At 41.5% G+C, this 72,089-nt stretch overlaps 2 protein-coding genes across 6 annotated transcripts; one reads left to right on the top strand and one right to left on the bottom strand.

Moving 5' to 3' along the window:
- Positions 1-4,062: 4,062 nt before the first annotated feature.
- On the bottom strand, positions 4,063-26,401 carry ghitm (growth hormone inducible transmembrane protein). 4 transcript variants are annotated; one of them, XM_090228753.1, is made up of 9 exons: positions 26,285-26,401; positions 23,412-23,555; positions 17,486-17,588; positions 17,186-17,297; positions 12,833-12,974; positions 10,611-10,719; positions 10,030-10,218; positions 8,668-8,839; positions 4,063-4,810 (listed from the first exon to the last, which is right to left on the bottom strand). In XM_090228753.1, exons 1-9 carry the CDS (start codon positions 26,384-26,386, stop codon positions 4,726-4,728), a joined length of 1,158 nt encoding a protein of 385 aa, XP_090084879.1. In that variant the 5' UTR covers positions 26,387-26,401; the 3' UTR covers positions 4,063-4,725.
- A 381-nt stretch (positions 26,402-26,782) lies between these two features.
- LOC110510724 (carbohydrate sulfotransferase 3) lies at positions 26,783-44,964 on the top strand. 2 transcript variants are annotated; one of them, XR_016493791.1, is made up of 5 exons: positions 26,893-27,377; positions 40,924-41,162; positions 41,548-41,727; positions 42,140-43,386; positions 43,437-44,964. XR_016493791.1 is itself a non-coding variant. In XM_090228763.1 (4 exons), exons 2-4 carry the CDS (start codon positions 41,083-41,085, stop codon positions 43,215-43,217), a joined length of 1,338 nt encoding a protein of 445 aa, XP_090084889.1. In that variant the 5' UTR covers positions 26,783-27,377; positions 40,924-41,082; the 3' UTR covers positions 43,218-44,964. The 2 variants fall into 2 exon arrangements, 1 of the variants encoding a protein (XP_090084889.1); XM_090228763.1 differs by having other exon boundaries at positions 26,783-27,377; positions 42,140-44,964.
- Positions 44,965-72,089: the final 27,125 nt, after the last annotated feature.

The following is a 72,089-nucleotide window of genomic DNA, read 5'->3' on the forward strand; positions in this document are numbered from 1 at the left end:
TCTTCCCAGTCTGGTGCAGGTCTACAATTTTGTTTCTGGGGTCCTTTGACAGCTCTTTGGTCTTGGCCATAGTGGAGTTTGGAGTGTGAATGTTTGAGGTTGTGGACAGGTGTATTTTATACTGATAACAAGTTCAAACAGGTGCCATTAATACAGGTAACGAGTGGAGGACAGAGGAGCCTTTTATAGAAGAAGTTACAGGTCTGTGAAAGCCAGAAATCTTGCTTGTTTGTAGGTGACCAAATACTTATTTTCCACCATAATTTGCAAATAAAGTCATTAAAAATCCTACAATATGATTTTCTGGATTTTTTAAAATCATTTTAGTCTGTCATAGTTGAAGTGTACCTATGATGAAAATTACAGGCCTCTCATCTTTTTAAGTAGGAGAACTTGCACAATTGGTGGCTGACTAAATACTTATTTGCCCCACTGTATCTACAAGGAAACATACATGTGTGTGTGTGTATGTTATCATGTGTGTGTGTGTGTGTATGTTATCATGTGTGTGTGTGTATGTTATCATGTGTGTGTGTGTGCATGTGCCTATGTTCGGGTTACTTCACTGTCCTAGTGGTCCATAGGATGTATTTTTACCTGCTTTTTAAATCTGATTCTACTATAATATATGATAACCCTACTACCCATCCCCTAACTGGAGGAATGGACAACAAGTACGTTTCTACTTCCAGCTCATACATACTATATACATTTTATGGACACAGTATATGTTGCAATAGTTATCTTTTGTTTGTTTTTAGTCCCATCCTTCAGCTCCACTCAACCCCTCCCATCTATCTCTGAACACCATCCAGTCCCATCCTTCAGCTCCACTCAACCCCTCCCATCTATCTCTGAACATCATCCAGTTTAGGTTCTCCTCCTCAGTGATCTTTTATCCAGAAGGGCTTTCCTTCTATCAGTGGTCTCCTTTATCCATACAAGTCAGGCTTTCCTCCTATCAGAGATCTTTATCCAGACAGGTTAGGCTTTCCTCCTATCAATGATCTTTATCCAGACAGGTTAGGCTTTCCTCCTATCAATGATCTCCTTTATCCATACAGTTTAGGCTTTGCTTCTATCAGTGGTCTCCTTTATCCATACAGGTCAGGCTTTCCTCCTATCAGTGATCTCCTTTATTCATACAAGTCAGGCTTTCCTCCTATCAGTGATGTCCTTTATCCATACAGGTCAGGATTTCCTCCTATCAGTGATCTAATTTATCCATACAGGTCAGGATTTCCTCCTATCAGTGATCTTTATCCAGACAGGTTAGGCTTTCCTCCTATCAATGATCTTTATCCAGACAGGTTAGGCTTTCCTCCTATCAGTGATCTGTATCCAGAAGGGCTTTCCTCCTATCAGTGATCTTTATCCAGAAGGGCTTTCCTCCTATAAGTGATCTTTATCCAGAAGGGATTTCCTCCTATCAATGATCTTTATCCAGACAGGTTAGGCTTTCCTCCTACCAGTGATCTTTATCCAGAAGGGCTTTCCTCCTACCAGTGATCTTTATCCAGAAGGGCTTTCTTATCAGTGAACTTTATCCAGAAGGGCTTTCCTCCTATCAGTGATCTTTATCCAGACAGGTTAGGCTTTGCTCCTATCAGTGATCTTTATCCAGACAGGTTAGGCTTTGCTCCTATCAGTGATCTTTATCCAGACAGGTTAGGCTTTCCTCCTATCAATGATCTTTATCCAGACAGGTTAGGCTTTCCTCCTATCAATGATCTCCTTTATCCAGACAGGTTAGGCTTTAGGCTTTAGATCTTTATCCAGAAGGGCTTTCCTCCTATCAGTGAGCTTTATCCAGAAGGGCTTTCCTCCCATCAGTGATCTTTATCCAGACAGGTTAGGCTTTGCTCCTATCAGTGATCTTTATCCAGACAGGTTAGGCTTTGCTCCTATCAGTGATCTTTATCCAGACAGGTTAGGCTTTCCTCCTATCAATGATCTTTATCCAGACAGGTTAGGCTTTCCTCCTATCAATGATCTCCTTTATCCAGACATGTTAGGCTTTCCTCCTATCAGTGATCTCCTTTATCCAGACAGGTTAGGCTTTCCTCCTATCAGTGAACTTTATCCAGAAGGGCGTTCCTCCTATCAGTGATCTTTATCCAGAAGGGCTTTCCTCCTATCAGTGATCTTTATCCAGAAGGGCTTTCCTCCTATCAGTGATCTTTATCCAGAAGGGCTTTCCTCCTATCAGTGATCCTTATCCAGAAGGGCTTTCCTCCTATCAGTGATCCTTATCCAGAAGGGCTTTCCTCCTATCAGTGAACTTTATCCAGAAGGGCTTTCCTCCTACCAGTGATCTTTATCCAGAAGGGCTTTCCTCCTATCAGTGATCTTTATCCAGAAGGGCTTTCCTCCTATCAGTGAGCTTTATCCAGAAGGGCTTTCCTCCCATCAGTGAGCTTTATCCAGAAGGGTTAGGTTTTCCTCCTATCAGTGATCTTTATCCAGAAGGGTTAGGCTTTCCTCCTATCCGTGATCTTTATCCAGAAGGGCTTTCCTCCTATCAGTGATCTTTATCCAGAAGGGTTAGGCTTTCCTCCTATCCGTGATCTTTATCCAGAAGGGCTTTCCTCCTATAAGTGATCTTTATCCAGAAGGGATTTCCTCCTATCAATGATCTTTATCCAGACAGGTTAGGCTTTCCTCCTACCAGTGATCTTTATCCAGAAGGGCTTTCCTCCTACCAGTGATCTTTATCCAGAAGGGCTTTCTTATCAGTGAACTTTATCCAGAAGGGCTTTCCTCCTATCAGTGATCTTTATCCAGACAGGTTAGGCTTTGCTCCTATCAGTGATCTTTATCCAGACAGGTTAGGCTTTGCTCCTATCAGTGATCTTTATCCAGACAGGTTAGGCTTTCCTCCTATCAATGATCTTTATCCAGACAGGTTAGGCTTTCCTCCTATCAATGATCTCCTTTATCCAGACAGGTTAGGCTTTAGGCTTTAGATCTTTATCCAGAAGGGCTTTCCTCCTATCAGTGAGCTTTATCCAGAAGGGCTTTCCTCCCATCAGTGATCTTTATCCAGACAGGTTAGGCTTTGCTCCTATCAGTGATCTTTATCCAGACAGGTTAGGCTTTGCTCCTATCAGTGATCTTTATCCAGACAGGTTAGGCTTTCCTCCTATCAATGATCTTTATCCAGACAGGTTAGGCTTTCCTCCTATCAATGATCTCCTTTATCCAGACATGTTAGGCTTTCCTCCTATCAGTGATCTCCTTTATCCAGACAGGTTAGGCTTTCCTCCTATCAGTGAACTTTATCCAGAAGGGCGTTCCTCCTATCAGTGATCTTTATCCAGAAGGGCTTTCCTCCTATCAGTGATCTTTATCCAGAAGGGCTTTCCTCCTATCAGTGATCTTTATCCAGAAGGGCTTTCCTCCTATCAGTGAACTTTATCCAGAAGGGCTTTCCTCCTACCAGTGATCTTTATCCAGAAGGGCTTTCCTCCTATCAGTGATCTTTATCCAGAAGGGCTTTCCTCCTATCAGTGAGCTTTATCCAGAAGGGCTTTCCTCCCATCAGTGAGCTTTATCCAGAAGGGTTAGGTTTTCCTCCTATCAGTGATCTTTATCCAGAAGGGTTAGGCTTTCCTCCTATCCGTGATCTTTATCCAGAAGGGCTTTCCTCCTATCAGTGATCTTTATCCAGAAGGGTTAGGCTTTCCTCCTATCCGTGATCTTTATCCAGAAGGGCTTTCCTCCTATCAGTGATCTTTATCCAGAAGGGCTTTCCTCCTATCAGTGATCTTTATCCAGAAGGGCTTTCCTCCTATCAGTGATCTTTATCCAGAAGGGCTTTCCTCCTACCAGTGATCTTTATTCAGAAGGGCTTTCCTCCTGGTACATGTAAATGGTGAATAAAAGGTGACATTTTCCTCGTACTGTAACTTAATGGAGATTCTCCTGACCCAAGATGCTACTGAAAACAGTCCAGACGAGCCTCGACAGTATCACACAAATTATTCAGTGAATAACACTGATCAATATGCTCCCAAAATGTCCATTTGTTTTTATGAAATAGCTCAACGTAAATACACCAACTGCATTCTCTTTCACTTTTATTGAATGATACCAGAACAGCGTTGATCACTTTCATTCTAACAGAAACATGTCAAAGCACCACCCATCCAAGGCTCGGCCCGATACAACACATCCAAGTTCAGTCTCTGTCAAGGAGTTAAGCACATAGTCACACGTATTGTATGTGTGGAGGCTAGAAGAAGTACAAGGTTGAGGGATGATATAAATATGATGTTTGCCCAGCTTTGTCTTGCTGGCCAGGAATGGGAACACCCACCTCAAGTGAAAATAAATATATATAAAATATAAAGGAACAATTAAGAGGATGAGACTGAGGGGCGATCTGTGATGTTGACAGATATCCCCATGAACAATCCTGACTTTAAATAAAAATATGCCTCCCTCAGAATCAAGACAAAAGCATATTTTTTAACATTCTGAATATGGAACAGAGCAAGATGTCTTCCTTACTTGGATGAGTGTCAATATGCTCTAGGAAATTGCAATCCTCTTCTTCACACAAAAGCAACACATTTTTTTTATTGTGTCAGTTGAAAATACGTTTTCAAACTAAAAAGTAGGTAACAGCTGATGTACGGTGCTAATTGTAGAACATATCGTTGTTGTTCAACTGTGTGGAAGGTTGAAGGTTTAACGTAGAGGTAAAGTCAGACTGGAACGTCTTCATTTCTTTCTGTTTCCTCCGCCAGACAGAATCATCACCATCCTCATGAAGATGTTCAGAGTGTCCATGTAGATTCCCATGCACCTACAAGACAGGATAACACCACAGAGCACCAACCGTCAGCTTCATATATCACTATACAAGACAGGATAATACCACAGAGCACCAACCGTCAGCTTCATATATCACTATACAAGACAGGATAATACCACAGAGCACAAACCGTCAGCTTCATATATCACTCACTATACAAGACAGGATAACACCACAGAACAACCAACCGTTAGCTTCCTATATCACTATACAAGACAAGAGAACACCACAGAGCACCAACCGTCAGCTTCATATATCACTATACAAGACAGGATAACACCACAGAGCACCAACCGTCAGCTTCCTATATCACTATACAAGACAGGATAACACCACAGAGCACCAACCGTCAGCTTCATATATCACTATACAAGACAGGATAATACCACAGAGCACCAACCGTTAGCTTCATATATCACTATACAAGACAGGATAACACCACAGAGCACCAACCGTCAGCTTCCTATATCACTATACAAGACAGGATAACACCACAGAGCACCAACCGTCAGCTTCCTATATCACTATACAAGACAGGATAACACCACAGAGCACCAACCGTCTGCTTCCTATATCACTATACAAGACAGGATAACACCACAGAGCACCAACCGTCAGCTTCCAAGATCACTATACAAGACAGGATAACACCACAGAGCACCAACCGTCAGCTTCATATATCACTATACAAGACAGGATAACACCACAGAGCACCAACCGTCAGCTTCATATATCACTATACAAGACAGGATAACACCACAGAGCACCAACCGTCAGCTTCCTATATCACTATACAAGACAGGATAACACCACAGAGCACCAACCGTCAGCTTCCTATATCACTATACAAGACAGGATAACACCACAGAGCACCAACCGTCAGCTTCCTATATCACTATACAAGACAAGAGAACACCACAGAGCACCAACCGTCAGCTTCATATATCACTATACAAGACAGGATAACACCACAGAGCACCAACCGTCAGCTTCCTATATCACTATACAAGACAGGATAACACCACAGAGCACCAACCGTCAGCTTCCTATATCACTATACAAGACAGGATAACACCACAGAGCACCAACCGTCTGCTTCCTATATCACTATACAAGACAGGATAACACCACAGAGCACCAACCGTCAGCTTCCAAGATCACTATACAAGACAGGATAACACCACAGAGCACCAACCGTCAGCTTCCTATATCACTATACAAGACAGGATAACACCACAGAGCACCAACCGTCAGCTTCATATATCACTATACAAGACAGGATAATACCACAGAGCACCAACCGTCAGCTTCCTATATCACTATACAAGACAGGATAAACACCACTAGGCCAGTATTCTACTGTATAGTAGGCCAGAATTATACTGTATCAATGGTATTTAGTATAATATACTGTATCATAATGTCTTTAGTATATTAGGACAGTATTATACTGCATCATAGTGGTACTGACAGTATTATACTGCATCATAGTGGTACTGACAGTATTATACTGCATCATAGTGGTACTGACAGTATTATACTGCATCACAGTGGTACTGACAGTATTATACTGCATCACAGTGGTACTGACAGTATTATACTGCATCATAGTGGTACTGACAGTATTATACTGCATCATAGTGGTACTGACAGTATTATACTGCATCATAGTGGTACTGACAGTATTATACTGCATCACAGTGGTACTGACAGTATTATACTGCATCAGTGGTACTGACAGTATTATACTGCATCATAGTGGTACTGACAGTATTATACTGCATCATAGTGGTACTGACAGTATTATACTGCATCATAGTGGTACTGGCAGTATTATACTGCATCATAGTCATAGTTTACTGTATTATACTGCATCACAGTGGTACTGACAGTATTATACTGCATCATAGTGGTACTGACAGTATTATACTGCATCATAGTGGTACTGACAGTATTATACTGCATCATAGTCGTAGTTTACTGTATTATACTGCATCACAGTGGTACTGACAGTATTATACTGCATCATAGTGGTACTGACAGTATTATACTGCATCATAGTGGTACTGACAGTATTATACTGCATCACAGTGGTACTGACAGTATTATACTGCATCATAGTCGTAGTTTACTGTATTATACTGCATCATAGTGGTACTGACAGTATTATACTGCATCACAGTGGTACTGACAGTATTATACTACATCACAGTGGTAGTTGACTGTCTGTGTAAACAGTAAGGAACAGAACTGGACTAGTTGACTATCTGTTTAAACAGTAAGGAACAGAACTGGACTAGTTGACTATCTGTTTAAACAGTAAGGAACAGAACTGGACTAGTTGACTATCTGTTTAAACAGTAAGGAACAGAACTGGACTAGTTGACTGTCTGTTTAAACAGTAAGGAACAGAACTGGACTAGTTGACTATCTGTTTAAACAGTAAGGAACAGAACTGGACTAGTTGACTGTCTGTTTAAACAGTAAGGAACAGAACTGGACTAGTTGACTACCTGTTTAAACAGTAAGGGACAGAACTGGACTAGTTGACTGTCTGTTTAAACAGTAAGGAACAGAACTGGACTAGTTGACCGTCTGTTTAAACAGTAAGGTACAGAACTGGACTAGTTGACTACCTGTTTAAACAGTAAGGAACAGAACTGGACTAGTTGACTATCTGTTTAAACAGTAAGGAACAGAACTGGACTAGTTGACTGTCTGTTTAAACAGTAAGGAACAGAACTGGACTAGTTGACTATCTGTTTAAACAGTAAGGAACATAACTGGACTAGTTGACTGTCTGTTTAAACAGTAAGGAACAGAACTGGACTAGTTGACTGTCTGTTTAAACAGTAAGGAACAGAACTGGACTAGTTGACAATCTGTTTAAACAGTAAGGGACAGAACTGGACTAGTTGACTAAATGTTTAAACAGTAAGGTACAGAACTGGACTAGTTGACTATCTGTTTAAACAGTAAGGTACAGAACTGGACTAGTTGACTATCTGTTTAAACAGTAAGGAACAGAACTGGACTAGTTGACCATCTGTTTAAACAGTAAGGAACAGAACTGGACTAGTTGACTGCCTGTTTAAACAGTAAGGAACAGAACTGGACTAGTTGACTAGCTGTTTAAACAGTAAGGAACAGAACTGGACTAGTTGACTGTCTGTTTAAACAGTAAGGTACAGAACGGGACTAGTTGACTATCTGATTAAACAGTAAGGAACAGAACTGGACTAGTTGACCGTCTGTTTAAACAGTAAGGAACAGAACTGGAATAGTTGACCGTCTGTTTAAACAGTAAGGTACAGAACTGGACTAGTTGACTATCTGTTTAAACAGTAAGGAACAGAACTGGACTAGTTGACTGTCTGTTTAAACAGTAAGGAACAGAACTGGACTAGTTGACTAGCTGTTTAAACAGTAAGGTACAGAACTGGACTAGTTGACTATCTGTTTAAACAGTAAGGAACAGAACTGGACTAGTTGACTAGCTGTTTAAACAGTAAGGTACAGAACTGGACTAGTTGACTATCTGTTTAAACAGTAAGGAACAGAACTGGACTAGTTGACTGTCTGTTTAAACAGTAAGGAACAGAACTGGACTAGTTGACTATCTGTTTAAACAGTAAGGTACAGAACTGGACTAGTTGACTATCTGTTTAAACAGTAAGGAACAGAACTGGACTAGTTGACTGTCTGTTTAAACAATAAGGAACAGAACTGGACTAGTTGACTGTCTGTTTAAACAGTAAGGTACAGAACTGGACTAGTTGACTATCTGTTTAAACAGTAAGGAACAGAAATCCGACAGCAGGACAGATGACTCTGCAGACGTCACTTACGAGTTGATGGGGTCGTATTTCTGCATCCCGTACATGGGGTACGTCTCCGCCCTCTTGATGACCTTCTGGGTGTCGTAGAGCAGGAACATGCTGAAGAGGACCAGACCTCCGTAGATAGCGATGGAGTAGAGGCCTGCTCCCATCGCTGAGGTAGGGGGCAGGAACATTGAGCCTGGGGACAGAGAGAGTGGAGAGGACATTACATTAATACCATGTCCTCAAGCTCAATTAATAATTGAGGGGAAATTGTGTGTCAAGGGTGTTTGTCACCAGAGAGCCAGATCCTAAATAATGCTATTTGAAAAAGAATAAACTCCAGCACACTGGTATCTTGAATAATCCACTAACAATTTACTGGGTTTGATGAAACAAAAGGCTACGGTTCAACGGACTTCAATGATGTCTGTCTACCATGTTGTTTTCCATTGATGTCTGTCTACCATGTTGTTTTTCATTGACGTCTGTCTACCATGTTGTTTTTCATTGATGTCTGTCTACCATGTTGTTTTTCATTGACGTCTGTCTACCATGTTGTTTTTCATTGATGTCTGTCTACCATGTTGTTTTTCATTGACGTCTGTCTACCATGTTGTTTTCCATTGACGTCTGTCTACCATGTTGTTTTCCATTGACGTCTGTCTACCATGTTGTTTTCCATTGACGTCTGTCTACCATGTTGTTTTTCATTGACGTCTGTCTGTCTACCATGTTGTTTTTCATTGATGTCCGTCTACCATGTTGTTTTTCATTGATGTCTGTCTACCATGTTGTTTTTCATTGATGTCTGTCTACCATGTTGTTTTTCATTGATGTCTGTCTACCATGTTGTTTTTCATTGATGTCTGTCTACCATGTTGTTTTTCATTGACGTCTGTCTACATGTTGTTTTTCATTGATGTCTGTCTACATGTTGTTTTTCATTGATGTCTGTCTACCATGTTGTTTTCCATTGATGTCTGTCTACCATGTTGTTTTCCATTGATGTCTGTCTACCATGTTGTTTTTCATTGATGTCTGTCTACCATGTTGTTTTTCATTGATGTCTGTCTACCATGTTGTTTTTCATTGATGTCTGTCTACCATGTTGTTTTCCATTGATGTCTGTCTACCATGTTGTTTTTCATTGATGTCTGTCTACCATGTTGTTTTTCATTGATGTCCGTCTACCATGTTGTTTTTCATTGATGTCCGTCTACCATGTTGTTTTCCATTGATGTCTGTCTACCATGTTGTTTTTCATTGATGTCTGTCTACCATGTTGTTTTTCATTGATGTCCGTCTACCATGTTATTGATCTAAAGATACTAACCAATAGAGACCACTGAAACCCACAGCCAGGGTTATTGATCTAAAGATACTAACCAATAGAGGAGGCGAAGACGACTCCGAAGCCCACCGCCAGGGGTCCTCCCATGTTGAGGAACTTCTCACTGGGGGCACACATGGCCACGGTGGACAGACCCCCCACTATGCCCGCTGTGTACCAGGCTGCCCTCATCATCAGGGGCCCACCTAGCAGAGTCATCGGGGCTATGACCGCTCCCATCACACCTGGAAACACAGGGACAAATGGATGGATTTATTTATTAGGTTAGTTTTTTTTTTTTAAAGGGACCAGGTACGTACATCAAACATGAAAAAGCACCAGATTTTAGCTACACAGCTATTTATCATCTGAGGTCCAAATAAAGAGGTTTTATATATCACAAGATGTTCTACTTAAAGAAAACAGATCTTTAACAGTCTTCTCAGAATATTCTCACAGGCACAGCACCGGTGTCAGTAAGTACTAGAAAACCCTGCTCCATTCAAGTCGACTGCTGCTGCATAGTGAGGGTATTCTGAACCTTTGTAGTACTGCCCTCTAGTGGCAGAAAACAAGCAAGTGGGACGTTTCAATTGACAAATGCTTGGTAAAGTGAGAAGGTGAAGCAGTCCAACACCTGCATGTAGCATCCAGGCTAGATGTTTGGCTCCTGGGCTCTGGTCATAAGAGATAGATCTGACCAGCATGCCTGCTCCAATCATGGCTGCAAAGGTAGCTCCAATAGCCTGGTGGAAAAAAAATGACAAATGTCTGTATTATTTGAACAACAAAAAAATACCCACAGTGGCTATTGAAAAGCTATTGAAAAGCTATTGAAAAGCTATTGAAAAGCTATTGAAAAGCTATTGAAAAGCGTCTCGAAATCATACACAATGGTTTGAAAATCAGCACCAGACGTATCAACACAAAACAATGAGGTTAGGTGGGCCCTCAAACCACTACATTCCTTTTTAAGGGTTAATAACATTCAGTGGATGCAGATATACTTTTAGTCATTAGTCACTGGCCCAGTGGCAATAGTCGTGGTAAAAACTAATATTTCCTTGAAGGTAAAACTCAGCGATATATGACGTAGATGCAGAAAGTCAACAGCACAGTGGGTCAATTCCCACAACAACTAAAAGCGTTGAAGCTCAACTTCTCCACTGTCTTGGTCCCGTGGCTACCCTGCTGTCTTGGTCCCGTGGCTACCCTGCCGTCTTGGTCCCGTGGCTACCCTGCCGTCTTGGTCCCGTGGCTACCCTGCTGTCTTGGTCCCGTGGCTACCCTGCCGTCTTGGTCCCGTGGCTACCCTGCCGTCTTGGTCCCGTGGCTACCCTGCTGTCTTGGTCCCGTGGCTACCCTGCTGTCTTGGTCCCGTGGCTACCCTGCTGTCTTGGTCCCGTGGCTACCCTGCTGTCTTGGTCCCGTGGCTAGCCTGCTGTAACAGCTTCTCAGCTGTTTTGGTCCCGTGGCTACCCTGCTGTTTTGGTCCCGTGGCTACCCTGCTGTAACAGCTACCCTGCTGTTTTGGTCCCGTGGCTACCCTGCTGTTTTGGTCCCGTGGCTACCCTGCTGTTTTGGTCCCGTGGCTACCCTGCTGTTTTGGTCCCGTGGCTACCCTGCTGTCTTGGTCCCGTGGCTACCCTGCTGTCTTGGTCCCGTGGCTACCCTGCTGTCTTGGTCCCGTGGCTACCCTGCTGTCTTGGTCCCGTGGCTACCCTGCTGTAACAGCTTCTCAGCTGTTTTGGTCCCGTGGCTACCCTGCTGTTTTGGTCCCGTGGCTACCCTGCTGTAACAGCTACCCTGCTGTTTTGGTCCCGTGGCTACCCTGCTGTTTTGGTCCCGTGGCTACCCTGCTGTTTTGGTCCCGTGGCTACCCTGCTGTTTTGGTCCCGTGGCTACCCTGCTGTAACAGCTTCCCTGCTGTCTTGGTCCTTTGGCTACCCTGCTGTCTTGGTCCCGTGGCTACCCTGCTGTCTTGGTCCTGTGGCTACCCTGCTGTCTTGGTCCCTTGGCTACCCTGCTGTCTTGGTCCCTTGGCTACCCTGCTGTCTTGGTCCCTTGGCTACCCTGCTGTCTTGGTCCCTTGGCTACCCTGCTGTCTTGGTCCCGTGGCTACCCTGCTGTCTTGGTCCCGTGGCTACCCTGCTGTCTTGGTCCCGTGGCTACCCTGCTGTCTTGGTCCCGTGGCTACCCTGCTGTCTTGGTCCCTTGGCTACCCTGCTGTCTTGGTCCCTTGGCTACCCTGCTGTCTTGGTCCCTTGGCTACCCTGCTGTCTTGGTCCCGTGGCTACCCTGCTGTCTTGGTCCCGTGGCTACCCTGCTGTCTTGGTCCCGTGGCTACCCTGCTGTCTTGGTCCCGTGGCTACCCTGCTGTCTTGGTTCCTTGGCTACCCTGCTGTTTTGGTCCCTTGGCTACCCTGCTGTCTTGGTCCCATGGCTACCCTGCTGTTTTGGTCCCTTGGCTACCCCACTGTAACAGCTACCCTGCTGTTTTGGTCCCTTGGCTACCCTGCTGTTTTGGTCCCGTGGCTACCCTGCTATTTTGGTCCCGTGGCTACCCTGCTGTTTTGGTCCCGTGGCTAGCCTGCTGTTTTGGTCCCGTGGCTAGCCTGCTGTTTTGGTCCCGTGGCTACCCTGCTGTTTTGGTCCCTTGGCTACCCTGCTGTAACAGAGTAAAGCTAAATCTATGCAGATGGCAGATCTTTGTGTGACTGTGTGAGAGTGAAGTCTTGCATCTCGCTCATCTCAATATCTGTGGTGCTGCTCATGACAACGTCATTTAGCTGAATCTATCTTTTAAAACAAGCTGTCTTGACTGGTTAAATCCAGGTGAAATAATAAAATGTGAATTACCAGCCAGGATCCTCTCATCATGACACCCATGAGGGCTGGGGTCCTGCTGACGGCCACAGCCGACAGAGCTGTCATCCCCACACTGCCTGCAAAGTACATGTAGGTCGAGTGGATCCTGTCCTTCACGTACTGGGGCCAGATACTGGGGCAGGAGACACAGGGAAAATGAACATTTACAGAGGACAGCACGTTGATAGAGGTCGACCGATTCATCCGAATGGCCGATTAATTAGGGCTGATTTTTAGTTTTCATAACAATTGGTAATCTGCATTTTTGGACACCGATCATGGCCGATTACATTGCACTCCACGAGGAGACTGCGTGGCAGGCTGGCTACCTGTTATGAGAGTGCAACAAGGAGCCAAGGTAAGGTACTAGTTAGCATTAAACATATCTTAACATAATCACTAGTTAACTACATTACTAGTTGATCTAGCTTGTCCTGCATTGCATATAATCAATGCGGTGCCTGTTAATTTATCATTGAGTCCTAGCCTCCTTCGCCAAACGGGTGATTTAACTTCACTAGGGTAGGGGGCAGCATTTGGAATTTTGGATGAAAACCGTGCCCAAATTAAACAAATTAAAGCTAGGATATAGAAAACACTAACGTTTCCAAAACTGTTAAAATAATGTCTGTGAGTATAACAGAACTGATATGGCAGGCGAAAAACTAAGGAAATATTATTTTCTATTAACTATTATTTTCAAAATCTGTTTTTCCATTGAAAGCCTATCCACCATACAAAGACTTTAGGACTCAGTTCACGATCTCTATGGCTTCTTCTACATGTGACCAGTCTTTAGGCATTGTTTCAGGATTTTACTCTGAAAAATGAGGGAGATACAGCACTTTCAATGAGTGGACAGTGGACATTTACAGACATGAGCCAAGCGCGTGATCGGGAGCGCGCCTTTCTTGTTTCTATTTTTCTATTGACGAAGCTTTTGTCCAGTTGAAATATTATTGATTATTTATGACAAAAACAACCTGAGGATTGATTTCAAACATTGTTTGACATGTTTCTACTAAGTTTTGTTGTATTTTTTTTTAACTTTTCATCTTGATGTTGAGAGCGCGCATTGTGCCTTTGGACTGAACTAAACGCACATAGGAAAAAACTGAGGTTTTTGGACATAAAGAGGGACATTATCGAACATTTATTGTCCTAACATAATCACGTCGTGTGCTTTCGCCGTAAGGCCTTTTTGAAATCTGACACAGCGGTTGCATTAAGGAGAAGTTTATCTGTATTCGTATGTTTAACACTTGTATCTTTCATCAATGTTTATGATGAGTATTTCTGTCATTTGATGTGGCTCTCTGCATTTTCACCGGATGTTTGTTTGAGACAGTGATTACTGTACAAAACGCGCCAATTTCAACTGAGGTTTTTGGACATAACGATTAACTTTATCGAAAAAAACACATTTATTGTGTAACATGAAGTCCTGTGACTGCCATCTGATGAAGATCAAAGGTTAGTGATTAATTTAATCGCTATTTCTGACTTTTGTGAGCCCTCTTCTTGGCTGGAAAATGGATGTATGGTTTTCTGTGACTAGGTGCTGACCTAACATAAACGCATGGTGTGCTTTCTCCGTAAAGCCTTTTTGAAATCGGACACAGTGGTTGGATTTACAAGTTTATCTTTAAAATGGTGTATAATACTTGTATGTATGAGGAACTTTAATTATGGGACTTCTGTTGTTTTGACTTTTGCGCCCTGCAATTTTCACTTGCTGTTGACGCTACTGTCCCACTGGTACCAGACAGGTTAACAAGCACATTTGCAAAAAAAGCATTGTCGTTGCAAGTATATATTTTTAAACCTGCATGTAGTTAATATTGCCTGCTAACATAAATTTCTTTTAAATAGGGAAATTGTGTCACTTCTCTTGCGTTCTGTGCAACAGAGTCAGGGTATATGCAGCAGTTTGGGCCGCCTGGCTCATTGCGAACTGTGTGAAGACTATTTCTTCCTAACAAAGACAGCCAACTTCGCCAAAGGGGGGATGATTTAAAGAAAGAGCATTTGCGAAAAAAGCACAATCGTACCTAACTATAAACATCAATGCCTTTCTTAAAATCAATAGACAACTATATTTTATTAAATCTGCATATTTAGTTAAAAGAAATTCAGGTTAGCAAGCAATATTAAACTAGGGAAATTGTGTCACTTCCCTTGCGTTCATTGCACGCAGAGTCAGGGTATATGCAGCAGTTTGGGCCGCATGCCTCGTTGCGAACTAATTTGCCAGAATTTTATGTAATTATGACAACATTGAAGGTTGTGCAATGTAACAGGAATATTTAGAGTTATGGATGCCACCCGTTAGATAAAATACAGAACGGTTCCATATTTCACTGAAAGAATAAACATTTTGTTTTTCGAAATGATAGTTTCCGGATTTTACCATATTAATGACCTAAGGCTCGTATTTCTGTGTGTTATTATAATTAAGTCTATGATTTGATATAGCAGTCTGACTGAGCGGTGGTAGGCAACAGCAGGCTCGTAAGCATTCATTCAAACAGCACTTTCGTGCGGCGTTTGCCAGCAGCTCTTTGCAATGCTTCAAGCATTGCGCTGTGTATGACTTAAAGCCTATCAACTCCCGAGATTAGGCTGGCAATACTAAAGTACCTACTAGAACATCCAATAGTAAAAGGTATATGAAATACAAATGTTATAGAGAGAAATAGTCCTATAATAACTACAACCTAAAACTTCTTACCTGGGAATATTGAAGACTCATGTTAAAAGGAACCATCAACTTTCATATGTTCTCCTGTTCTGAGCAAGGAACTGAAACGTTAGCTTTTTACATGGCCCATATTACTTTCTTCTCCCACACTTTGTTTTTACATTATTTAAACCAAATTGAACATGTTTCATTATTTATTTGAGACTAAATAGATTTTATTGATGTATTATTTTAAGTTAAAATAAAACTGTTCATTGTTCATTCAGTATTGTTGTATTTGTCATTATTATAAATATATATATTTTTTAAAAATCTGCCGATTAATCGGTATTGGTGTTGAAAAATCAGAATCGGTCGACCCAGAGTTGATATACCTGCACAATAGGCACCCTGTTCCCAACATAGGGCACTATACTCAACCAGGAATCATTAGGGCTCTGAGTGCACTCTGTAGGGAATAGGGTGCCATTTGGGACACAGGTAAAGTAACACTTTCCTTTGAGTTGTGGTGAAACCTATGGAACTACACAGAAATAGCTGCAGTAATAACAATGACACAAGCACTTGATACCGGTTGAATTGTTAAACCACTGTACCTTCATGGGACAACACACTACCATGGGACAACACCACACACTACCATGGTATAACACCAGTACAACACACACTACCATGGTATAACACCAGTACAACACACACACTACCATGGGATAACACCAGTACAACAACACACTACTAGTACAACACACACACTACCATGGGATAACACCAGTACAACACACACACTACCATGGGATAACACCAGTACAACACACACACTACCATGGGATAACACCAGTACAACACACACACACTACCATGGGATAACACCAGTACAACACACACACTACCATGGGATAACACCAGTACAACACACACACTACCATGGGATAACACCAGTACAACACACACACTACCATGGGATAACACCAGTACAACACACACACTACCATGGGATAACACCAGTACAACACACACTACCATGGGATAACACCAATACAACACACACTACCATGGGATAACACCAGTACAACACACACACACTACCATGGGATAACACCAGTACAACACACACTACCATGGGATAACACCAGTACAACACACACACTACCATGGGACAACACTAGTACAACACACACACTACCATGGGACAACACCAGTACAACAACACACACTACCATGGGACAACACCAGTACAACAACACACACTACCATGGGATAACACCAGTACAACAACACACACTACCATGGGACAACACTAGTACAACACACACACTACCATGGGACAACACCAGTACAACAACACACACTACCATGGGACAACACCAGTACAACAACACACACTACCATGGGATAACACCAGTACAACAACACACACTACCATGGGACAACACTAGTACAACAACACACACTACCATGGGATAACACCAGTACAACAACACACACTACCATGGGACAACACCAGTACAACAACACACACTACCATGGGACAACACCAGTACAACAACACACACTACCATGGGATAACACCAGTACAACAACACACACTACCATGGGACACTACTAGTACAACACACACTACCAATGGAAGCATTTGCACTTACACTGCCCTCTCGATGGCACCGATCTCATTGGACATGCCTAGTCCGTAGTAGCACAGAGCTCCCAGGCCTACAGCAGCCCCTCCAGCCAGGAACATCCTGCCCATGTTATCCACTGCAAGGGAATACAGAGCACATTTACACCAGTTAAGACCTGCTGCTGACCGGCACAAGGCACTGACTTCATGATGTAACTGTGAGGGGTGTGAGACGGGCCACTGTTTACATGACAGGTCCATCCTGCCCCCCCTTGTGTTACGAGGTGACATTTTTAAAGATGGTTTAGTAAGTCAATATATTCACTTCTGATGGCCGTATCAGTTGCTGGTTCGAAAGCTGCCTGTTGGAGCTGGTCCTTGGCCGTTTTCCCACGACGGAAACCAAATCTGGATTTGGTGGAATAGCCCTGATGAAAGAGGAAAGTAAAAGGTTAATATTACACAGAATCAGTTATTATTGCGGCATGTTGACCTACAATTGAAGACATACAATTTGTCCACAGGTCGGGTCTTTCAGAGAAAAACGAGTCGATGTCCGTAGCCCCACAGAAATCTTATTAGCATTATAAATACATTTTAAAAATGTTTAATTATTTATATATATTTTTTAAATTGCCATAAAAATATGTGTCAGTTTAAGCTGGAGATGTACAGGCTCTCTGTTTATCCATGTATGAAGTTGTTATACTGTCATACTGTTCTCTCTGCTACCACACGGCAAGTGGTACCAGCGTACGAAGTCTGTAACCAATAGGATCCTAAACAGTTTATACTCCCAAGCCATTAGACTGGTAAATAATTAACCAATAGCTACCAGGACTACCTGCATTGACCCTTTTTGCACAAACTATTTTGACTCATCACATTAGCTGATGTTACTGTTTATCTATCGTCACTTTATCCCTACTTATATGTACATATCTACCTTGTAACCCTGTACATGGACTCGGTACTGGTATCACGTGTATATAGACAAGTTATCAATCCTAGTATTACTATTTTTATTTTCCTCTCTGCATTGTTGGGAAGGGCCCATAAGTAATTGGTAGTCTACACAAAGCATGTGACAAATTACATTTGATTTAAAGACCCTGAGACATGAAATGCTAAAGACCCTGAAACATGCCAGCTGCAACATGACATGCTAAAGACCCTGAAACACGACATGCTAAAGACCCTGAAACATGACATGCTAAAGACCCTGAAACATGACATGTTAAAGACCCTGAGACATGCCAGCTGAAACATGAAATGCTAAAGACCCTGAGACATGTCAGCTGAAAACATGACATGCTAAAGACCCTGAGACATGACATGCTAAAGACCCTGAAACATGACATGTTAAAGACCCTGAGACATGCCAGCTGAAACATGACATGCTAAAGACCCTGAGACATGTCAGCTGAAACATGACATACTAAAGACCGAGACATGCCATGCTAAAGACCCTGAAACATGACATGTTAAAGACCCTGAGACATGCCAGCTGAAACATGAAATGCTAAAGACCCTGAGACATGCCAGCTGAAACATGACATGCTAAAGACCCTGAGACATGCCAGCTGAAACATGACATGCTAAAGACCCTGAGACATGTCAGCTGAAAACATGACATGCTAAAGACCCTGAGACATGCCAGCTGAAACATGACATGCTAAAGACCCTGAGACATGCCAGCTGAAACATGACATGCTAAAGACCCTGAAACATGACATGCTAAAGACCCTGAAACATGACATGTTAAAGACCCTGAGACATGCCAGCTGAAACATGACATGCTAAAGACCCTGAGACATGTCAGCTGAAAACATGACATGCTAAAGACCCTGAGACATGCCAGCTGAAACATGACATGCTAAAGACCCTGAGACATGGCAGCTGAAAACATGACATGCTAAAGACCCTGAGACATGCCAGCTGAAACATGACATGCTAAAGACCCTGAAACATGACATGCTAAAGACCCTGAGACATGACATGCTAAAGACCCTGAAACATGACATGCTAAAGACCCTGAAACATGACATGCTAAAGACCCTGAGACATGACATGCTAAAGACCCTGAAACATGACATGCTAAAGACCCTGAGACATGCCAGCTGAAACATGACATACTAAAGACCCTGAGATATGCTAAAGACCCTGAGACATGACATACTAAAGACCCTGAGACATGACATGCTAAAGACCCTGAGACATGCCAGCTGAAACATGAAATGCTAAAGACCCTGAGACATGCCAGCTGAAACATGACATACTAAAGACCCTGAGACATGCCAGCTGAAACATGAAATGCTAAAGACCCTTAGACATGCCAGCTGAAACATGACATGCTAAAGACCCTGAGACATGCCAGCTGAAACATGACATGCTAAAGACCCTGAGACATGCTAAAGACCCTGAGACATGACATACTAAAGACCCTGAGACATGCTAAAGACCCTGAGACATGACATGCTAAAGACCCTGAGACATGCCAGCTGAAACATGACATACTAAAGACCCTGAGACATGCTAAAGACCCTGAGACATGACATACTAAAGACCCTGAGACATGCTAAAGACCCTGAGACATGCCAGCTGAAACATAAAATGCTAAAGACCCTGAGACATGCCAGCTGAAACATGACATGCTAAAGACCCTGAGACATGCCAGCTGAAACATGACATGCTAAAGACCCTGAAACATGACATGCTAAAGACCCTGAGACATGCCAGCTGAAACATGACATACTAAAGACCCTGAGACATGACATACTAAAGACCCTGAAACATGACATGCTAAAGACCCTGAGACATGCCAGCTGAAACATGACATACTAAAGACCCTGAGACATGCCAGCTGAAACATGACATGCTAAAGACCCTGAGACATGCCAGCTGAAACATGACATGCTAAAGACCCTGACGCAAAGAAGGGGGCATTGGAGGGTGCCAACACGTGACCGAGACAATACCAGAGAAAATATGAAAAACACACACACACCTCCAAAACAAGCTACACATATCCAAATATTTGCCGCCTTAGGGGACTTACATATCCAAATATTTGCCGCCTTAGGAGAGATTCAAGCTCTCATTGAGCCTGTGCCAGCATTGTGACTGCATGGAAATGTATGTGAAGTAGCTATAGAAACAGTCACGCTTTGGGGCCAAAACATTTGGACTTGGAGAAGTCGGTAACCAAGGAGTAAATCAGCAGCATAACAGGGCAGGGAGCCACCAGCTACAGAGAGACTGGTCTCTCTTCATCTCCCCCTCTCAGAAAAAACTCAGATATATAGCAACTACATACAGACAAGAGTTGGTCTGTATGGCTCAATCAATTCCAACCATGTGTCTTCATGTAGTGTAATTAATTAGTGTAATTAATTAATCTAGTGTTGATTATTAACTTCGTTATCTTATGACTTATTTCTCTATTTTATGTCTATCTGTACTACTGGTAAGGACAAAACAAAAAAAAGAAAACAAAGCCAAGCATTCCACAGTGATTCTCCCTAAATTCCCTTTCCCCTCGGTGTCTCACTCACTCAACTGTGTTTCCAACCACTCCCTGTAAACACGCGTGCATACACAAGCTCCCGTTAGACCTACCGAAATAAACGCCTATAAAAACTAGTCTAACTGATTCTACACCTGCATCGCTTGCTGTTTGGTGTTTTAGGCTGGGTTTCTGTACAGCACTTTGTGACATCTGCTGATGTAAAACATTTTAAAATGAACACATTTTCATTGAAAATGTTACATAGAATTTATCCTGTGAAACATGTTCTGGAAAGATTCAAGTTGACTATTAACGTGATTTCTGTGGAATGGAGAAGGAGACCATTTTGCATTTGTTTTTTGCCTGTATTTATAGTAGAATGTTTTGGATTGACATACAGAATGGTGTTACCAATAGAAATAGGACCGGTTGGTTGTCCTATATAATGGTTTTGATATAATGATTTATTTAATAAATTCTGATATAGATACAGATGTAGTATATTTAATTCAACTGCAAAATAATACTAGGTACATTTCATATTCACAAATGCAAATGGTCTAATTCAAAACCTAACTTTTTTCACTTTATAAATGAATTTAAACAATATGGCACTACTTTACCTACAATGAATAACAAAAAGGCAATTAAAACTTGTTGTATTATTAATGAATATGATTTGTTTGTTTACGATCCCTGGCGATGTAAATAGTTTGTATGCTTGTTTGCTTGTGACTACTCCTCTTTTGTTTGCTGATATGTTAATACAGTTTATTTAGATTTCAAATACATTTGATCGATACACAAGCTAAATACCTTGCCAAACGCCGACATCTTATTCACAAAACTCAAACTGGACTTGTTGACTGAAGTTGGGGAATATCTATTTCCAACAACGACCTGCAGGTTGGTAATAACTGCGTCCAGTCTATTTTCCTCTTAGGCTACTTTGTGGTTGTCACTAGTTACCACAGCCACAAAGTCAAAATTGGCTAATAGGCTATATAGTAAAAATGCATTATTATTTTTTTAAGTGCTTTTGGTCTTCGTTAGGGTTAGACATAAGGTTAGCAGTGCGGTTATGGTCTAGGGTTAGGTTTAAAATCGGATTTTAATCAGATTAAATTGTAGAAATAGGCTGGGGTTTATGACTTCGTGGCTGTGGTAACTAGTGATGACCCTACTTTGTGAACTGTTAGTCCCCCCCCCCCCTGGCTTTACGTTTTGGATTTAACTGACCTGGAAGACCTTGTGTGTTTCATTTAGGGAATAACTGATACTGAACAATTGATTGGGAGTCCAATAGGGCGGCACACAATCGGCCCAGCGTTGTCCGGGTTTGGCCGTCATTGTAAATAAGAATTTGTTCTTAGCTGACTTTCCTAGTTAAATAAAGGTTAAATAAAAAAGGTGTGGTGCCTAGTTGGAACAAAATCGCACAGTGTGTTAACAGGATTAACAGGATTGATTAGCAGGCTTATAGCCTAGGCCAGGGGTAAACATAGACAGGTTTCACTCTGAAAATACGCTAGAACATTACATTCATAAAAAGCCTATTTTAAATCAGAATCATTAAGCCTAGGCCTACTCACCAAACAGATGTCGTAGCCGTAATTCATCCCCATGCAGCGCTCAATGTGGAATTGCTAATCCACTTAGAAAATTCCAAAGTGCAGGCGGAATAAACTACATTGAACTGCTGTATAGTGAAAAGAACAATTGTGTTTTGTAACCCTGATTTTTTTATCTACTTACCAAATTGAGCCCTGTTTCAAATTATCTTCTATTTTATTCTGTAACATTACAATGTTGTTTTTTTTTACAATAAAATAGGTGTTTTGACTGATAAGGCCTCGGGAAATAAGAGCATATTGTCTGCTAAATTATCAAAACAAGGCTATTCCATTGCATAGGCTTCTACAAGCAAGTGCCACTTATGACATCACTGCCTTATTGAATAGTGTTCCACAATACAATTTAATCAAATGAAATGTATTTGTCACATACACAGGGTTAGCAGATGTTAATGTGAGTGTAGCGAAATGCTTGTGCTTCTAGTTCCGACAATGCAGTAATAACCAACAAGTAATCTAACTAACAATTCCAAAACTACTGTCTTATACACAGTGTAAGGGGATAAAGAATATGTACATAAAGATATGAATGAGTGATGGTACAGAACGGCATAGGCAAGATGCAGTAGATGGTATCGAGTACAGTATATACATATGAGATGAGTACAGCATATACATATGAGATGAATAAAGTAGGGTAACATTATATTAAGTAGCATTGTTAAAAGTGACTAGTGATATATTTTACATCAATTTCCATTATTAAAGTGACTGGAGTTGAGTCAGTGTGTTGGCAGCAGCCACTCAATGTTAGTGGTGGCTGTTTAACAGTCTGATGGCCTTGAGATAGAAGCTGTTTTTCAGTCTCTCGGTCCCTGCTTTGATGCACCTGAATGTCAACCAGTTGATATTACGGTTTCAATAAATTAAACAAAAGGTACTTGTCTTTTATTGTTTAAGTATGAGGCTATTTAACAATTAGGATGTTATCTGTACTGGTTATGATCATTAAAAGGCATTTTTACAAACTGTTGGCATATAGATAAATGTGCACATATTTTTCCCCCAGTGGAGGCATTGTGTTCTATAAAATGTCTAACTTTATTTTAGTAAAAATGTGAGTGTTGGAACAGTCCAACAATGTCAAAAGCCCATCCCTGATGTGTTACCTGGTGGACCTTGAGGAGGGGCGGGCAGCTCTTCAGGGTGGAGCTCCTCAGGGCTGGAGAGCCCTGGGTGAACACAGGACGCAGCCCGGACACAGGGAGACTGCGCAGGCATGCTAGCCTCACCAACATGGTCATGATGAAGCTCTGGAATTACAGCTCTGAAAACAGTCCCGATGTCTATCAACTGAAGCATGAGGTAAGCAGAGATTAAATGGGTCTACAACAGATACACGTTTTGAAACGTTCCTTTAGATATGTCGTCTCAAATTCCCCGTCATAATGACCAACTGTCCTGCCCACCGGCACAGTAAGTGGATTGAATTGTATTTAAGATTCTGGCTTCCCACTGGCTGTTTTTGTGCAACCCAATAGGGAGCAACACTTGTCTATGTAAATACAACCGTGTGGCTAAAATCAGCTAACTTTAGCTCACCAGACTGAAAATCAAATGTTGAATTGCATTGATTTCTACGTCGGGCATTAATGAGCGTTTGGATCAGGAAAGTTTCCTCTCACGACCTCAGCAAGCCAGAATGTCAAATACATCATATATTTTAACTTTCTTTCCTTTTTTATGAATGTGAAACAATATCTCTACAGGAAAGTATAATTAAAGTCAACTTTTCAAAGCTCTGGTAGTGAGTTAACATTTCTATCATCTGAAGCATGAGCGCAAGATGAAAATACAGGCAGGAGAAGCATGGATACTTGAAAATAGGCAGGAGAAGCATGGATACTTAAATACAGGCAGGAGAAGCATGGATACTTGAAAATAGGGGCAGGAGAAGCATGGATACTTGAAAATAGGGGCAGGAGAAGCATGGATACTTGAAAATAGGGGCAGGAGAAGCATGGATACTTGAAAATACTGGCAGGAGAAGCATGGATACTTGTAAATAGGGGCAGGAGAAGCATGGAAACTTGTAAATAGGGGCAGGAGAAGCATGGAAACTTGTAAATAAGGGCAGGAGAAGCATGGATACTTGAAAATAGGGGCAGGAGAAGCATGGATACTTGTAAATAGGGGCAGGAGAAGCATGGATACTTGTAAATAGGGGCAGGAGAAGCATGGATACTTGTAAATAGGGGCAGGAGAAGCATGGATACTTGTAAATAGGGGCAGGAGAAGCATTGATACTTGTAAAAAGGGTCAGGAGAAGCATGGATACTTGTAAAAAGGGGCAGGAGAAGCATGGATACTTGAAAATAGGGGCAGGAGAAGCATGGATACTTAAATACAGGCAGGAGAAGCATGGATACTTGAAAATAGGGGCAGGAGAAGCATGGATACTTCAATACAGGCAGGAGAAGCATGGATACTTAAATACAGGCAGGAGAAGCATGGATACTTGAAAATAGGGGCAGGAGAAGCATGGATACTTAAATACAGGCAGGAGAAGCATCGATACTTGAAAATAGGGGCAGGAGAAGCATGGATACTTAAATACAGGCAGGAGAAGCATGGATACTTAAATACAGGCAGGAGAAGCATGGATACTTGAAAATAGGGGCAGGAGAAGCATGGATACTTAAATACAGGCAGGAGAAGCATGGATACTTGAAAATAGGGGCAGGAGAAGCATGGATACTTGAAAATAGGGGCAGGAGAAGCATGGATACTTGAAAATAGGGGCAGGAGAAGCATTGATACTTGAATAGGGGCAGGAGAAGCATGGATACTTGAAAATAGGGGCAGGAGAAGCATGGATACTTGAAAATAGGGGCAGGAGAAGCATGGATACCTGTAAATAGGGGCAGGAGAAGCATGGATACTTGTAAATAGGGGCAGGAGAAGCATGGATACTTGTAAATAGGGGCAGGAGAGGCATGGATACTTGTAAATAGGGGCAGGAGAAGCATGGATACTTGAAAATAGGGGCAGGAGAAGCATGGATACTTAAATACAGGCAGGAGAAGCATGGATACTTGAAAATAGGGGCAGGAGAAGCATGGATACTTGTAAATAGGGGCAGGAGAAGAATGGATACTTGAAAATAGGGGCAGGAGAAGCATTGATACTTGAATAGGGGCAGGAGAAGCATGGATACTTGAAAATAGGGGCAGGAGAAGCATGGATACTTAAATAGAGGCAGGAGAAGCATGGATACTTGTAAATAGGGGCAGGAGAAGCATGGATACTTGAAAATAGGGGCAGGAGAAGCATGGATACTTGAAAATAGGGGCAGGAGAAGCATGGATACTTAAATAGAGGCAGGAGAAGCATGGATACTTGAAAATAGGGTGTCTGTAATAATGCCCTTTTTTGTGGAAAAACTCGTTCTGATTGGCTGGGCCTGGCATGCCCACTAATGGCTGTGCCCCTGCCCAGAAACTTGAACTCATTAGAATAGGGCATAATGAATGTATTTCAATTTACTGGTTTCCTTATAAGAACTGTAACTCAGTAAAATCTTTTAATTGTTGCTTTTATATTTTTGTTCAGTATACAAAGGCGAGTGATAAACATAGCTAGCTTACAAGCTGATCATTCTGGTTTTCATAACACAGTATGTTAGCTAACATTAGCTAACTACAGAATCCCAAAGCTTGGAAAAGTTTAATTAAATAACGAGGATCATGAACACAAAAGTACCATAACTATCTTTCATAGTCATAAAAAATATATATTTAATTGAATTTGGCAGAGAATGTTTCTTGCTTTGTAACCATTGCGTAAGTCATTTAACTTAGCAGCTTGCTCGCTATAGTAGCTAGTCGCTGTTGTGAATCATATCGAGTTGACAAGTTAGTAACGCATTCAAGGAGGAAACGAGCTTACAAATATATACATTGATAGAGCATGTCAACAATAAAACACAGTAATCCTACTTACAATGTTTAAAAGACAAGTCAAATCGCAATATATTACATACCAAGCGTGTATCTAGAGTTCTGTTCACCTTCCTTGAGATAAGTGCGCACTTCACCGACGTAATATGACGCAATTTCGTGAACGTTCTGACAGATGTCGTCATAATCAAGGGACGAATTTCAGTGAAATTATGTGACTTGTAGTTCTTAGGTCGATTTTTTTTTCTTTCTAGAGATCCTAAAGACTTGTAAAATGAATTCCAACAGGTGGCGGCACATCTTCATCCACGAAAAAGTGCTGCAACCTTTGCAAGTCAACTTTTTAGGATAGCGTATCTGTCAGTTTCAACTTGCTTATGACTCTTTGGAAATATATATATATTTTTTTTAAACGGGCCTTTGCACATTTACGTTGATAAAGAAATACGTATGTTTACTGTGAGTGTAATGTTTACTGTCATTTCTGATTGTTTATTTAACTTTGATCTATTTCACTTGCTTTGGCAATGTAAACATATGTTTATCATGCCAATAAAGCCCTCTGAATTTAATTGAATTGAGAGAGGGAAAGATGGAGAGAGGGAGGCGAAAGCGAGCGAGACAGAGATATATAGTGGCCCTCTATATGCGGCTATGTAAAAACAGCGATGGGTGAGGGGCCAACCTCTCCACATGTGACTACAGTGTCCATTTTTAGAGGAAGAGCGGCACACTCGGTCACGGTGTGTTCTTGCCCTTTCGTTGGGATTAGAGATGTAAAATAATAATTATTCAACCGTTAATGCGTTTTTTTGTTTGTTTGTTACGTATATATTCACACGTTTATTTCATCTCATTATTGATCGGATTTTTCCCCCTTTATTTTTCGTGTGGACATTTTGAGAAAAATACTTTTTTGTATTTCTAAACTTTTCTTTCTAAAATGTCAAAGTTCGCTCGCGTATTTTTGTAGTCCACCTTCGTCTATGGAATCATCTTGGGGATATTAGAAATAGCCTAACGGACATGGAGGAGTTTATCAACTTTTCCCACACAAGGTGCCTTTTGTTCGTGAATAAGGCAGCGTGCTTTTGGAAGTCTAGACCATGAGGGAACCCCTCGAGCGCACAACTGTCGATTAGGCGACTGGTTGCTTGAGAGCGTCACAATAAAATGGTAAGGAATGCTCCGTTTTAAACCAATTTCTTTTATTATAAATGTTTTCATTTTTTTTTTTTTTTAAGTTGTTGCTTTAGTGTTTTCATTATTTAAGAAAAGTGTTTGCTGCTTTTTATTATTTGAGAACAAATAACATGGCATGGTCTATTGATGATTTATTGATGACCGATTCCTACTTTATTACTAGCCTATTAACTAATTACTGTATAAGGACTTCCTGCTGTATAAATGATGTACTGTATTCAGTGTGGATGACTACACAGGATTTGTGCTGTATCTTACCTGATAGCCCTTGGCTTGATTTCTAAAGACCAAACACTATATTTTACTGACTGGGCATACCTGCATGAGCTGGAAGCACCACCAATGGATGAGGACTTCTAGGGTATCAAACAACCCACATGATATGTTACCAGCGCTGCCCTCTGTCAATGTGCCAGCCTGTCAAGATCCAATACAGCCTGGTGCGGCAGGTAGCCTAGTGGTTAGAGGCGGGCCGGTGGCCGCAAGGTTGCTGGTTTGAATCCCGGGTCTGATTGGACAAATCTTCCTGGAAGTGAGCTGGCAACCTGGAAGGTTGCTGGTGTCAAATCCTAGATGCATTACCTGCCGTTGTGCTCTTGACCAAGGCACTTAACCCCTCTCAACAACAGCTCCCCGGACACCCAGTGTGACAGCGCTGCTCCAAAACCTGTACATGTATGTGTTTCCTTCGGAGGGGTTGGTTAAAGGCAGAAGTGACATGTCGGTTGGACCTTGTGTGCAATTGACCAATAAAGTCATCTTGATCTTAATCTTAGCCTGGTCCCAGATCTGTTTGTACTTTCTTGGCCATAGGGTTTGGTAAGACAGCACAGACATATCTGAGTCCAGGCTAGATCCATTACAGAGTACCACTGAACTGCTCTCTGTAAGTATGAGTCAAGCTGCCATAGGGGCACGGGGCACACCACCTTTCCTTTATCATGCAAGTAGACTAGAGTATCATGCTTTAAATAGCCCTGTGTAATTACAGTATTACAGTATGTTAAGCTAAACGTCTGTTGATAGGGGTAAGGCAAAATCACCCGAAGTGAAGTCATGTTGCTATATGTCTGTGGTGCCTATGGTCGCCTAATATACCTGCAATGGTAAACTGTTAATTACTTTGTCAAGGTAGGGTAAAAAAATAAAACAGCTGATAGTTTCTATTCTGAAATGATTCAAGATTTCACTTGATACACTGCTTTGCACCGCCAGAACAGGTGAAAATTAAACCATATGCTCTTCAAGCTTCGCTGAGTGCATTAATTGAAATTTCACACAGAGAAATGGTTACAAATGTGATTGTCATGCTGGCTTTTCTATCTTCAGTCCCCTTTCATTTAAAAAAAACAAAAAACAATCCTATTTGAGCCTTAAGAAGGAGGCATCCATTAAAAGCATTTGTAACATGCTGATAAATGGGGAGATGGTGGCTCCTTCATGAGCTGATCATCAAATGTGTCGTACGCCTCAGTGGGTTGTGAATGTTTCGATGGCAGCTCTATGAAGATGAGTTCTTTCTGACACCACGCTTCTACGGGATAATAAGCTCAGATAATTGGTGTGTACTGGCTTACATTATAAATCATGAAACCATTTGAAAGAAAATACTATTTTGTAGATGTTCTGCTGATGGTTTGCACAGTAATCTATGATCCATAGTGGCGCAAGTGGTTTAAGGCACTGCATCTCAGTGCAAGAGGTGTCACTACAGTCCCTGGTTCAAATCCAGGCTGTATCACATCCGGCTAGGATTGGGAGTCCCATAGTGCGGCTCACAATTGTTCCGGGTTTGTCTAGGGGTAGGCTGTCACTGAAAATAAGAACTTGTTTTTAACTGACTTGCCTAGTTAAATAAAGGTACAAATTAAAAATGCTATTCCATTCTATAGCTCATGCTATGGGACTTAGCGACAATGTTGTACATGTAGTGTAGTAGAGTTTTTACTGAAGATACAAATACAACATGTCAGAGAACAACCGTTGGACCCAACACAGTCACGTGGTGTTATTAAACTATGCCAAAAACCACCCGTATGACAAATAACAAATGAAGCAATCTTCGTCCAGCTATGGGCAATTGTTAAGCAATCATCAGGAAGCTCTCAATGCATTTCCCTTCTCATTTCCCCTGGCATGTCTCCCATTGGCTGAGGTCTGTGGCTATATGATGATGGCATGTCTCCCATTGGCTGTGGTCTGTGGCTATATGATGATGGCATGTCCCCCATTGGCTGAGGTCTGTGGCTATATGATTATGGCATGTCTCCCATTGGCTGAGGTCTGTGGCTATATGATGATGGCATGTCTCCCATTGGCTGAGGTCTGTGGCTATATGATGATGGCATGTCTCCCATTGGCTGATGTCTGTGGCTATATGATGATGGCATGTCTCCCATTGGCTGAGGTCTGTGGCTATATGATGATGGCATGTCTCCCATTGGCTGATGTCTGTGGCTATATGATGATGGCATGTCTCCCATTGGCTGAGGTCTGTGGCTATATGATGATGGCATGTCTCCCATTGGCTGAGGTCTGTGGCTATATGATGATGGCATGTCTCCCATTGGCTGAGGTCTGTGGCTATATGATGCTGAGTACCTCTCATGCATGCACTCAAATGTCCTCCTCGATTAGTCTTTCCACGATTCCTCGCGTCCTCTTCCTTCTGAAACAATCGTTGGAGGAAAAGATCCAAGGTCCATCCCTTCTGACCTAATCCTCCAATGTGTTTTGAGGAGAAAAGACACAGGGAATCGAGAAAGGATGAATTGGGAAAGAGCCACAGAGTAAATTTAAAAAAGGCCTGGGTTGGGATCTTTAGTGACTGACCAGTTGAGGGACACTGGGCCCTCTCTGTGTGGACAAACTGTATTGTGACTGACTGGTTTTACACACCAACAACCCTTTGGGAGAGTACAATGGTTTTCCAATGAGTAACATGTTACACCTTAGGCCTTGGCATGGCAGGGATCCAAACAGGCCAGGAGGGTTGTCAGTCTCTGACCGGCTGACGTGCAGGTGACTCTAGGGCTGGTCGGCATTTATTGAGATGAGTCATGTATTGGAGGCAGCTCTACAGAGTGGTCACTAGCTGGCACAGCCACAAAGTCATACAATCTGATTTTAAACCTAACCCTAACCTTAACCACTCTGCTAACCCTAATTCCTAACCCTAACCTTACATTTACAATGTAGATCATTTTGACTTTGCAGCTGGCCAATCTAGTCGGAAGCGTCTCATTTCTGCCTCCAAGTCAAGACTATTGACAATAAACGTCAACCTGTGACCTAAAAAATGTTTTAAAATGTACATTTAACTAGACAGGTCAGTTAAAAAGGCCTATACCCCCCCCCCATGGCTGTGCCCCTGCTTAGAGACTTGATTTATTTAACCTTTATTTAACTAGGCAAGTCAGTTAAGAACAAATTCTTATTTACAATGACTGCCAAACCCAGACAACGCTGGGCCAATAGTGCGCTGCCCTATGGGACTCCCGATCACAGCCAGATGTGATACAGCCTGGATTCAAACCAGGGACTGTAGTGATGCCTCTTGCACTGGGATGCAGTGCCTTAGACCACTGCGCCACTTGGGAGCTGAAAAAGATCACAATGCTGTGATCTCAGGCCAGAAGTTTTTTTACAGTGTGAACCCTGTGAGAGACGTTTGTGTCTGTGTCATGTGGGCAGACAGTGTAAGACTGAGATGGTCAGAGGGAGATCTCCTCTCTGGAGAAAACACAGACTCAGTGTACTCTGTGTAAGTCCAACTTGTGATTACCAACTAGTCCACGTCAACAGTGAGTGCTGGGTCTTGTTCCAATTCAAAACTTTTACTCTAAGTCCTATAACTCATTCACTTTTTGAGAGGGTTTCACAGGATTTGTCTAATCATTTTGGGAGTTAAGATTTGCAATCTTTTGGACAGGCTACTGTAGCAGCCTGAGGCAGACAGAGGTTGCAACAGGGTGTTGGAACTCAGCCTTCATAGCACCAAAATACTAGATAGGAAATCTGAGGCATCATGGGAATTCAGAAGACAGAAAGGGGGGAACATCAGGTGTACTGGGATTTTGGATGAATACATGGATACCATTCTTATGCCTCTGCATCCAGAATAAAATAAGTTAGAGGTAGTTTCGCAAACCAATGCTAACTAGCGATGGCACAAAGGAAGTTAGAGGTAGTTTCGCAAACCAATGCTAACTAGCGATGGCACAAAGGAAGTTAGAGGTAGTTTCGCAAACCAATGCTAACTAGCGATGGCACAAAGGAAGTTAGAGGTAGTTTCGTAAGCTAATGCTAACTAGCGATGGCACCATGACTGGAAGTCTATTATGACAAAGCACAAACCTAATGTCAAAGACTATATAGTGTCAGGGTGAAAATGTCTAAAATACACCAAGGCTGCAGTGTATTTGGGTCCGGAGTTACAACAAGAGCTTCATCCTCAGCTTTAATGGGAGCTGCCGTCTCTCTGGGCCTGTATCCCAAATGGCTCCTATTCCCTGTATAGTGCACTGCATTCGAACATAGGCTCTGATCTGATCTGAAAAAATACCAATTGGTGGAAAAAAGATCAGAATTGGACTGCCTGTCTAAACGCAGCCAGGGGCAAGTGAATACGAGTCAGTTGTTGTGTTTGCAGCAGTTTGTATGAATCTGAGTGGTTACATTCAGTACATGTTAAATGGTTACGAGACAGAGATAATGAGACTCTTGCTCTACTCGAAGGGAAGGTACCACTGAAGGCCTCCGTATTCAGGCAGGCAGCTTGAAGCAGAAGTGTGTCACCATCCAGGCCCTGAAGAAGGCACAGTAATACCGAAATGTTGGTGATTTACCTAATACATTACATAGAGTTTATATATACAGTCATGGCCCAAAATTTTGAGAATGACACAAATATTAATTTCCACAAAGTTTGCTGCTTCAGTGTCTTTAGATATTTGTCAGATGTTACTATCTAATACTGAAGTATAATTACAAGCATTTCATAAGTGTCAAAGGCTTTTATTGACAATTACATGAAGTTGATGCAAAGAGTTAATATTTGCAGTGTTGACCCTTCTTTTTCAAGACCTCTGCAAATCGCCCTGGCATGCTGTCAATTAACTTCTGGGCCACTGATGGCTGCCCATTCCTGCATAATCAATGCTTGGAGTTTGTCAGAATTTGTGGGGTTTTGTTTGTCCACCCGCCTCTTGAGGATTGACCACAAGTTCTCAATGGGATTAAGGTCTGCGGAGTTTCCTGGCCATGGACCCAAAATATCGAAATGTTGTTACCCTAGCAACTTAGTTATCACTTTTACCTTATGGCAAGGTGCTCCATCGTGCTGGAAAATGCATTGTTCTGGATGGTTGGGAGAAGTTGCTCTCGGGGGATATGTTGGTACCATTCTTTATTCATGGCTGTGTTCTTAGGCAAAATTGTCAGTGAGCCCACTCCCTTGACTGAGAAGCAACCCCACACATGAATGGTCTCAGGATGCTTTACTGTTGGCATGACACAGGACCGATGGTAGCGCTCACCTTGTCTTCTCCGGACAAGCTTTTTTCCGGATGCCCAAAACAATCGGAAAGGGGATTCATCAGAGAAAATGACTTTACCCCAGTCCTCAGCAGTCCAATCCCTGTACCTTTTGCAGAATATCAGTCTGTCCCTGATGTTTTTCCTGGAGAGAAGTGGCTTCTTTGCTGCCCTTCTTGGCAGCAGGCCATCCTCCAAAAGTATTTGCCTCACTGTGTGTGCAGATGCACTCACACCTGCCTGCTGCCATTCCTGAGCACGCTCTGTACTGGTGGTGCCCCGATCCCGCAGCTGAATCAACTTTAGGAGATGGTCCTGGTGCTTGCTGGACTTTCTTGGGTGCCCTGAAGCCTTCTTCACAACAATTGAACCGCTCTTCTTGAATGCATATTGCCATCATACAAACTGAGGCAGCAGACTGTGAAAATTCATATTTGTGTCATTCTCAAAACATTTGGCCACCACTGGTCTGGAGTAAAAGGTCCTCAGAGCTGCTCAAATCAAAACATCTTTTACTGGTCTGGAGTAAAAGGTCCTCAGAGCTGCTCAAATCAAAACATCTTTTAGTGGTCTGGAATAAAAGGTCCTGTCCTCAGAGCTGCTCAAATCAAAACATCTTTTAGTGGTCTGGAGTAAAAGGTCCTGTCCTCAGAGCTGCTCAAATCAAAACATATTTTAGTGGTCTGGAATAAAAGGTCCTGTCCTCAGAGCTGCTCAAATCAAAACATATTTTAGTGGTCTGGAATAAAAGGTCCTCAGAGCTGCTCAAATCAAAACATATTTTAGTGGTCTGGAGTAAAAGGTCCTCAGAGCTGCTCAAATCAAAACATCTTTTAGTGGTCTGGAGTAAAAGGTCCTCAGAGCTGCTCAAATCAAAACATATTTTAGTGGTCTGGAGTAAAAGGTCCTCAGAGCTGCTCAAATCAAAACATGTTTTACTTGTGCAATTCTCTTTCTACAAACTTACAAAACTTTCTACAAACTTATTACTGCTGTTTTTAGTATTATTTATTAGGTATTTTTCTTAAAACTACGTTGTTGGTTAATTAAGGGCTTGTAAGTAATCATTTCACTGTAAGGTCTACTACACCTGTTGTATTCAGTGCATGTGACAAATACAATTTGATTTGGTTTTAATCTCTTGGTAACGTGACAACATTGAGAGAAGCCCAGAGCGCACGCAGATTCAAAGTCTGCAAGTGTATTTTTTGATTCACAGCAGAATATTCGTACTCTTTAAATGGATTTGTAATAATTCTGAAAATGTCAAGTCACAAGTTTTCGACCCGTTGTTAAATATTTAACACATCGTGATACAACTTTGCAAAATTCAATTACACATTTGCTAATTGTACTTGCAAACACGAATCTCAATGTGCAACCACAAAAGTCAAAATACAAACGGGTGTAGTTCTGTCATCATTATAATGCCATACTTAGGAGGCTCTATTCAAAAGTAGTGTACTATATAGGGTGCCATTTGATCCATATGGAGGAATCAGCCAGGCCTTGGATCTTTAATGATCTCAGGGTACTTTTATTGTCACACCCTGACCTTAGACATCTCTGTTTTTCTATATATTTTGGTTAGGTCAGGGTGTGACTAGGGTGGGTACTCTAGCTTTGTATGTCTAGGGGTTTTTGTATGTCTAGGGTTTTTTGTATGTCTACGTTGACATGATATGGTTCCCAATCAGAGACAGCTGTTTATCGTTGTCTCTGATTGGGGATCATATTTAGGTAGCCATTTTCCTCATTTGGGGTGTGGGATCTTGACTATGTGTAGTTGCCTGTCAGCACTATGTTGTATAGTGACACGGTTCGGTTGTTATTTTGTTGGTTTGTTCGGTGTTCATTCCGTTAATAAAGAGAATGTACGAATACCACTCCACGCCTTGGTCCGATCCTTACAACAAACATGACATTTATATTTATTTAGCTAGGCAAGTCAGTTAAGAACAAATTCTTATTTACAATGACGGCCTACCCCGGCCAAACCCCTAACCCTGGACGACACTGGGCCAATTGTGTGCCACCCTATGGGACTCCCAATCGCGGCCGGTTGCGATACAGCCTGGAATCAAACCAGGGTCTGTAATGACACCTCTAGGATTGAGATGCAGTGCCTTAGACCCCTTCGCCACTCGGGAGCCCCTACTTAATGATCACAGCCTTTTACTGAAGCTACTGCCAGGGGGACCTCATAAACTGACGTTTCCACATTATGTGGCCCTAATTGCTCCTTGTTCCCCACATAGGGCACCTCTTTAGGGGGCGCTCGTCAGAAGTCGTACACTATGTAGCGAATTTGGGTGACATTTAGGACACAGTGTTAATGATCACGGGTTACTATAGCAACCATTAGAGGGACCTAATGAACTGACCTTTTCACACACACACAGATGTGCCTTTTGAAACATACCGTTTACACGTTTTAGCCAGCTATACGATTCAAATCAGATGGTTTGCAAGTTCTGCCTCATGTTTATACACTTTTCCTGATATCGATATTAGATAGACATTTGAATAGAAAGATACCATAGTGTTGTAGGCCTACAGCTGGTTTGTCACAAAACCACGGTGGCAGACACACAGACAACGGGTTAACCTGTCTCTGTTCATTGAATGGGCCATTATATCAAACCGGTTCAATAATGATGTACATTTTCACCTCAATCATCACCTCAATCAATGTAGTAATTGTTACTGTGGGTGAATAGCCACAGTCTCTCGACATGTAAGATACCCTTTCTAATGGCAGGCAGTGAGTTTAAAGGGGCAATCTGGGATTGGTACATCCATTTATTTTTATGAATGATATAATAGCCATTGATATTTGAAGAATATAACTTCATTTAAGAGTGGTTACGTTTCTCCAGCCACATCCTTCAGTTGTTTACAACAAAAAAAACACAGTGGTGTGTTGACCGCTTTGGTTTAGTTTAAAACCCAGATCGGCCGTTTCATCTTGGATCATTAGTCAGGGATTACAGCCAAGCTAACATTATCCCAACAGTAACATTATAGTAATCCTTCAGCAGAATGGGCAGGATATCCCTAAATAGGCCTCATTACATCCATCTTTGTCTTCAATGGATAGACTCTACTCACTCTGCAAGCCAGGTACAGCTAGGGATGCATCCCAAATGGGACCCTAGTCCCAACAATGGGAATAGGGGTCAAAAGTAGTGCACTATAAAGGGAATAGTGGTCAAAAGTAGTGCACTATAAAGGGAATAGTGGACAAAAGTAGTGCACTATAAAGGGAATAGTGGACAAAAGTAGTGCACTTTAAAGGGAATAGTGGACAAAAATAGTGCACTATAAAGGGAATAGGGGTTCATTTGGGACCAATACCAGGTTTTATATCCTGCTGTAGTTCTGCTTGTTCACACTCTCACAGGCTCATAATGTTTACAATTTATGGCCCCGTGACAAGCAGGTTTTCCCCCTTCCATTTCTGTTTACTTTTTGCCTCTGTGCTGTTTCCCATATATCCCCCGTTCAAAGCTAACTGTTTTACTGCAGTGTTAGGTCACTGTTTAGGTGCTCAGTCTGGGAGCTCTCTGTTGGAATAATGAAAGCCCTTCTTCGCTATTCATAGCACCTCCGTCACTCGGTCCCGTCAAGAACATTCTCAAGCCGCCCTCTGCCGGCAGCGCCACAGTGGTGCCTTAAGGATCTCTACAGATCGGTGTCCCATCCTCGGGACGGTTGAGCTAATGTGCGCTAATGTGATTAGCATGAGGTTGTAAGTAACAAGAACATTTCCCAGGACATAGACATATCTGATTTTGGCAGAAAGTTTAAATTCTTGTTAACTAACTGCACTGTCCAATTTACAGTAGCTGTTACAGTGAAATAATACCATGCTATTGTTTGAGGAGAGTGCACAATTAGGAACTTGAAAAGTTATCAGTAAACCAATTTGGCACATTTGGGCAGTCTTGATACAACATTTTGAGCAGAAATGCAATGATTCATTGGATCAGTCTAAAACGTTGCACGTGCACTGCTGCCACCTAGTGGCCAAAATCTAAATTGTGCTTAGCCTGGAATAATACATTATGGCCTTTGTCTTGCATTTCAAAGACGATGGTACAAAAAAAACATTTGGCTTTTACTTTGTACTATCTTTTACCAGATCTGATATATTCTCTCCTACATTCAGTTCACATTTCCACAATCTTTAAAGTGTTTCCTTTTAAATGGTATCCAGAATATGCGTATCCTTGCTTCAGGTCCTGAAATACAGGCACTTAGATTTGGGTATGTCATTTTAAAGCGACAATTTAAAAAAATCCTTTTAAAGTGGTGATAAGCCCAGTCATTCTGGACGGAGGCTAAATACTATTTAGTCTAAATTTACACTATAGTGCCTGGAAATGCGATGAAATTGCTAAAGTAGTCAAATATTTAGTAGGAAATATTTGCTAGCATTATCATCTAGTCAAATTTACTTTAGACAGATGTCAATGTTGTCATTAGCTAGCAAAGTTCTTAAAGAATAGCGGGCAATGCTGACGTTAGCTAGCTAAAATCCGGTGGCCTCCCCTCAGGCTTAGCTAGCTAGCTAACGTTATATTGCATCTAAAGTCAATTTGGTGACATCAAAAGGATGACAAAAGGTTTCCCCACTAATTATTTGCCTCCCTTTGAATGCCATGGTATTTACAAGCCACTGTAATGCACTTTTGATGAAATCGTCATCGGTGCTCATTGACGATGCATTGAGTAGAATGCTCATTGACGATGCATTGAGTAGAATGCTCATTGACGATGCATTGAGTAGAATGCTCATTGACGATGCATTGAGTAGAATGCTCATTGACGATGCACTGAGTAGAATGCTCAGTGACGATGCATTGAGTAGAATGCTCATTGACGATGCATTGAGTAGAATGCTCAGTGACGATGCATTGAGTAGAATGCTCATTGACGATGCATTGAGTAGAATGCTCAGTGACGATGCATTGAGTAGAATGCTCATTGACGATGCACTGAGTAGAATGCTCATTGACGATGCATTGAGTAGAATGCTCATTGACGATGCATTGAGTAGAATGCTCATTGACGATGCATTGAGTAGAATGCTCATTGACGATGCATTGAGTAGAATGCTCATTGACGATGCATTGAGTAGAATGCTCATTGACGATGCATTGAGTAGAATGTTCATTGACGATGCATTGAGTAGAATGCTCATTGACGATGCATTGAGTAGAATGCTCATTGACGATGCATTGAGTAGAATGCTCATTGACGATGCATTGAGTAGAATGCTCATTGACGATGCATTGAGTAGAATGCTCATTGACGATGCATTGAGTAGAATGTTCATTGACGATGCATTGAGTAGAATGCTCATTGACGATGCATTGAGTAGAATGCTCATTGACGATGCATTGAGTAGAATGCTCATTGACGATGCATTGAGTAGAATGCTCATTGACGATGCATTGAGTAGAATGCTCATTGACGATGCATTGAGTAGAATGCTCATTGACGATGCATTGAGTAGAATGCTCATTGACGATGCATTGAGTAGAATGCTCATTGACGATGCATTGAGTAGAATGCTCATTGACGATGCATTGAGTAGAATGCTCATTGACGATGCATTGAGTAGAATGCTCATTGACGATGCATTGAGTAGAATGCTCATTGACGATGCATTGAGTAGAATGCTCATTGACGATGCATTGAGTAGAATGCTCAGTCCAAAACAAACGTTCAAAACAATATTGTGACCCACGAATAGCCTGGTCCCAGATCTGTTTGTATTAACTTGTGAACTCCTATCTCCATCATTGAATAAATAATTAGGAGTTGGTAAGACAGCACCAACATATCTGAGACCAGGCTACAGTACGTCTTCACCAGACAGTGGTTTGTTCTAGTAGCCTGCTGGACATGTCACTGAGTGCTCTTGAGTCTTCTCTTAAAATACCTCATTGAGTGCTGGCATAAAGGAGCAGCTGGTGGATTGGGTACCTTGGTGACATACATTACATGGACAACAGTGTGTGGATTAGGTTATTTCAGCCACACCCGTTGCTGACAGGTGTATAAACTCGAGCACACAACCATGCAATCTCCACAGACAAACATTGTCCGTAGAATGGCCCATACTGAAGAGCTCAGTGACTTTCTGCCCCTGCTAGAGCTGCCCCTGCTAGAGCTGCCCCTGCTAGAGCTGCCCCTGCTAGAGCTGCCCCCTGCTAGAGCTGCCCCTGCTAGAGCTGCCCCCTGCTAGAGCTGCCCCTGCTAGAGCTGCCCCTGCTAGAGCTGCCCCCTGCTAGAGCTGCCCCTGCTAGAGCTGCCCCTGCTAGAGCTGCCCCTGCGAGAGCTGCCCCCTGCTAGAGCTGCCCCTGCTAGAGCTGCCCCTGCGAGAGCTGCCCCTGCTAGAGCTGCCCCTGCTAGAGCTGCCCCGGTCAACTGCAAGCGCTGTTACTGTGAAGTGGAAATGTGTAGGAGCAACAACGGCTGTTTCAGTATAACAATACCCCTGTGCACAGAGCGAGGTCCATACAGAAATGGTTTGTCAATGATTTTGGAATGAGATGTTCATCGAGCAGAGGTCCACATACCTTTGGCCATGTCATGTTGGACAGTATTGGTTGCATTCAAAGCCTAGATATTTTGTTCCTCTGTGTATGGGTCATGTTACAACACATTTTTATGCTATTATCGCCATGTAGATGCAATACGATCGACCTATATGCAATATTAAATATTCTTGTACTTGATTTGAGACAGAGAGATTGAGAGACAGAGAGAGGCTCAGTCCGAGCAAACATTGTTTTATCTCTAGAGGGACACCAGCTTTCAACACTAGCATTGTGGGTGGGTTCTTGAAATCCCCCTGCAGTCCTAAAGAAAACACAGACAGACCCAAGGGATGTAAGCAGATTAAATTCCTCCTGTGAAACCACTCTGACGCTTTCTATTCTTACACCACTGTGGTATGAAATGATATTATCGTCTCCGAAAATGGGTCCTACACCAATTGACGGGAAGCTAGCATGACCCATAAACACAGCTATTAAACTCCCACCTCAAACCACCAACATGCTGACTAAGCGACGAGGCACTGATACATTTACATCAAGCTATACTATAGCATACTGTACGTAGAACCTGGGATACTTTCTCCTCCATTTGACTGGTTATCAACAGATTCGTTTTCAGAAGATTTAATCTAACACAACTATACTATAACAATTTATGTAAACTTTACCATAACAATTTAAGTCATCTGTACTGTTACAGTTTAAGTAATTTATACTATAACAATTTAAGTCCTCTATACTATAACAATTGAAGTCCTCTATACTATAACAATTGAAGTCCTCTATACTATAACAGTTGAAGTCATCTATACTATAACAGTTGAAGTCCTCTATACTATAACAGTTGAAGTCCTCTATACTATAACAGTTGAAGTCCTCTATACTATAACAGTTGAAGTCCTCTATACTATAAGAGTTGAAGTCCTCTATACTATAACAATTGAAGTCCTCTATACTATAACAGTTGAAGTCCTCTATACTATAACAATTGAAGTCCTCTATACTATAACAGTTGAAGTCCTCTATACTATAACAATTGAAGTCCTCTATACTATAACAGTTGAAGTCCTCTATACTATAACAGTTGAAGTCCTCTATACTATAACAGTTGAAGTCCTCTATACTATAACAGTTGAAGTCCTCTATACTATAACAGTTGAAGTCATCTATACTATAACAGTTGAAGTCATCTATACTATAACAGTTGAAGTCCTCTATACTATAACAGTTGAAGTCATCTATACTATAACAGTTGAAGTCATCTATACTATAACAGTTGAAGTCCTCTATACTATAACAGTTGAAGTCCTCTATACTATAACAGTTGAAGTCCTCTATACTATAAGAGTTGAAGTCGTTTAAGGTTTGTGTTCTTGTTTACAGTACTGTAGCGTGTTCATTTCATTTTGCAGAACGATGCAGCCGTGTATACGATGTAAAATACAACAACGATCAACCGGAGGACTGTTTGAATAGGCAGCGGGAGTCTGGAGAAGAGAAGAAGATTGGCAGAAGCTATTAAAGAAGGTATTCCGTGACAGCAGCAGATCCCGACACAGCTTCATCACAGAATGAGGATGAAATACACAATCTCCCTTGTCTTCATTGTGGCACTGGTCATCATTGAGAAGGAAAACAACATTATCTCACGGTAAACCTAAGCCCATCTCCATGATCAACACAGAGAGAGAGTGTGTGTGTGTGTGTGTGTATGTGTGTATGTGTGTGTGTGTGTGTGTGTGTGTGTATGTGTGTGTGTGTGTGTGAGTGTGTGCGTTAGGCCTGTCTGTTATACTGATCTCCCTCAGACTGGAACAGGCTCACCTTTATTCATAGCGGTGTGTTTGAGACATTCGTTTCAGCTACTCGGCCTCAAGTGTCATGCCGTGTTTTCCAAGGCGTCTGATTGGATGAAGTAGTGACGTTTCAATGGCATAGATTGTTTACTTACTTTAATTGATTTCACTGTCTGTGGATAAGATGGTCTTGTAAAACTATAAAACATGTTGTTTAACAATGCCAAGCCTGTCTTGTAGGGTTTCAGACAAGCTCACCCCAAAGCAGACCCCCCAGACACCCCTTCAGCCCAGTAACTCTGCCTCAGCCTCAGCCCTGGGTCTCCTGAAGTTTAATGGCTCCTCCTTCACTACCCTGAGCAAGCTGGACCCTGTCTTCACCCTCATGAAGAGACGCCTGGAGAACTACACCGAGCAGAGGTCTGTGTGTGTAGCATGATATACTATTTATCATACAGTAAGACAAGCAGTCTGGCCTTAATGGATACATGTACTCCTAAATCGACACCCTGTACAGCCAGGAGAGGACTGGCCACCCCTCAGAGCCCGGTTCCTCTCTAGGTTTCTCTTAGGCTGGGTATCTGTAAAGCACTTAGTGACAACCGCTGATACAAAAAAGGCATTTATAAAATATATGTGATTGATCGACACTACAGTACCTAACTTATCATGTTTGATCTCAGTAAAGACATTCCTGAAGCTAGCATAGTGGTGTCCCCACTCCTGATCAGTATTTGTATGTGTGATGTCCAAGTGGTTGGGAATAATGTTGTTTTTTTTAAATATCCGATCCGATTGACAATAAAGTTTTGTATTTTGTACTGTATTGTAGGTCAGAGGTCATAGGATCAGCAGGAAACAGAAAGCACATCCTCCTATTGGCCACCACGCGGACAGGCTCCTCCTTCGTGGGCGAGTTCTTCAACCAGCAGGGAGACAACATGTTCTACCTGTTCGAGCCGCTGTGGCACGTCGAGAGGTCGCTGACATTAGAGAGCGGCGGGACCAACGCCACAGCCGCCGCCCGGGCCTACCGGGAAGTCCTCCAGGGGCTCTTCCTGTGTGACTTCACCCCTCTGGAGAGCTTTATTGACCCACTTCCTGTAGACCACGTCACCTCAGCCCTGTTCAGGAGAGAATCTAGCAGCTCTCTCTGTGAGGAGTCCGTCTGTAGCCCGTTCGTTAAGAAGGTCTTTGAACGCTACCATTGCCGGACTAGGAAGTGTGGTCCCCTCAACCTGACCACGGCGTCCGAGTCATGCCAGCAGAAGGAGCACAGGGCCATTAAATCCGTCCGGGTGCGCCAGCTGGAGACCCTGAGACCCCTCGCCGAGGACCCTCGTCTAGATATCAAGTTCATCCAGCTGGTGAGGGACCCCAGGGCGGTTCTGGCCTCCCGCATGGTGGCCTTCTCCGCCAAGTACAACAACTGGAAGAAGTGGGCGGTGGACGGAGACGTGCCCATTGACGACGACGAGGTGAGGAAGCTGAAAGGCAACTGCGACAACATCAGGATGTCTGCGGAGGTCGGCCTGAGGCAGCCGTCTTGGCTGAGGCGGAGGTACATGCTAGTACGGTACGAGGATATCGCTAGATTCCCTATGAGGAAGGCAGCGGAGATGTACAAGTTCACCGGGATCCCGTTCACTCCTCAGGTGAAAGACTGGGTGTTAAAGAACACCCAGGCTTCCAATGAAGCTAGTGGAGTGTATTCAACACAGAAGAACTCCTCCGAGCAAGTGGAGAAATGGAGGTTCAGCATACCGTACAAACTAGCCCAGGTGGTGCAGAGGGTTTGTGGACCCACGATGAAACTGTTTGGGTACAAGTTTGTGAACAGCGAGGCGATGCTGACGGACAAGTCTATCAGTTTGATCGAAGAAAAGATTTTCATACAAAACTTTTCATAGACATTTTACGGTAACTCTGAACTCTGCTCATCAGACAAAGTGGACCAACAGATACGATTATGAAGCGATAGGTTGTGAGGATATTTATTGGGGACTGTACTAGTATACAACAGAGTAATGTATAAGACACTTTATAGATCCATATTATATATAACATGTTACACTCCAGGTTACACACTCCGTTACACTCCATATTATATATTACATGTTACACTCCAGGGTGTAGAAGGAAATACACATTTTTGTGTGTAATAAAAAGGAACGAATACAAAAACGAGTACTACCTTTTAACTTTTTACAGGGACATTTAACAAAAGAAAACCCTTGTTACATGAGTACTACACGGTAGAAAACACTTGTTATACGAGTACTACATGGTAGAAAACCCCTTGTTATATGAGTACTACGTGGTAGAAATCCCTTGTTACATGAGTACTACGTGGTAGAAATCCCTTGTTACATGAGTACTACGTGGTAGAAATCCCTTGTTATATGAGTACTACATGGTAGAAATCCCTTGGTACATGAGTACTACATGGTAGAAAACACTTGTTATATGAGTACTACATGGTAGAAAACACCTTTTCACCCCAAGTAATTCAAGCTTTTAAAATCTGGTTTTAGGGTGGCCAAGCTTGAGTCCTTGAACAGTTTCCCCGTTGAAGTGTATTTGTTGTTCTGTCAAGCCACAGGTTAATAACAGTAGCTGATTTTGAACTGAGCTGTAGAGAAGGGAGTTAAATGAATGGCTTTGCTCGGTGTGTGTGGAAAGCAAGACAGTGGCAGGACATTGCAATGTTTTGGTCTTGTATGTTCTATAGCATTTACCTATAAAGAAGGGATGTTCTTTTTCATGTTAATTTAATATTTTATTTTATTTGTGTTGAGATTGAGAGATTATGGCCATGGCATTTGCACATGCTACATAGATGGATAGTTTTCTCCTCGCTAACTGTTGGGACCCCTTACTTCCAGACCTGGGTTCAAATAGTAGTAGAAATCTTTCATACGGTTTTAGCATTTGCTTTAGCCTGCCAGGAGTGCCACATGGGTGGGGTTTTCTGTTTTGAGATTATTCTATTGGTTAATAACACCAGCTAAAGTATTTGAAATGATTTTGAATACTATTTGAACCCAGGTCTGCTTCATGAACACATCAGCTAGGTGAGTGAGTATCTGTACATGCATGTTGCTGTTTTGATTTTAATTGGCTATTAGTGTTTCACGTCGTGGAAGTCGACGGTGAGCGTAGCGACTCATTCTGTAAAAACAGATGTCTTCGGTGGTCCTGTATGTACAGACAATGTGTGTCCCAAAAGGCACCCTGTTTCCCATAATGCACCATAGGGAATAGACACATACATTCCTCCTGCAGCTGGTTTGCAGAATTGTGTGAGGTTTATCAGCAGCTTTCTGTCCTTTGACACAAGTCTCCTGGCTGGTGACGATGGACGAGAAGAGGACCAGGGGACTAAAAGACTGGGTGTACGTTCCAAATGGCACCCTATTCCGTATATGGTGCACTATATTTGACCACTGCCCCATTGGGATCTGGTCATAGGTAGTGCACTATGTAGGGAATAGGTTGCCCTTTGGGAGGCGTTATGGTTTTTCTCTATATGCATGCCTATGCCTTTTCTCATTCTGGTGTTAAGTTAAGTTTGCTTTTCATTTCAGTGGAATTCACTATTGTTGTATGTGGTTGTTTGGCCTTTTACTGTACAAGTAAATTGAATACTGACAAGTCTACTTTTGTTGTTTCCTTGTTTTGCTGTCAGATGTATTTTAAACTGTTAGGTGACATTTCTTCAAATATATGTTCTATGTGTAGGGTAGCATTGCTTATTCATATGGAGAAATCTCAAACCGATTTGAAGCAAACTAGCCACGAACATTGGAGACATTCATTAAGCCCAGAGCAGGGCTCTTCAACCCGGTTTTTGGTAAGAGCTGGGCTCTCCAACCCTGTTCATGGCCAGTGCAGGATTCTCCAACCCTGTTCCTCGCTAGAGCAGGACTCTCCAACCCTGTTCCTCGCCAGAGCAGGACTCTCCAACCCTGTTTCTGGCCAGAGCAGGACTCTCCAACCCTGTTCATCGCCAGAGCAGGACTTTCCAACCCTGTTCCTCGCCAGAGCAGGACTCTCCAACCCTGTTTCTGGCCAGAGCAGGATTCTCCAACCCTGTTCCTCGCTAGAGCAGGACTCTCCAACCCTGTTCCTCGCCATAGCAGGACTCTCCAACCCTGTTTCTGGCCAGAGCAGGACTCTCCAACCCTGTTCATCGCCAGAGCAGGACTCTCCAACCCTGTTCCTCGCCAGAGCAGGACTCTCCAACCCTGTTCCTCGCCAGAGCAGGACTCTCCAACCCTGTTCCCGGAGAGCTACCGTCCTGTAGGTTTTCACTCCAACCCTGTTCCTGGAGAGCTACCGTCCTGTAGGTTTTCACTCCAACCCTGTTCCTGGAGAGCTACCGTCCTGTAGGTTTTCTCTCCAACCCTGTTCCTGGAGAGCTACCGTCCTGTAGGTTTTCACTCCAACCCTGTTCCTGGAGAGCTACCGTCCTGTAGGTTTTCACTCCAACCCTGTTCCTGGAGAGCTACCGTCCTGTAGGTTTTCACTCCAACCCTGTTCCTGGAGAGCTACCGTCCTGTAGGTTTTCACTCCAACCCTGTTCCTGGAGAGCTACCGCCCTGTAGGTTTTCACTCCAACCCTAATGTAGCCCACCTGATTCTAATAATTAGCTGGTTAATAAGCAGAATCAGGTGATTTGGAACAAACACCTTCAGATCGGTAGCTCTCCAGGAACAGGGTTGGAGCAAACACCTTCAGATCGGTAGCTCTCCAGGAACAGGGTTGGAGCAAACACCTACAGATCGGTAGCTCTCCAGGAACAGGGTTGGAGCAAACACCTACAGATCGGTAGCTCTCCAGGAACAGGGTTGGAGCAAACACCTACAGATCGGTAGCTCTCCAGGAACAGGGTTGTTATTTGTATTTATTATGGATCCCCATTAGCTGCTACCAAGGCAGCAGCTATTCTTCCTGGGGTTTATTATGGATCCCCATTAGCTGCTACCAAGGCAGCAGCTACTCTTCCTGGGGTCTGGCAAAATGAAGGCAGTTTATACAATTTTAAAAAACATTACTATACATTCACAGATTTCACAACACACTGTGTGCTCTTAGGCCCCTACTCCACCACTACCACATATCTACAACACACTGTGAGCTCTCAGGCACCTACTCCACCACTACCACATATCTACAACACACTGTGTGCTCTTAGGCCCCTACTCCACCACTACCACATACTGTATCTACAATACAAAATCCATGTGTACGTGTGTGTATATAGTGCGTATGCTATTGTGTGTGTCTGTGCCTTTGTTTGTGTTGCTTCACAGTCCCCGCTGTTCCATAAGGTGTATTTTTATCTGTTTTATAAATCTGGTTCGAGGAGATTTATGGTTATATCTCTTCCTCCCTACTGCATCAGTTACTTCTTATTTACTGTATGTATTTATTTAACCATTATTTAACTAGAAAAGTCAGTTAAGAACAAATTCTTATTTACAATGACGGCCTACCAAAAGGCAAAAAGGTAGAGACAACAATACATCTTGCAAAGCAGCCACAACTGTCAGTAAGAGTGTCCATGATTGAGTCTTTGGATGAAGAGATTGAGATAAAGCTGTCCAGTTTGAGTGTTTGTTGCAGCTCGTTCCAGTCGCTAGCTGCAGTGAACTGAGAAGAGGAGCGAACCAGGGATGTGTGTGCTTCAGGGACCTTTAACAGAATGTGACTGGCAGAACGGGTGTTGTATGTGGAGGATGAGGGCTGCAGTACATATCCCAGATAGGGGGGAGTGAGGCCTAAGAGGGTTTTATAAATAAGCATCAACCAGTGGGTCTTGCGACGGGTATACAGAGATAACCAGTTTACAGAGGAGAATAGAGTGCAGTGATGTGTCCTATAAGGAGCATTGGTGGAAAATCTGATGGCCGAATGGTAAAGAACATCTAGCCCCTCGAGAGCACCCTTACCTGCCGATCTATAAATTATGTCTCCGTAATCTATCATTTGTAGGATGGTTTATTTGAGGAGGAGGGTTTATTCTCCAGGTCTTTAACCGTTTTCCAGAACTTCTTGCAGTTAGACCCACAGAGAGAACTGCTCCTTAAAGTCACTAACTTAGGCCTTACGGATAGCCTGAGTGCACTTATTTCTCATTTGCCTGAACGAGAGCCAGTCAGCCTGAGTATGCGTGTGCCGAGCCTTTCACCAAATGCAATTCTTGAGGTGGAGTAACTCTGCTAGATCACGGTGGAACCACTTGAGGTGGAATAGAGTTCCATGTAGTCATGGCTCTATGTAGTACTGTGCACCTCCCATAGTCTGTTCTGGACTTGGGGACCGTGAAGAGACATCGTGTGGCATGTCTTGTGGGGTATGTATGGGTGTCCGAGCTGTGTGCCAGTAGTTCAAACAGACAGCTCGGTGACTTCAACATGTCTCATAAATACAAGTAGTGATGAAGTCAATCTCTCTTCCACTTTCAGCCAGGAGAGATTGACAAGAATATTATTAATGTTAGCTCTCTGTGTACATCCAAGGGCCAGCCGTGCTGCCCTGTTCTGAGCCAATTACAATTTTCCTGAGTCCCTTTTTGTGGTACCTGACCACACAGTGGTCCAGGTATGACAAAACCAGGGTCTGTAGGACCTGCCTTGTTGATAGTGTTGTTAAGAAGGTAGAAACTAGGGTCTGTAGGACCTGCCTTGTTGATAGTGTTGTTAATAAGGTAGAAACTAGGGCCTGTAGGACCTGCCTTGTTGATAGTGTTGTTAAGAAGGTAGAAACTAGGGCCTGTAGGACCTGCCTTGTTGATAGTGTTGTTAAGAAGGTATAAACTATGGCCTGTAGGACCTGCCTTGTTGATAGTGTTGTTAAGAAGGTAGAAACTAGGGCCTGTAGGCCCTGCCTTGTTGATAGTGTTGTTAAGAAGGTAGAAACTAGGGCCTGTAGGACCTGCCTTGTTGATAGTGTTGTTAAGAAGGTAGAAACTAGGGCCTGTAGGACCTGCCTTGTTGATAGTGTTGTTAAGAAGGTAGAAACTAGGGCCTGTAGGACCTGCCTTGTTGATAGTTGTTAAGAAGGTAGAAACCAGGGCCTGTAGGACTTGCCTTGTTGATAGTGTTGTTAAGAAGGTAGAAACTAGGGCCTGTAGGACCTGCCTTGTTGATAGTGTTGTTAAGAAGGTAGAAACGAGGGCCTGTAGGACCTGCCTTGTTGATAGTTGTTAAGAAGGTAGAAACCAGGGCCTGTAGGACTTGCCTTGTTGATAGTGTTGTTAAGAAGGTAGAAACTAGGGCCTGTAGGACCTGCCTTGTTGATAGTGTTGTTAAGAAGGTAGAAACTAGGGCCTGTAGGACCTGCCTTGTTGATAGTGTTGTTAAGAAGGTAGAAACTATGGCCTGTAGGACCTGCCTTGTTGATAGTGTTGTTAAGAAGGTAGAAACTAGGGCCTGTAGGACCTGCCTTGTTGATAGTGTTGTTAAGAAGGTAGAAACTATGGCCTGTAGGACCTGCCTTGTTGATAGTGTTGTTAAGAAGGTAGAAACCAGGGCCTGTTGATAGTGTTGTTAAGAAGGTAGAAACTAGGGCCTTTAGGACCTGCCTTGTTGATAGTGTTGTTAAGAAGGTAGAAACTAGGGCCTGTAGGACCTGCCTTGTTGATAGTGTTGTTAAGAAGGTAGAAACCAGGGCCTGTTGATAGTGTTGTTAAGAAGGTAGAAACTAAAGCCTGTAGGACCTGCCTTGTTGATAGTGTTGTTAAGAAGGTAGAAACTAGGGCCTGTAGGACCTGCCTTGTTGATAGTGTTGTTAAGAAGGTAGAAACTAGGGCCTGTAGGACCTTGTCTTGTTGATAGTGTTGTTAAGAAGGTAGAAACCAGGGCCTGTTGATAGTGTTGTTAAGAAGGTAGAAACTATGGCCTGTAGGACCTGCCTTGTTGATAGTGTTGTTAAGAAGGTAGAAACTAGGGCCTGTAGGACCTGCCTTGTTGATAGTTGTTAAGAAGGTAGAAACTAGGGCCTGTAGGACCTGCCTTGTTGATAGTGTTGTTAAGAAGGTAGAAACTAGGGCCTGTAGGACCTGCCTTGTTGATAGTGTTGTTAAGAAGGTAGAAACTAGGGCCTGTAGGACCTGCCTTGTTGATAGTTGTTAAGAAGGTAGAAACCAGGGCCTGTAGGACTTGCCTTGTTGATAGTGTTGTTAAGAAGGTAGAAACTAGGGCCTGTAGGACCTGCCTTGTTGATAGTTGTTAAGAAGGTAGAAACCAGGGCCTGTAGGACTTGCCTTGTTGATAGTGTTGTTAAGAAGGTAGAAACTAGGGCCTGTAGGACCTGCCTTGTTGATAGTGTTGTTAAGAAGGTAGAAACTATGGCCTGTAGGACCTGCCTTGTTGATAGTGTTGTTAAGAAGGTAGAAACTAGGGCCTGTAGGACCTGCCTTGTTGATAGTGTTGTTAAGAAGGTAGAAACTATGGCCTGTAGGACCTGCCTTGTTGATAGTGTTGTTAAGAAGGTAGAAACCAGGGCCTGTTGATAGTGTTGTTAAGAAGGTAGAAACTAGGGCCTGTAGGACCTGCCTTGTTGATAGTGTTGTTAAGAAGGTAGAAACTAGGGCCTGTAGGACCTGCCTTGTTGATAGTGTTGTTAAGAAGGTAGAAACTAGGGCCTGTAGGACCTGCCTTGTTGATAGTGTTGTTAAGAAGGTAGAAACTAGGGCCTGTAGGACCTGCCTTGTTGATAGTGTTGTTAAGAAGGTAGAAACTAGGGTCTGTAGGACCTGCCTTGTTGATAGTGTTGTTAAGAAGGTAGAAACTAGGGCCTGTAGGACCTGCCTTGTTGATAGTGTTGTTACGAATGCAGAGCATCGCTTTATTACAGACAGACTTATCCCCATCTTAGCTACTGTTGAATCAATATGTTTTGACAGGTTACTCTAAGCTGTTTAGTCACCTCAACTTGCTCAATTTCTACCCTATTTATTACAAGATTCAGTTGAGGTGATGATTTTTGTCCCAAATTTAAATGCTTTTAGTTTTGGAAATATTTAGGACTAACTTATTCCTTGCCACGCACTCTGAAACGATGTAGTAGTGTTTCACCTCCCGGTCGGAGAGCCCTGAATCAGAGCAATATGTTTAGAATGTGAATATACATTCTAGATATATGGTTCTGATTCAGACATACAATTCATTTTCTATTATGACTTAACAGTAGAATCAAACAGTAGCCTACTTTTTGAATCATCGGTTCTAGATATATGGTTCTGATTCAGACAAACAATTCATTTTCTATTATGACTTAACAGTAGAATCAAACAGTAGCCTACTTTTTGAATCGCCAGTCATTTCACGGAAGCTCTATAAAAGAATCCCCAACCAAGAGGTCTGTGAGAACCGGGACACGAGACTTGACAAGTTTGGGGTTTGTGCCACACTTCTGTTTAATAAAAGTGACTTATTCATTTTCTTCAGTCAGAGAATGAATTTGATTGAGTGTATCCCATTTTTTTTACTTCCCCTTGACCTCTGTCCACAGCATGTGCTTATACATAGCCCAACCATCCAACCAACCCTCCAACCTTGCCTTCGAGGAAGCTGGAAGCACGATGGTTGTGGGAGCCAGCTGCTCAGCTAGCAGCATGTTTACTATGGTGCTGGCCTGGCTATTTAAGTCTTCCCAACCTAGCAATTTCCTCCAGCTTTACATAGAATATGGTCAGAGTGATTTTTGTCTCCACCTGACAACGCCTGCATACTTAAACCAATGGGAGTCTATCGTCTGCGACACAGATGCAGGGGCACGCACACAATTAGAGGCACACACACTCTCACAGACACGCGCACACACTCAGGCAAGGACACACACACATACACACACACACACACACACACATGGAGTCATAAACAGCGTGTTCTTGTATACACCATAACATGTGTAGGCTACCACAGCAACACCCCGAAATCAAGGCAACCACACATTCACAAAATCACTGGTCCTTTTGTAGGTCTATCTCAAGTAGACTGGTTGATTATGCATCTCTCCCTTAGCTAACACACACACGCACGCACAGACACACACACACAGACACACATATGCGTGCACACACACACAAACCCTTTCCGTGGAATCAGAGACCTGAGTCCTCTTGGGAGAAACGTAATGAGGTGAAGCAGGGCATTCATAAACTCCTATATTGCAGCCGTGGCTTTATGTGGGGAGGCAGGGAGGGTGGAGTCCTCCTCTGGAAGTTCGGGTGGGGCAAATATAGCACAGAAACAACCACTTTCCACTGAATTAAAGCTCTCTCACTCCTTAGAACGAGTTCCAGTGAAATAAGGGAAACTCAATCCAAACTCCCCCTCCTGCCTCCCTGTTATATGGTTATATCTCCTCCCTGTTATATGGTTATATCTCCTCCCTGTTATATGGTTATATCTCCTCCTCCTCCCTGTTATATGGTTATATCTCCTCCCTGTTATATGGTTATATCTCCTCCCTGTTATATGGTTATATCTCCTCCCTGTTATATGGTTATATCTCCTCCCTGTTATATGGTTATATCTCCTCCCTGTTATATGGTTATATCTCCTCCTCCTCCCTGTTATATGGTTATATCTCCTCCCTGTTATATGGTTATATCTCCTCCTCCTCCCTGTTATATGGTTATATCTCCTCCCTGTTATATGGTTATATCTCCTCCTCCTCCCTGTTATATGGTTATATCTCCTCCTCCTCCCTGTTATATGGTTATATCTCCTCCCTGTTATATGGTTATATCTCCTCCCTGTTATATGGTTATATCTCCTCCCTGTTATATGGTTATATCTCCTCCCTGTTATATGGTTATATCTCCTCCTCCCTGTTATATGGTTATATCTCCTCCTCCCTGTTATATGGTTATATCTCCTCCCTGTTATATGGTTATATCTCCTCCCTGTTATATGGTTATATCTCCTCCCTGTTATATGGTTATATATCCTCCCTGTTATATGGTTATATCTCCTCCTCCCTGTTATATGGTTATATCTCCTCCCTGTTATATGGTTATATCTCCTCCTCCTCCCTGTTATATGGTTATATCTCCTCCCTGTTATATGGTTATATCTCCTCCCTGTTATATGGTTATATCTCCTCCCTGTTATATGGTTATATCTCCTCCCTGTTATATGGTTATATCTCCTCCCTGTTATATGGTTATATCTCCTCCCTGTTATATGGTTATATCTCCTCCCTGTTATATGGTTATATCTCCTCCCTGTTATATGGTTATATCTCCTCCCTGTTATATGGTTATATCTCCTCCTCCTCCCTGTTATATGGTTATATCTCCTCCCTGTTATATGGTTATATCTCCTCCTCCTCCCTGTTATATGGTTATATCTCCTCCCTGTTATATGGTTATATCTCCTCCTCCCTGTTATATGGTTATATCTCCTCCCTGTTATATGGTTATATCTCCTCCCTGTTATATGGTTATATCTCCTCCCTGTTATATGGTTATATCTCCTCCCTGTTATATGGTTATATCTCCTCCCTGTTATATGGTTATATCTCCTCCCTGTTATATGGTTATATCTCCTCCCTGTTATATGGTTATATATCCTCCCTGTTATATGGTTATATCTCCTCCTCCCTGTTATATGGTTATATCTCCTCCTCCCTGTTATATGGTTATATCTCCTCCCTGTTATATGGTTATATCACCTCCCTGTTATATGGTTATATCTCCTCCCTGTTATATGGTTATATATCCTCCCTGTTATATGGTTATATCTCCTCCCTGTTATATGGTTATATCTCCTCCTCCTCCCTGTTATATGGTTATATCTCCTCCCTGTTATATGGTTATATCTCCTCCTCCTCCCTGTTATATGGTCATATCTTCTCAAAGTAACTAGAGGATGAAAAGGAGGAGTAGCAGGGAGAGGTGGAGGAGTAGGAGGGGGAGGAGGAGGATCAGTGGGCGGATTAGATCAAAGTCATGGCATCCTCTGGCATCTGTGTCACAGCTATACAAAACGGAGGGGAAATCTAGACTTGGCTAGACTCACGTCAGACAAATACTTGCGGCACATAATTCAAGGACGAGGTCCTGTTCTTTTTTTTTTTTATAGATAATTGCTGTTTGAAGAATAGTAGGCTGATTGAAGGTTGATAAAAACGACAAAGTCATGTTTGAATAGACAGAATCAGACTGTGTCGCTTTGAGTTTAGAACTCTGTAGGCTAGTGCCTGTTACGGACACTTTACATGGGATGTCATTGTTGGCTGCCATTTTGTGGCTTTAAATAAAGTTCTCGGGCAATGAAACCTGTTTTTCATTATCACCTTACCACTCGGAGTCTGGATCGAGTATCTTGTGAGCTACTGTCTTAATGGCGACATGTTATTAAAGCCAGACAGGCCAATTTGATGTCAAGCCTGGAAATTAAATGGCATTTGTTTACAGCAACTGTTGTCAAATCTTCAAAGAAATCAAACTTTGAATATTGTTCTAAAGTACTGTAAGTTAGGAGCCCTGTCTGAGCCAAAATGGCCCATCTTTGATTATTGTTCTAAAGTACTGTAAGTTAGAAGCCCTGTCTGAGCCAAAATGGCCCATCTTTGAATATTGTTCTAAAGTACTGTAAGTTAGAAGCCCTGTCTGAGCCAAAATGGCCCATCTTTGATTATTGTTGCACCGCTTTAAAAGAATGGCATGACAACAGTAACTCACAGTTTCATCACAGTAATCACAGAAATGCTTTTATCACTGTTACACTTTTCAGTCACTCTAAATGTTTCTGTAAATTCAGTTGCAGAGTTGCAGCCCTGATTTCTGGCATAAACAGGAAAAGAAGGTGTTGCTGTGGTTGCAATCACTTGAGAGAAAGAGAGAGAGAGAGAGCAAGAGAGAGAGATACAGAGAGAGAGAGTGATACAGAGAGAGAGGGGGAGAGAGAGAGATACAGAGAGAGAGGGAGAGAGAGAGCGATACAGAGAGAGAGAGAGAGAGATACAGAGAGAGAGGGAGAGAGAGAGCGATACAGAGAGAGATAGATACAGAGAGAGGGAGAGAGAGAGAGAGAATAGGAGAGAGACAGAGAGAAACAGAGAGTGAGAGCACAGTGCTTAGGTGAACATGTGAATATCAGATATAGGTTTACAACAGGAAGCTAACATAGGCCACCGCTCAGTGTCTCTGTCGTGCAGAAAGGACTGTAGAACTCTATCAAACCCTTTAACTGTTGACGCCGTGAAGCACACATAATAACTACTGTAGGTGTGCTTACTGTATATTTAACAATAAGTGGTCGCTGAATCTTATTTTTGATCTCTCGTTCAGTGCTAACGCCTGTATTATATATATAAACCCAACCACTCTGTTAACTTAACGCATATTTAGAATATTTGTCAATCTTTATTTTCTGTCTTTGTTGGACCACATACAGTATAAACTCAGCAAAAAAAAGAAAACGTCAATTTTTCAGAACCCTGTCTTTCAAAGATAATTCATAAAGATCCTAAATAACTTCACAGATCTTCATTGTAAAAGGGTTTAAACACTGTTTCTCATGCTTGTTCAATGAACCATAAACAATTATGAACATGCACCTGTGGAACGGTCGTTAAGATACTAACAGCTCACAGACGGTAGGCAATTAAGGTCACAGTTATGAAAACCTAGGACACTAAAGAGGCCTTTCTACTGACTATGAAAAACACCAAAAGAAAGATGCCCAGGGTCCCTGCTCATCTGCGTGAACGTGCCTTAGGCATGCTGCAAGGAGGCATGAGGACTGCAGATGTGGCCAGGGCAATAAATTGCAATGTCTGTATTGTGAGACGCCTAAGACAGCGCTACATGGAGACATGACAGACAGCTGATCTTAATCGCAGTGGCAGACTACGTGTAACAACACCTGCACAGGATCAGTCCTTCCGAACATCACACCTGCGGGACAGATACAGGTTGGCAACAACAACTGCCCGAGTTCCCTCCATCAGTGCTCAGACTGTCTGCAATAGGCTGAGAGAGGCTGGACTGTTGAGAGAGTCGGGCCTGTTGTAATGCAGGTCCTCACCAGACATCACCGGCAACAACGTCGCCTATGGGCACAAACCCACCGTCGCTGGACCAGACAGGACTGGCAAAAAGTGCTCTTCAATGACCAGTCGCGGTTTTGTCTCACCAGGGGTGATGGTCAGATTCGTGTTTATCGTCGAAGGAATGAGAATTACAGCGAGGCCTGTACTCTGGAGCGGGATCGATTTGAAGGTGGAGGGTCCGTCATAGTCTGGGGCGGTGTGTCACAGCATCATCGGAATGAGCTTGTTGACATTGCAGGAAATCTCAATGCTGTGTGTTACAGGGAAGACATCCTCCTCCCTCATGTGGTACCCTTCCTGCAGGCTCATCCTGACATGACCCTTCAGCACATCAATGCCACCAGCCATACTGCTCATTCTGTGCGTGATTTCCTGCAAGACAGGAATGTCAGTGTTCTGCCATGGCCAGCGAAGAGCCCGGATCTCAATCCCATTGAGCATGTCTGGGACCTGTTGGATCGGAGGGTGAGGGCTAGGGCCATTCCCTCCAGAAATGTCTGGGAACTTGCAGATGCCTTGGTGGAAGAGTGGGGTAACATCTCACAGCAAGAACTGGCAAATCTGGTGCAGTCCATGAGGAGGAGATGCACTGCAGTATTTAACAGGCCTATTGTAGATTATAGAGGATGTTTTAACAGGCCTATAGTAGATTATAGAGGATATTTGAAAAGGCCTTTTGTAGATTATAGAGAATGCTTTAATGGAGCTAGTAGTTATTATCTTATTGGAGCTAGTCGTTATTATTGTAATGGAGCTAGTCGTTATTATCTTAATGGAGCTAGTCGTTATTATCTTAATGGAGCTAGTCGTTATTATCTTATTGAAGCTAGTCGTTATTATCTTAATGGAGCTAGTCGTTATTATCTTAATGGAGCTAGTCGTTATTATCTTAATGGAGCTAGTCGTTATTATCTTATTGGAGCTAGTCGTTATTAACCTAATGGAGCTAGTCGTTATTATCTTATTGGAGCTAGTCGTTATTATCTTAATGGAGCTAGTCATTATTATCTTAATGGAGCTAGTCGTTATTATCTTATTGGAGCTAGTCGTTATTATCTTAATGGAGCTAGTCGTTATTATCTTATTGGAGCTTGTCGTTATTATCTTAATGGCGCTAGTCGTTATTATCTTAATGGAGCTAGTCGTTATTATCTTAATGGAGCTAGTCGTTATTATCTTAATGGAGCTAGTCGTTATTATCTTAATGGAGCTAGTCGTTATTATCTTAATGGAGCTAGTCGTTATTATCTTAATGGAGTTAGTCGTTATTATCTTAATGGAGCTAGTCGTTATTATCTTAATGGAGCTGTTGATAGCCAGAAACATGTAGTGATAGTCATGTACATACTGATGCTGGATTTCTGGGTCTCATACCAATAAAATGTCCATGACATTCTCTTATTCTATCTCGGCACCCAAAACCAAATGTTATGTGTTGCTGAAAGTTATTTGCATGTGTGGCTTTCATACCAATTTTCTGCCCTGTATTTACAGAGTGATTGGTGCCCACACACTTCCAAAATAGATGAATTGAACTCTACTCATTCTTTCCAAGACTTTTCTTTAGACACTATATAGGGAATAGGGTGCAATTTTGCAATGCAACCATTGACTTAGTCAAACCATCTAAGACTTGGTGGGATGGATTACCAAGCCCTTTGCTCCCTTTATTATGACAACAGAATGTGGAGCGACATGGACATGCCATTACAGTCTGTAATTATTATTCAACTTCAACTCTTAACTAAACGGTGGTTCCTTCCAGCTCTCTCTCAGCCAATAGCAGCACATGTTCAGCGCTGCCTCTGTCACACAGATGTCTGAATCACACATTTATTTTAAACAGAAACGAACATTTGAAACAGCGACCGAGGTGGTCTAAACAAAGGGGTTTCAGTCTCTGTAAGAGTTGTCAGATGAGTTCGCATTGTCTCAATGTGATATGTCTCCTAACGTGACATACAGTGGCAATAGAACGTAAGTATTTCTGCATAAATTAGTCATAAAATGTAATTTGATCTTCATCTAAATCACGACAATAGACAAACACAGTGTGCTAAAACTAATAACACACAAATTATTGTATTCCTCTTGTCTATATTGAATTCATCATTTAAACATTCATTCACAGTGTAGGTTGGAAAAATGATGTGAACACCCCCCCCCCCCCCCCCCCCCCAAGGCTAATGACTTCTCCAAAAGCTGATTGGAATCTAATCAATGAGACGAGATTGGAGATGTTGGTTAGAGCTGCCTTGCCCTATTAAAAACACTCACAAAATGTGAGTTTTCTATTCACAAGAAGCATTGCCTGATGTGAACCATGTCTCGAACAAAAGAGATCTCAGAAGACCCAAGATTAAGAATTGTTGACTTGCATAAAGCTGGAAAGGGTTACACAAGTATCTCCAAAAGCCTTGGTCCACAGTAAACAGTAAAACAGTAAAACAAAATGTCTATAAATGGAGAAAGTTCAGCACTGTTGCTACTCTCCCTAGGAGTGGCTGTCCTGCAAACATGACTGCAAGAGCACAGCGCAGAATGCTCAATGAGGTTAAGAAGAATCCTAGAGTGTCAGCTAAAGACTTACAGAAATCTCTGGAACATGCTAACATCTCTGTTGACGAGTCTACGATACATAAAACACTAAACAAGAATGGTGTTCATGGGAGGACACCACGGAAGAAGCCACTGCTGTCCAATAAAAACATTACTGCACATCTGAAATTTGCATAATTGCACCTGGATGTTCCACAGCGGTACTGGAAATATATTCTGTGGACAGATGAAACTACAGTTGAGTTGTTTGGAAGGAACACACAACACTATGTGTGGAGAACAAAAGGCACAGCACACCAACATCAAAACCTCATCCCAACTGTAAAGTCTGGTGGAGGGAGCATCATGGTTTGGGGCTGCATTGCTGCCTCAGGGCCTGGACAGCTTGCTATCATCAGTGGAAAAATGAATTTCCAAGTTAATCAAGACATTTTGCAGGAGAATGTTATCTGTCCACCAATTGAAACTCAACAGAAGTTGGATGATGCAACAGGACAACGACCCAAAACACAGAAGTAGATCAACAACAGAAAGGCTTCAACAGAAGAAAATACGCCTTAAGGAGTCCTGACCTCAACCCGATTGACATAATGTGGCATGACCTCAAGAGAGCAGTTCACACCAGACATCCCAAGAATATTGCTGAACTGAAACAGTTTTGTAAAGAGGAATGGTCCAAAATTCCTCCTGACCGTTGTGCAGGTCTGATCCGCAACTACAGAAAACGTTTGGTTGAGGTCATTGCTGCCAAATTAGGGTTATTAAATCCAAGGGTTCACATACTTTTCCCACCCTGCACTGTGAATGTTTACACGGTGTTTTCAATAAAGACATGAAAACGTATAATTGCTTGTGTGTTATTAGTTGAAGCAGACTGTGTTTGTCTATTTTTTGTGACCTAGATGAAGATCAGATCAAATTTTAACACCAATTTATGCAGAAATCCAGGTATCTCCAAATAGTTCACATGCTTTTTCTTGTCACTGTATAACTAACGTGACATTTGAGGTGATATATAACTACTGTTGTATGGTTAAATGTCAACAACTCGTACGTATTTCTAATGTCATCTGGTCAAATGGATCAACCTGTACCAATACATGGTGAATCCATTACTATGACCAATTCCTCCCATCAACTGTTGTCGACCTACCAAAGCAAAACAGCACGGGTGTGTTGTGGTGTGTCCTTGAGGCGTGTGGGTCTCTCCCATCTTTGAGCCATGCGAGAGAGGAAGAAAGGCCTGTGATTTCAGCCAGACAGACTGCAGAGTTGGAGACTTGAACTGTCCGACAGCAAATCATGAATATGTCATCAGATGTTTTTGGGGATGTTTGGGATTCCCTGTTGACTAACGATTCAAAAGGCTGTTTATGATGACGTTCCTTTTCCATATTCATTGGTCATGTATATTATTAGAACTACAGTAGTTACCTGAAAACTTTGTAAAAACAAATAAATATCTGTCATGTCAATTTCCATTGTTTAAAATAAAAAATGTAATAAAATGTTTATAAATCCATTCAGAAGATAAATAAACTATGATAACTAAAAAGCAACCAGCTGCAGAAGATGGGTACCTGGTTCTGTAGGAAGCACCACTATAACTTCTCTCAATCCATTGCAAAAATGTACCAGTAGCGTGGGGCTAAAACAGAATTAGCTTTACAGGACCAACACATTTCTAAAAGGCTTTTAAAAAGGCCCCTGCGGCATGCATCATCACTGTACACACAACAGCAGGCATTGAGGTGCTGGGCTCCTAGGCAAAGGGAAAAGACTGAAGCTTTGTATCAACTCACAGACCCGGCAGAGTACAGGAAACCTTTCTTAAACAAACTCCGCGCCAGGGTGGAAAAGCTGCACTACATTGTGTCCATTAGAAACACTGGATTCTCTTTGAAGCGTTATTGATGATACGTGTGACATCAACAGAAGGAGACGGAGGGATTTTATCTGTTGTATTTGGCTGGTACAAGTGGATTTAACTATCATAATATCCTGCTTAAGGTACAAACCTTCGGTGATATAAAATATAGGATAGCTCATAAATTACTCTAAACCAATTTAAGAGAACTACAGAGGAAGTAACTAGGTTACAAATGATTTGTATTGCTAACGTGCTACAATATCAATATGTTGACAAGAGCATGTATTCATATAAAGCAATTCAAAGCAGGAGCGCTGATCTAAGATCAGCTTTGTATTTTAGATCCTAATGAATGAGACTACATGGACAGAGGGGGACCTGATCCTAGGCCAACACTTCTGCTCTGAGACGATTCATGAATACAGGTCCAGGAAAGTGTCTGGAACATGAGTGTGTGAAGTTTGCCTGGCTGGTTTCCTGAGGAATGGCTGGGAACGGTGAAGATAACAGAACGTATGCGTCTGGGTGCAGAGTAAACACCTAGAGACCAGAACTGAATGTTCCCTGTTCTGAAGAAATGTCATGGGCTATTCCGACCTAGACTGACTGAAGAAATGTCATGGGCTAGTCCGACGCAGACTGACTGAAGAAATGTCATGGGCTAGTCCGACCCAGACTGACTGAACACTATGTATGCAGAAGGTGTGTTCTTATCTCTCCACAGTCCACACTGTGTGACAGAAGGTGTGTACCTGGTTCTCTACAGTCCACACTGTGTGACAGAAGATGTGAACCTGGTTCTCTTCAGTCCCCACTGTGTGACAGAAGATGTGTACCTAGTTCTCTACAGTCCCCACTGTGTGACAGAAGATGTGTACCTAGTTCTCTACAGTCCCCACTGTGTGACAGAAGATGTGTACCTGGTTCTCTACAGTCCCCACTGTGTGACAGAAGATGTGTACCTAGTTCTCTACAGTCCCCACTGTGTGACAGAAGTGAAATATGTAAATGATGGGTAGCTACATATAGGAACATAACCCATTCAGGGAAGTAGGTTGGGGAAGAATGGGCTCTTTTTTCCAAAACCTGTAGAAGTGCTGACCTGGGATCAGTTATTTGTTTAAAATCAGAATGAATAAGAAGGGGGACCTGATCCTACCTCAGCACTCATACTCTGAAATGCTTTGTGAATAGAAGTCCAGTTTATGTGGTACAACCATACCCTGGTTATTTACTTTGGGAAACCCTCATTTTTCTTAAACAACAACCCTCATTTTTCTTAAACAACAACCCTCATTTTTCTTAAACAACAACCCTCGTTTTTCTTAAACAACCCTCGTTTTTCTTGAACAACAACCCTCGTTTTTCTTAAACAACCCTCGTTTTCTTAAACAACAACCCTCATTGTTTTTAAACAACAACCCTCATTTTTTTTCTTGAACAACAACCCTCATTTTTTTTCTTGAACAACAACCCTCGTTTTTCTTGAACAACAACCCTCATTTTTTTTCTTGAACAACAACCCTCGTTTTTCTTGAACAACAACCCTTGTTTTTCTTAAACAACAACCCTCATTCCTGACATTCCATAGGAACATTAGTAGAGTGGTTAAAAACCAAATAAGTTCTTAAAACATCGTATGTTTAGAGAAAATGTATTTGCTCTCATTTCAATGTGTCAGAATTGTCACGATCGTCGTAAGGAGCGGACCAAAATGCAGCGTGCTATGTGTTCATGATGATTTTTTTAATTAAAGAAAGCACTGAACACTGAATACAAACTATACAAAACAATAAACGAATAACGACCGTGAAGCTATAATGAGAACTGTGCTGAACACAAGCAACTAACATAGACAATCACCCACCAACAAACAGTGAAACCCAGGCTACCTATGATTCTCAGTCAGAGACAACTAATGACACCTGCCTCTGATTCAAAACCATACTAGGCCGAAACATAGAAATCCCAAAATCATAGAAAAACAAACATAGACTTCCCACCCCAACTCACGCCCTGACCATACTAAATAAATACAAAACAAAGGAAATAAAGGTCAGAACGTGACAAGAATACTTCCCTAAACCAAGAACTGTCTGTTGAATAGTTAACTTCCTGCTAATTTGAAGAAGCCCTGCGAAGATTATATCATTTAAGTCTGCGACTTTGTTCTTTTCAGACCTGGAAGAGAGTCTAAATTAAATACATAAAAAGGGAAATACCATACAGCAGACATGTTGGCCTGGTACGGGTGTTAAAACATGATCCAACACAACATACATTCATTAACAGTCTGAGGTCATGTGGGTGGCAGCAATATAAGCATTTTCCTGAAAAAAAACATTCTCAACATGATGAAGGTAAATGGCACAACACATGACACAACAAGACGAGGCAGAGTGGAGGAAGGAAATACAGCATATCATTAGAACACCTTGGATAATCCCTGTTGTACCTGTTGTGGGAAGTCATGTGTCATCTGATGACCTTTAACTTCTCTCTGGGACACTGTTGTTATCCAGATTTACAACAAAAAAAATATTTGCATGGGACTCGTATTACTCTAGAAGTTATCCAAGGCTATCCAAGAATAACAGCAGTCTTGTCCAGTCCAAAAAACCCTCAACCTGAATGCAACACTGTACTTACTCAGCATACTTCGATGCCTGAAATATGACATTTTCAGAGATACTAACTTTACTGAATGCAGCGGTAGGTACGTTATTTACTTTAATGGCTAAATAAGCTCATTTAGACTAGTCATATGTGAGGAAAAGGATACACTCTCAAAATACTAATGAACAACATACAGTATTAATAACAAGTGAAAAAAACTGCAGGCTATAGAGAAGCAGGTCTCACAAAGACAACAACGAGCCAGATATCATCACAATTCATGGTAAAACCCTCTGCGTAACATGCCTAGGGGGGGGTTTGAACCAGTGTCTGGATCCTCAATCCACTTCTCTTCTAGGTTAATGTTCCAAATGGCACCTTATTCCCTTTATAGTGCACTTATATTGACCAGGGCTCTGGTCAAAAGTAGTGTACTATATAGGGAATAGGGTGCCATTTGGGACACAGACTAGATGTTGGGTTGTGGGATACAGTACTATAACTACAACCGCCACAGGCATGTCAGATCGTGTTGTTGTTCTTTGACAAAAGGTACTTTTCGAGTCTGTGTTTGTCAACCTGTTTGAGTCACGGTACTGAGTAGACAGAGCCAACAACTCCTCCATTTCATTTTTTCACTTTTTCTTTACAGAATCTACAATCTGGTCTGCCATAGTGGACAGAGACAGTTAGAACTCTCTGTGGAGGATCTCCATTGAAAAAAAGGCTTTTTTTTTGGTTCAAGATTAGGTTTAATATGTGTCCGGGAAACCGTCCCTGTATGTTTATGTTCAGGTTTGGGTACAGCAACAAAATATTACATATACAGTAAACTAACAACGTTCAGGGGTTTGTAAACTCAGCAAAAAATAAATGAAATGTCCTCTCACTGTCAACTGTGTTAATTTTCAGCAGATTTAACATGTGTAAATATTTGTATGAACATAATAAGATTCAACAACTGAGACATAAACTGAACAAGTTCCACAGACATGTGGCTAATAATGTGTCCCTGAACAAAGGGGTGGTCAAAATCAAAGTAACAGTCAGTATCTGGTGTGGCCACCAGCTGCAATTAAATATCCTATATAATCTACAATAGGCCTGATAAAACATCCTCTACAATCTACAATAGGCCTGATAAATCATCCTCTATAATCTACAATAGGCCTGATAAATCATCCTCTATAATCTACTATAGGCCTGATAAAACATCCTCTATAATCTACTATAGGCCTGAGAAATCATCCTCTACAATCTACTATAGGCCTGATAAAACATCCTCTATAATCTACTATAGGCCTGATAAATCATCCTCTACAATCTACTATAGGCCTGATAAATCATCCTCTATAATCTACTATAGGCCTGATAAATCATCCTCTATAATCTACAATAGGCCTGATAAAACATCCTCTATAATCTACTATAGGCCTGATAAATCATCCTCTATAATCTACTATAGGCCTGATAAAACATCCTCTATAATCTACTATAGGCCTGATAAAACATCCTCTATAATCTACAATAGGCCTGATAAAACATCCTCTATAATCTACTATAGGCCTGATAAATCATCCTCTATAATCTACTATAGGCCTGATAAATCATCCTCTATAATCTACTATAGGCCTGATAAATCATCCTCTATAATCTACTATAGGCCTGATAAATCATCCTCTATAATCTACAATAGGCCTGATAAATCATCCTCTACAATCTACAATAGGCCTGATAAATCATCCTCTATAATCTACTATAGGCCTGATAAATCATCCTCTATAATCTACAATAGGCCTGATAAAACATCCTCTATAATCTACTATAGGCCTGATAAAACATCCTCTACAATCTACAATAGGCCTGATAAATCATCCTCTATAATCTACAATAGGCCTGATAAATCATCCTCTATAATCTACTATAGGCCTGATAAAACATCCTCTATAATCTACAATAGGCCTGAGAAATCATCCTCTATAATCTACTATAGGCCTGATAAAACATCCTCTACAATCTACAATAGGCCTGATAAATCATCCTCTATAATCTACTATAGGCCTGATAAATCATCCTCTATAATCTACTATAGGCCTGATAAAATGGTGCAATATAGCATAGGGACATTATTACAGTAGAATAATCAGGAACAGCTGAGTATCTACAAGGACCTTAATCATGGAATTAATAAATGGGAGACAAAAAAAGTGTGAAAATTAAACCAAGATTAAACCAATTAAAAAAGAACACACAAAAGATGTATCTCACATACCACAAAATAATGATGATATATGACTTATTAACTTGAATAAACTGCACTCCAGTGGGTTTTATGGGGTAGTAGTAGTGTAGATATGACTGGGTTTTATGGGGTAGTAGTAGTAGTGTAGATATGACTGGGTTTTATAGGGTAGTAGTTTAGATATGACTGGGTTTTATGGGGTAGTAGTAGTAGTTAGATATGACTGGGTTTTATAGGGTAGTAGTAGTAGTAGTAGTGTAGATATGACTGGGTTTTATAGGGTAGTAGTAGTAGTAGTTAGATATGACTGGGTTTTATAGGGTAGTAGTAGTAGTTAGATATGACTGGGTTTTATAGGGTAGTAGTAGTAGTAGTAGTGTAGATATGACTGGGTTTTATAGGGTAGTAGTAGTAGTTAGATATGACTGGGTTTTATAGGGTAGTAGTAGTAGTAGTTAGATATGACTGGGTTGTATAGGGTAGTAGTAGTAGTTAGATATGACTGGGTTTTATAGGGTAGTAGTAGTAGTAGTAGTGTAGATATGACTGGGTTTTATAGGGTAGTAGTAGTAGTTAGATATGACTGGGTTTTATAGGGTAGTAGTAGTAGTAGTAGTGTAGATATGACTGGGGTTTATAGGGTAGTAGTAGTAGTGTAGATATGACTGGGTTTTATAGGGTAGTAGTAGTAGTAGTAGTGTAGATATGACTGGGGTTTATAGGGTAGTAGTAGTAGTAGTTAGATATGACTGGGTTTTATAGGGTAGTAGTAGTAGTAGTTTAGATATGACTGGGTTTTATAGGGTAGTAGTAGTAGTAGTGTAGATATGACTGGGTTTTATGGGGTAGTAGTAGTAGTAGTGTAGATATGACTGGGTTTTATGGGGTAGTAGTCTAGATATGACTGGGTTTTATAGGGTAGTAGTAGTCTAGATATGACTGGGTTTTACGGGGTAGTAGTCTAGATATGACTGGGTTTTATAGGGTAGTAGTAGTAGTAGTAGTGTAGATATGACTGGGTTTTATGGGGTAGTAGTAGTAGTAGTGTAGATATGACTGGGTTTTATAGGGTAGTAGTAGTAGTTAGATATGACTGGGTTTTATGGGGTAGTAGTAGTAGTAGTGTAGATATGACTGGGTTTTATAGGGTAGTAGTAGTAGTAGTAGTGTAGATATGACTGGGTTTTATAGGGTAGTAGTAGTAGTAGTTAGATATGACTGGGTTTTATGGGGTAGTAGTAGTAGTAGTGTAGATATGACTGGGTTTTATGGGGTAGTAGTAGTAGTAGTGTAGATATGACTGGGTTTTATGGGGTAGTAGTCTAGATATGACTGGGTTTTATAGGGTAGTAGTAGTAGTGTAGATATGACTGGGTTTTATAGGGTAGTAGTAGTGTAGATATGACTGGGTTTTATAGGGTAGTAGTAGTAGTTTAGATATGACTGGGTTTTATAGGGTAGTAGTTAGATATGACTGGGTTTTATTGGGTAGTAGTAGTAGTAGTTAGATATGACTGGGTTTTATGGGGTAGTAGTAGTAGTTAGATATGACTGGGTTTTATAGGGTAGTAGTAGTCTAGATATGACTGGGTTTTATAGGGTAGTAGTAGTAGTCTAGATATGACTGGGTTTTATGGGGTAGTAGTAGTAGTTAGATATGACTGGGTTTTATAGGGTAGTAGTAGTAGTAGTTTAGATATGACTGGGTTTTATAGGGTAGTAGTAGTAGTTTAGATATGACTGGGTTTTATGGGGTAGTAGTAGTAGTTTAGATATGACTGGGTTTTATGGGGTAGTAGTAGTAGTTTAGATATGACTGGGTTTTATGGGGAAGTAGTAGTAGTCTAGATATGACTGGGTTTTATAGGGTAGTAGTAGTAGTCTAGATATGACTGGGTTTTATAGGGTAGTAGTAGTAGTGGTGTAGATATGACTGGGTTTTATAGGTAGTAGTAGTAGTTAGATATGACGGGGTTTTAGAGGGTAGTAGTAGTAGTTTAGATATGACTGGGTTTTATAGGGTAGTAGTAGTTTAGATATGACTGGGTTTTATAGTGTAGTATTAGTGGTGTAGATATGACTGGGTTTTATAGGGTAGTAGTAGTAGTTAGATATGACTGGGTTTTATAGGGTAGTAGTAGTAGTAGTGTAGATATGACTGGGTTTTATAGGGTAGTAGTAGTGGTGTAGATATGACTGGGTTTTATAGGGTAGTAGTAGTAGTTAGATATGACTGGGTTTTATAGGGTAGTAGTAGTGGTGTAGATTTGACTGGGTTTTATAGGGTAGTAGTAGTAGTTAGATATGACTGGGTTTTATAGGGTAGTAGTAGTAGTAGTGTAGATATGACTGGGTTTTATGGGGTAGTAGTAGTAGTAGTTAGATATGACTGGGTTTTATGGGGTAGTAGTAGTTTAGATATGACTGGGTTTTATGGGGTAGTAGTAGTGGTGTAGATATGACTGGGTTTTATGGGGTAGTAGTAGTAGTAGTAGTTTAGATATGACTGGGTTTTATAGGGTAGTAGTAGTAGTTTAGATATGACTGGGTGTTATAGGGTAGTAGTTAGATATGACTGGGTTTTATAGGGTAGTAGTAGTAGTGTAGATATGACTGGGTGTTATAGGGTAGTAGTAGTAGTTTAGATATGACTGGGTTTTATGGGGTAGTAGTAGTAGTTTAGATATGACTGGGTTTTATAGGGTAATAGTAGTCTAGATATGACTGGGTTTTACGGGGTAGTAGTAGTAGTTAGATATGACTGGGTTTTATAGGGTAGTAGTAGTAGTCTAGATATGACTGGGTTTTATAGGGTAGTAGTAGTAGTAGTGGTGTAGATATGACTGGGTTTTATAGGTAGTAGTAGTAGTTAGATATGACTGGGTTTTATAGGGTAGTAGTAGTTTAGATATGACTGGGTTTTATAGGGTAGTAGTAGTGGTGTAGATATGACTGGGTTTTATAGGGTAGTAGTAGTAGTTAGATATGACTGGGTTTTATAGGGTAGTAGTAGTAGTAGTGTAGATATGACTGGGTTTTATAGGGTAGTAGTAGTAGTTAGATATGACTGGGTTTTATAGGGTAGTAGTAGTGGTGTAGATATGACTGGGTTTTATAGGGTAGTAGTAGTAGTTAGATATGACTGGGTTTTATAGGGTAGTAGTAGTAGTAGTGTAGATATGACTGGGTTTTATGGGGTAGTAGTAGTAGTAGTTAGATATGACTGGGTTTTATGGGGTAGTAGTAGTTTAGATATGACTGGGTTTTATGGGGTAGTAGTAGTGGTGTAGATATGACTGGGTTTTATGGGGTAGTAGTAGTAGTAGTTTAGATATGACTGGGTTTTATAGGGTAGTAGTAGTAGTTTAGATATGACTGGGTGTTATAGGGTAGTAGTTAGATATGACTGGGTTTTATAGGGTAGTAGTAGTAGTGTAGATATGACTGGGTTTTATAGGGTAGTAGTAGTAGTGTAGATATGACTAGGTTTTATAGGGTAGTAGTAGTAGTGTAGATATGACCGGGTGTTATAGGGTAGTAGTAGTAGTTTAGATATGACTGGGTTTTATGGGGTAGTAGTAGTAGTTTAGATATGACTGGGTTTTATGGGGTAGTAGTAGTAGTTTAGATATGACTGGGTTTTATAGGGTAATAGTAGTCTAGATATGACTGGGTTTTATAGGGTAGTAGTAGTAGTCTAGATATGACTGGGTTTTATGGGGTAGTAGTAGTAGTTTAGATATGACTGGGCTTTATAGGGTAATAGTAGTCTAGATATGACTGGGTTTTATAGGGTAGTAGTAGTAGTCTAGATATGACTGGGTTTTATGGGGTAGTAGTAGTAGTTAGATATGACTGGGTTTTATAGGGTAGTAGTAGTGGTGTACATATGACTGGGTTTTATAGGGTAGTAGTAGTAGTAGTAGTGTAGATATGACTGGGTTTTATGGGGTAGTAGTAGTAGTGTAGATATGACTGGGATTTATAGGGTAATAGTAGTAGTAGTAGTGTAGATATGACTGGGTTTTATGGGGTAGTAGTAGTAGTGTAGATATGACTGGGATTTATTGGGTAGAGTTAGTAGTAGTTAGATATGACTGGGTTTTATGGGGTAGTAGTAGTCTAGACATGACTGGGTTTTATAGGGTAGTAGTAGTATTTAGATATGACTGGGTTTTATAGGGTAGTAGTAGTAGTTAGATATGACTGGGTTTTATAGGGTAGTAGTAGTCTAGATATGACTGGGTTTTATAGGATAGTAGTAGTAGTTTAGATATGACTGGGTTTTATAGGGTAGTAGTAGTAGTAGTGTAGATATGACTGGGTTTTATAGGGTAGTAGTAGTAGTTAGATATGACTGGGTTTTATAGGGTAGTAGTAGTGTAGATATGACTGTGTTTTATAGGGTAGTAGTAGTAGTAGTCTAGATATGACTGGGTTTTATAGGGTAGTAGTAGTAGTTAGATATGACTGGGTTTTATAGGGTAGTAGTAGTCTAGATATGACTGGGTTTTATAGGGTAGTAGTAGTAGTTAGATATGACTGGGTTTTATGGGGTAGTAGTAGTAGTCTAGATATGACTGGGTTTTATGGGGTAGTAGTAGTAGTCTAGATATGACTGGGTTTTATGGGGTAGTAGTAGTAGTAGTAGTGTAGATATGACTGGGTTTTATAGGGTAGTAGTAGTAGTCTAGATATGACTGGGTTTAATGGGGTAGTAGTAGTAGTCTAGATATGACTGGGTTTTATGGGGTAGTAGGAGTTTAGATATGACTGGGTTTAATGGGGTAGTACTTAGATATGACTGGGTTTTATAGGGTAGTAGTAGTAGTTAGATATGACTGGGTTTTATAGGGTAGTAGTAGTAGTTAGATATGACTGGGTTTTATAGGGTAGTAGTAGTAGTCTAGATATGACTGGGTTTTATAGGGTAGTAGTAGTCTAGATATGACTGGGTTTTATAGGGTAGTAGTAGTAGTTAGATTTGACTGGGTTTTATGGGGTAGTAGTTGTAGTCTAGATATGACTGGGTTTTATAGGGTAGTAGTAGTAGTTAGATATGACTGGGTTTTATAGGGTAGTAGTAGTAGTTAGATATGACTGGGTTTTATGGGGTAGTAGTAGTAGTCTAGATATGACTGGGTTTTATAGGGTAGTAGTAGTAGTTAGATATGACTGGGTTTTATGGGGTAGTAGTAGTAGTTTAGATATGACTGGGCTTTATAGGGTAATAGTAGTCTAGATATGACTGGGTTTTATAGGGTAGTAGTAGTAGTCTAGATATGACTGGGTTTTATGGGGTAGTAGTAGTAGTTAGATATGACTGGGTTTTATAGGGTAGTAGTAGTGGTGTACATATGACTGGGTTTTATAGGGTAGTAGTAGTAGTAGTAGTGTAGATATGACTGGGTTTTATGGGGTAGTAGTAGTAGTGTAGATATGACTGGGATTTATAGGGTAATAGTAGTAGTAGTAGTGTAGATATGACTGGGTTTTATGGGGTAGTAGTAGTAGTGTAGATATGACTGGGATTTATTGGGTAGAGTTAGTAGTAGTTAGATATGACTGGGTTTTATGGGGTAGTAGTAGTCTAGACATGACTGGGTTTTATAGGGTAGTAGTAGTATTTAGATATGACTGGGTTTTATAGGGTAGTAGTAGTAGTTAGATATGACTGGGTTTTATAGGGTAGTAGTAGTCTAGATATGACTGGGTTTTATAGGATAGTAGTAGTAGTTTAGATATGACTGGGTTTTATAGGGTAGTAGTAGTAGTAGTGTAGATATGACTGGGTTTTATAGGGTAGTAGTAGTAGTTAGATATGACTGGGTTTTATAGGGTAGTAGTAGTGTAGATATGACTGTGTTTTATAGGGTAGTAGTAGTAGTAGTCTAGATATGACTGGGTTTTATAGGGTAGTAGTAGTAGTTAGATATGACTGGGTTTTATAGGGTAGTAGTAGTCTAGATATGACTGGGTTTTATAGGGTAGTAGTAGTAGTTAGATATGACTGGGTTTTATGGGGTAGTAGTAGTAGTCTAGATATGACTGGGTTTTATGGGGTAGTAGTAGTAGTCTAGATATGACTGGGTTTTATGGGGTAGTAGTAGTAGTAGTAGTGTAGATATGACTGGGTTTTATAGGGTAGTAGTAGTAGTCTAGATATGACTGGGTTTAATGGGGTAGTAGTAGTAGTCTAGATATGACTGGGTTTTATGGGGTAGTAGGAGTTTAGATATGACTGGGTTTAATGGGGTAGTACTTAGATATGACTGGGTTTTATAGGGTAGTAGTAGTAGTTAGATATGACTGGGTTTTATAGGGTAGTAGTAGTAGTTAGATATGACTGGGTTTTATAGGGTAGTAGTAGTAGTCTAGATATGACTGGGTTTTATAGGGTAGTAGTAGTCTAGATATGACTGGGTTTTATAGGGTAGTAGTAGTAGTTAGATTTGACTGGGTTTTATGGGGTAGTAGTTGTAGTCTAGATATGACTGGGTTTTATAGGGTAGTAGTAGTAGTTAGATATGACTGGGTTTTATAGGGTAGTAGTAGTAGTTAGATATGACTGGGTTTTATGGGGTAGTAGTAGTAGTCTAGATATGACTGGGTTTTATAGGGTAGTAGTAGTAGTTAGATATGACTGGGTTTTATGGGGTAGTAGTAGTAGTCTAGATATGACTGGGTTTTATAGGGTAGTAGTAGTAGTTAGATACGACTGGGTTTTATAGGGTAGTAGTAGTAGTTAGATATGCCTGGGGTTTATAGGGTAGTAGTAGTAGTTTAGATATGACTGGGTTTTATAGGGTAGTAGTAGTAGTTAGATATGACTGGGTTTTATAGGGTAGTAGAAGTTTAGATATGACTGGGTTTTATAGGGTAGTAGTAGTAGTTAGATATGACTGGGTTTTATGGGGTAGCAGTAGTAGTCTAGATATGACTGGGTTTTATGGGGTAGTAGTAGTAGTGTAGATATGACTGGGTTTTATAGGGTAGTAGTAGTAGTCTAGATATGACTGGGTTTTATGGGGTAGTAGTAGTAGTGTAGATATGACTGGGTTTTATAGGGTAGCAGTAGTAGTGTAGATATGACTGGGTTTTATAGAGTAGCAGTAGTAGTCTAGATATGACTGGGTTTTATAGAGTAGCAGTAGTAGTCTAGATATGACTGGGTGTTATAGGGTAGTAGTAGTAGTTAGATATGACTGGGTTTTATAGGGTAGTAGTTAGATATGACTGGGTGTTATAGGGTAGTAGTATTAGTTTAGATATGACTGGGTTTTATAGGGTAGTAGTAGTAGTAGTCTAGATATGACTGGGTTTTATAGGGTAGTAGTAGTAGTTAGATATGACTGGGATTTATAGGGTAGTAGTAGTAGTATAGATATGACTGGGGTTTATGGGGTAGTAGTAGAAGTGTA

Source organism: Oncorhynchus mykiss, unplaced genomic scaffold (genome assembly GCF_057628025.1).
Source record: "Oncorhynchus mykiss isolate SJ-2025 unplaced genomic scaffold, ASM5762802v1 scaffold101, whole genome shotgun sequence".
NCBI lineage: Eukaryota > Metazoa > Chordata > Actinopteri > Salmoniformes > Salmonidae > Oncorhynchus > Oncorhynchus mykiss.

Coding starts and splice junctions, on each gene's coding strand:
- LOC110510724 (XM_090228763.1), top strand. CDS start 41,083: ATGAGGATGAAATACACAATCTCCCTTGTCTTCATTGTGGCACTGGTC. Junction 41,163..41,547: donor GAAAACAACATTATCTCACG/GTAAACCTAAGC, acceptor CCTGTCTTGTAG/GGTTTCAGACAAGCTCACCC. Junction 41,728..42,139: donor GAGAACTACACCGAGCAGAG/GTCTGTGTGTGT, acceptor ACTGTATTGTAG/GTCAGAGGTCATAGGATCAG.
- ghitm (XM_090228753.1), bottom strand. CDS start 26,386: ATGACGACATCTGTCAGAACGTTCACGAAATTGCGTCATATTACGTCG. Junction 17,589..23,411: donor CCCTCCTCAAGGTCCACCAG/GTAACACATCAG, acceptor CTCTTTCATCAG/GGCTATTCCACCAAATCCAG. Junction 8,840..10,029: donor CGTCTTCGCCTCCTCTATTG/GTTAGTATCTTT, acceptor CTCTGTCCCCAG/GCTCAATGTTCCTGCCCCCT.